Consider the following 70943-nt stretch of genomic DNA (forward strand, 5'->3'; position numbering starts at 1 on the left):
ATAAATAAATAAAATTAAAAAAAAAATACCACGGGCACATTTTTACACACTTATAAAACTGGCAAAAGGCTTATTTAGCTTTTCAAAAGATTTAACATTAGAAGTTTGCCAAGGGAAATGCTCTAAAGAAAGATTGGAGGAAAAGTCTCCTTTTTTGTACCAAAGAGAATTCTCTTCTTATTCTTAATTTGCTTTTACACCTACACACCTTCCTCCATATTTCTTCAGATTGGTGAGATGGGTGATTCAGGTCTACTCCAGGTGGACAGTTGTGCGTTGGTGACGCTCCTGGAGATACACAGAATGTGACAAGTGGGAGATTATGACACACCTCAGAAGAACCTGTGAGCCCCTACACATACATCCTGGGGACACTGTATGACAACTGAGGCATGCCGACACCCCTCAACAAGACTACGCATACACATGCATTATACCATGTCCGTTGCCAGAAAAGATGCACAATAGACGTGAGACACACAACCGGCGAATACAGCTTTCACCAGGGGCTTGTGAGGACAGAGGGAGGTGCTGACCCGCCCTAGCAGGTATGAGGACACAAGGGCACAAATACTGCAGGGAGACTTGTGAGACAGGCATGGCGTAGGAACACCCAAATGCCTGGTGTGTGGTACACACACACACACAATCTCCATGGACTGAGCGTGACAAAATGATTTCAACCTGGCTTGGAGAGAACAACCATCCCTGGCCCCCATCCTAGCCCCTTCCCCGCGGGTTTGATGATGCAATGATGGTGGTCAGAACTGGGAGCTGGGTCCACACCTTGGGTCAAGGAGCAAATCAGCCCTAGCTGCAGTGGCAGAAAACTTAACTTGGAAATGCCTGCTAAAGAGCCACAGTGGGAAGAGGGCAGGGGCAGGGGTGGAGTAGGGGGAGGTTATGGGCTCTACTGGAGGGTTCAGCATGCACTGAGTCAGCTTCAGGGATAGTGGACCAAGGGTGGATTATTAGCCGTTGTTCAGGTGATTTGCATTTTCCGCGGAGGGGTGGGGATAACCACGTAGTGGGACGCCGGGCCGGGCAAGTCCCGATTCTCTCCTCTTCTGGTGTTTCTTAGGTTCTTTACTCCTGAGTAGTCAGGTGTTTCTAGGTCTACCTCAGCAGTTTTCTAGGTGTCAGATTACAGCTGCCACAAACAATAAAACACATAGCTGAGTGAAGTTCCCAATCAACTCAGGAAAACACACACGGAAAAGAAATCTCATTGCTTAATTTTATGAAAGTTTTTGTGGAGTGTTCTGAAGTGCCTGGAACTTTCACAGGCAAACCACTCTGCACGCATGTAGCTAGTTATGTGTGGGTTTCACAGTTACCACCATACACTTATTCTCAAGATGCTCTTAGCAGTCAGATGCTTTGAAATTCCTCCTTTGGATCGCCTTTGGGGCTAATTTCAAAGCTGCGTGGAATCATCAGTGTGACTTTTAGTTTAAAAAAATATATTGTCTAGAAAGATACTAAAATCACGTCTTCATTTTGAGCCCTCCTGGGAGCCTTTTATATGCTCACGTACATACTTTGTGTTGCAAAGGTTGCAAGAACCTTTTTTGCGTCTTTTATCCAATACCATTATTGCACACGTATCTCTCAGTGGAAAAGTTTCAGAATTCTCTCCAAATTTATAATGTTTTTAGGATAGCTTGTGTAGTTCTTATATTCTTTAGGAAAGCGAGTTGCTTTCTGAGGACCATAACCTCTTTTACTTCCCCTCAGGAGGAGTGTCTGGCGGTCGCTGTGGCTGGGCGTGGAGCTGAGCCTGGGGTCCATGAGAGGCAGATAATCCACTCGGTTCCAAGCACAGGGTTATTCTTTCTGAGGCAGGCAGAACAGGGAAACGCCGGGTAACTGCGGGAGAAACAGAACACGGGTAACTGAGTCTGACCCCTGACGGCGTCCGTGATGTGATAGCTCTGGTTTCTCACGGCCCAAGCATCCTGTGGCTGCAAAGCCTACAGCACACATGCGCACAAAGAGCCCGTTCGCTTGCAAGTGACCGAGAATGACCCCTCCACTGGGGGGCGCCAGAGGACTCCTGGTAGATCTTGACTGAATACCGGGTATCCCCGAGAGAGAAGTCAGACTGCGCCTGCGCGTAGGCTGGCCTGGAGAAAGTGTGATGAGCTACAGTTCTTGGAAGTCCCCGCCTATTCCCAGAACCCTACATGAATTTTCCACCCCGTTATTATAACTTCCCCTAAAGACCAGAGCCCCACACGTACCTGGCAACTCAGACCCCGTGTCTGACTGTGCTCGCACTCCCCCGCTTCTGCTTTGCAATAAAGCTGCCTCTGCTATGCTTTACTGTGACTCCTCCTTGAATTCGCTCTTTCAGGGAAGTCAAGAACTGGGCACTGACTGGTGGCTGAGGTCTCAGGGCCCGAGAACGCCCCGTCTCCAGCAGCATTTCCAATACCGTAGAGACCAGGGCCCTAGACGACCCGAAGCAGGAATTGGGTGCATCCCAGCAGGGGAAGGACACATTAAGGGTTATTCCCTCATCATCCCGTTCTCCCGGTCAAGTCTTCACATATGGGGCCACTCAAAGGGGCCAGCTGTGGCCATGCTGCTATGAGCAAGAGTGTCCTAAGATCCCTGTCCTTTCTCCACACACCAAGCACTGTGTTCTGGAGCGTGGGATGACATGGATGACAGAGATATGGGACATACCCTTGCACAGGGAAGGAGCTCATCATGAAGTGTGGTAAATATACCTGAGAACACGTGGGTGCAATGAAATAGTTCTGCTGCTCTGAACATATCCAGAGTTCATGAGAGAGAGAAGGGTCAAATCTTGGGGTCCTGGCACAGGTGAGCAAAGGTAGTGTTCCCTAGTGTCTGAGACCTTTGATTCTGGGGAGAGGAATTCGGACCCTTCTGAACTCTGCTGATACATGTGGGGGTTGGGGGATGCCATGAACTGGTAGTTGGGCTTCAAATGGAAATGTCACTTGGCCATGTCACTTCTTCCTAAGCCTCAGGACTCTTCAGAGTAAAAGTGGGAAGATGGGCATTTAGGTGTAAGGCACAGAGAAGATAGCAGAAGTAAATAAAAGGTGATACTGTGTTGGAAAACCTAGGGCTGGTGTGTTAAGAATATGGAGAGGGGCGCCTGGGTGGCTCAGTCGTTGGGCGTCTGCCTTCGGCTCAGGTCATGATCCCAGGGTCCTGGGATCGGGCTCCCTGCTCCGCGGGAAGCCTGCTTCTCCCTCTCCCACTCCCCCTGCTTGTGTTCCCTCTCCCGCTGTCTGTCTCTCTGTCAAATAAATAAATAAAATCTTAAAAAAAAAAAAAAAGGAGTCCGACTCTTGGTTTCAGCCAGGTCATGATCTCAGGGTCCTGAGATTGAGCCCCATGTAGGGCTCCAAGCTCGGCACTCAGCATAGAGTTGGCTTGGGATTCTTTCTCTCCCTCTTCCTCTGCTCCTCCCCATGCTCGCATATGCTCCATCACTCCTTTTCTCTCAAATAAATAAGTAAATCTTTAAAAAAAACCCACTTTACAAAACACAGTGGTAATTTCTATAAAACTAAACAAGCACGCATCATGTGACACAGCCATCTCACTCGTAGGTATGTCCCTAGTGTGCACCCACAGAAATACTTGTACTTGAATGTTCACAACAACATTGTTATTGATAAAAGTCAATGGCTAGGAACAAAATAACAACAAAATTCTTCAGGGACACCTGGGTGGCTCAGTTGGTTAAGTGTCTATCTACCTTTGGCTCAGGTCATGATCCCATGGTCCTAGGATCGAGTCCCATATCAGGCTCCTTGCTCAGCGGGAAGCCTGCTTCTCCCTCTGCCTCTGCCCCTCCCCCTGCTTGTGCTCTCTCTCTCACACAAATAAATAAAATCTTTTTTTAAAAATCTGCAAATACCCATCCATAGGTAAATGAGTAATGATATTCGTTTGCTATGGCTGTCATGACAAAATACCACAGACTGAGTAGCCTAAAGCACAAATTTATTTTCTCATAGTTCTGGAGGCTGGAAGTCCAATATCAAGATGCTGGCCAGGTTGGTTTCCCCTGAGGCCTCTCTCCTTGAATTGCAGTCGGCCACCCTCTTGCTGACTCTTCACATGGTCATCCCTCGTGCAGATGCACCCAGGTATCTGTGTGTGTCCTAATCACTTGTAAGACTCCAGTAGGATTGGATGTGTGCCCATCCTGATGGCCTCACTTTAACTTAATTACCTCTTTAAAGGCCCTATCTCCCAATACACTTACATTCTGAGATACTGGGGTGGCTTCAGCCTATGAATTTGGGGAAGCACAACTCAGCCCTGTAATGAGAAAACAGCTGTTGTGAATTGCTGCCCAGGCATTTTACAGCATGACAACCCTGCTCACAACCAGTCTAGACACGTAGCTAAGGACCTGAGCTTAGGACTCCTGTCACAAGTTCCTGCTGTGCTTTTCCTGGGGCATCTTTAAAAATAACCGCTCAGAGTTAAGTCTCAAAAGCTAGTGATTGCTGCCCCGGCCACCTTATAAGTAATAAGTGCTTGCTACTCTGATTTCTATCTCCTGCTCATCGTGATCTGGGAGGGAAGACTGCCCTTCCCCCGACTCACTGTGTCCCCACTGTGGGATTTGTAATAAACCTTGTGACTTTACTTCCTTTGTGTGAATGTACTGAAATTACACCTTCAATCAAAATGACCCTGGGTTTCCACTTCCCTAACATGGGGGCCCTGATGCTGAGGGAGCTTGCCTGCCAAACCCGTGTGGGTGGTTTGAGCCACCTCATTCGTCAGGTCATAATCTCCATTTTTTTTTTTTAAGATTTTATTTATTTATTTGACAGAGAGAGACACAGCGAGAGAGGGAACACAAGCAGGGGGAGTGGGAGAGGGAGAAGCAGGCTTCCCGCGGAGCAGGGAGCCTGATGAGGGACTCGATTCCAGGACCCTGGGATCATGACCTGAACCGAAGGCAGACGCTTAAGGACTGAGCCACCCAGGCGTCCCTCTAAAGTGGGCTTTAATGTGTTACATTCTCACTAGCAACGTATGGGAATTCCGTGTCACAACTTCACTGACTTGGTCTTGTCAGTTTTTGAATTTAACCATTTAAATGAGTGTGTACTTGTGTCTCACTGTGGTTCTTTGTTGTCATTATTTTGTGGATTTTTTGTTGTTTCATGTTTTTATTTAAATTCCAGTTAACTCACTATGGTTTTAATTTGTATTCCCCTAATGGTTAATGATGTTGAACGTGTTCTCACATGCCTGCTTATCATTTAGATATCTTCTTTGGTGAAATATGATTTAAAATTTGTCCTTTTTTTGTCACCTTGGGTTATTTTTCTTATTACATTTTAAAATTCTGGTTACCACTTATTTATCAGTTATACTTTGCTAACATTTTTCACCAGGCTGAAGTTTGCATTTTTAACTTTATTAAATGTGTCTTTTTAATAGCAAAGTTTTTAAATTTTGATAAATTCTCAACTTATTATTTTATCTTCTTTAGGTCTTGATTTTTATGTCCATTGTGAAAAAGGTTTTGTCTAACCCACAGTCAGAGAGTGCTCCTCATAGGACATGTATACTTTTTATCTCAGGCATTCAGGTTTATAATCCATTTCAAGTTAATTAGTAAATGACTTGAGATGTTTGGAGTTTTTACTTTATTTTTCATATGGATGTTATAGTTTTAGAGCAGTTTGTTGAAAACATCATCATTTCAGCCTTGAAATACTTTGGCAATTTTATGGAGAATAAATTGACAACACATGTATGGGTCTATTTCTAGGCCATCCTTTCATCAGTATTATACATTTGATTACTATATCTCTATAGTAATCTTAAAGTCAGGTAAAACCTTTTAAATTTGTTGTTCTTTCCAATTTTTTTTGAATATTTTAGGTCCTTTGAATTTTCATATGAATTTTAGAACCAGTTTGTCAATTTTCACCAAGAAACAAACACTGGAAATTTGGTAATTCTGTGAACATATAAAATTAGGAGAGAAAAATTAAAACATTAAGTCTTTAGATTCAGAAATGTGACATGCCCTGGTAGTGTCTTGTAAGTTTGCTTAATAGTTCTGGAATGTATTTTGTTAAATTTATTTCTTCCTAAATGTTTCATATTCTGATGGTATTGTAAGGGGTATAATTTTTCAATTTCCAAACATTCATTGTATATTGACATTTTATCCTGGGACTTCGGTTAATCTAACTTATTAAATCTATTAGCTTTTTAAGTAGATATCTAAGGATTTTCTAAATAGATAAGCATGCCATCTGTGAATAATGACTGCTTTGCTTCTTCCTTTACAATTTGTGAACCATTTATTTCCTTTAATTTTCTTATGTCATGGGCACAGATCTTCAGGGCAATATTATAAAGAAGTTGTGAAAGTGGACATCCCTACTTATTCCTAATACTAGGGGGAAAGCATTCAGACTTCCACCATTAAGTGTAATGTTAGCTTTGGGGTTTTTTTTAAGATTTTATTTCTTTATTTTATGGGGTGCCTGGGTGGCTCAGTTGGTTAAGTGTCTGCCTTCAGCTCAGGTCATGATCTCAGGGTCATGGGATTGAGTCCTGCATCAGGCTCCTTGCTCACTGAGGAGCTCACTTCTCCCTCTCCCTCTGCCATTCTCTCCACTTGTGCTCTCTGGCTCTCTGTCAAATAAATAAAATCTTAAAAAAAAGATTTTATTTCTTTATTTTAGAGAGAGAGCATGAGCGGGGTGGGGGGCAAAGGGAGAGCGAGAATCTCAAGTAGACTCCACACTTGCATGGAGCCTGACTCAGGGTTTGATCTCACGACCCTGAAATCATGACCTGAACCAAAATCAAGAGTCACACGCTTAACTGACTGAGCCACCCAAGTGCCCCTAGCTTTGTTGTTGTTTTTTTTTAATTCAGCACTTAAAAAAAAAAAAAATTAATTAATTTGAAAGAGAGACAGAAATAGTGAGAGCATGAGTGGGAAGGAGAGGGAGAAGTGGGTTACCCACCAAGTGGGGAGCCCGACGCAGGCTCGATCCCAGGACCCTGGATCATGACCTGAGCTGAAGGCAGATGCTTAACCGACTGAGCCACCCAGGCGCCCCTAGCTTTTGCTTTTTAATAGATGCCTTAAACCAGGTTAAGGAAATTGATTCTGACATCAATTCTCTGACACCACCTACCCAGGGTTAGCATCAGTCTCCACATCTTTAAGGGTTCAGTCCTCCGCAAGAAAGCCCCCACTTCAGATGTCAGCGGCAAGTCTCAGGGGCCACTTGTACATCTGACCTATTGGCTGTAATTTCAAGGGTTCCTATGATCCCCTCAGGTTCAATAACTTGCTAGAAGGACTCATAGAACTCACTGAAAGTGGTATACCTATGCCCCCAGTTTTGTTGCAAAAAACAGAACTCTGGAACAGCCAAATGGAAAGGATGCCTAGGGCAAGGTCTGAGTGGGTCCTGGATGTGGAGCTGCTATGACCTTTCCCCTGGGGAGTCAAGCGCAGCTCTCTGCCACACATCAGTGTGTTCACCAAACAGGAAGCTCCACCGAGCCTCGGTGTCCAGGGTTCTGACTCGGGTCCAGTTACATAGGCGTAATTGATTAGATCACAGCCACATGACTGGACTCACTCTCTAGCTCCTTTCCCCTCCCCACAGGTCTGTCATACTCAAAGTTTCAACTTCTAATCATATAGTTGGTCTTTCTGGGAAACAGTTTCCATCCTGAAGCTTTCTAGGAGCCTACCACTAGTCACCTTGTTGGCATAAAAAGACTCCGATCACTCCAGGAATTACAAGATTTTTAAAACACTGTGCCAGGAACCTGGGATAAAAAGCAGTTATATTCTTTATTATACTTCACTTTCTAGCTAATATATGGTCATTTAATACATTTTTAATTGTTAAAACAACTTTACATTACTGGTAAATCTCACTAGATTATGACATTTTCAGGAATCCAATTCCCTAAAATTTCGTTAAAGATTTTTTAGTGTGTGTGTGCAACTATGCTCATATATTGGTAATTTTCTTTTCCTATCATTACCTGGTTTTGTTTTCGGGACAATATTGGCTTTATAGAATTAGTTGGGAAGTGTTCCACATGTTATTACTTTTTTTTTTGGAAGAAAATTTGATAGAATTTGATTGAATTTAGTTATTTCTTCATTAAATATTTGGTATGATTCATTGGCAAAACCATCTTGGCCTGAAGTTTTTAGTGAGAAGGTTTCTTACGTTTACACACAGATTAGCACTATTAGAAACCTGGATACTAATTAAATATTTTTATTTTTTAAAATATTTTATTTATTTATTGTCAGAGAGAGAGAGCACAAGCAGGCTCCCTGCTGAGCTGAGCCGAGGGCAGATGTTTAACTGACTGAGCCACCCAGGCGTCCCTAATTAAATATTTTTAATGGACAAAGTATTTTTCAGATTATCTATTTCTTCTTGAGTGAGCCCAGTAAGTTGGTATCTTTCAAAGAACTTCTGTCCTCCAAATTTCTATTTATCGAGAAAGAGTTGTTTAAAATAATCACACAGTATCCATTATATGTTTCAAAGTTATCTAGGGCTATACCTCCTTTCCTTGCTCATATTTGTTTTTTTATTTAAAGATTTTTATTTATTTATTTGAGAGAAAGCATGGGAGGTGGGAGGGTCAGAGGGAGCAGCAGACTCCCCGCTGAGCAGGGAGCCCGATGCAGGGCTTGATCCCAGGACCCTGGTACCATGAACCTCAGCCAAAGGCAGATACTTTTTTTTTTTTTTTTAAAGATTTTATTTATTTATTTGAGAGAGAGAGAATGAGAGAGAGCTCATGAGAGGGGGGGAGGGTCAGAGGGAGAAGCAGACTCCCTGCCGAGCAGAGAGCCTGATGCGGGACTCGATCCAGGGACTCCAGGATCATGACCTGAGCCGAAGGCAGTCGCTTAACCAACTGAGCCATCCAGGCGCCCCAAAGGCAGACACTTAACCGACTGAGCCACCCAGGCGCCCCTCCTTGCTCATATTTGTAATATGTGGTTTCTCTTTTTTCCTGTTGTGTCTGGAGGTGTTTCAATTTTACTTATTTATTCAAGCTATCTGCTTTGGAGAGGTTCAAAAGTTTTCTTGAAAATCTTTTTAAAATTTAACAAAGTATATGAAACTGATTCTCATTAGACAGGACATTAGGCAAACAACTTAATGCAAGATGGTGAGTTCAGGCAGACCCCAAAAGTCACCCTGAGTTAAGGACAGAGTTTGGAGTCTGGGTCTGCCGAGGTGTCTGGAATCCACAGAGCACAGTGCAGGAGAGAGAAAACTTCAGAGACATACATAGGGTCATCCTCAAGTATTTGGCTGAGTACTAATCTGTATATGTATGTAGGAAACCACCAGAGGCTGGGGGGAAAAAAACACTCAAAAGGTTAAGAGGAAACAATTCGAAGACTAATATAGAGAATGGAATAGTGGCTGTTCCAACCAGTTTAAGCGGGGAAGCTCATGAAGCATCAGGTAAGGAATATAGAATGATTATGTCTCAGTGGTAGGAGAGAAATTAGCCTTAAAATGAATGCTGCAAAATTCTATCTAAAAATGTTTAGAATCAAGACCCAGAAAGATCATACCATTTCCAAAGACATTAACCATGCAACAGAAAAAACAATCAAGACTATCTATAGAAATATATTTTCAGTACCCCCAAAAGGCAAAAGCGAGTGCTCACCCAAAATTATGCCATATTAACAATATCAGACAAAGTAGATTTTAGAGCAAAGAATATGATTATAGAAAAAGAGGGTCTGCTTATGAACTGTACATAACAGTAAGAAATTGTTATTCACCTAATAAAAAGACATCAAGGTGGCGCCTGGGTGGCTCAGTCATTAAGCGTCTGCCTTCGGCTCAGGTCATGATCCCAGGGTCCTGGGATCGAGCCCCACATCGGGCTCCCTGCTCAGCGGGAAGCCTGCTTCTCCGTCTCCCACTCCCCCTGCTTGTGTTCCCTCTCTCGCTGTGTCTCTCTCTGTCAAATAAATAAACAAAATCTTTAAAAAATAAAATAAAAAAATAAAAAGACTTCAAAATACACAAATCAAAAACTAATATAACTACACAGAGACATAGACAAATCCACTTTTATTTTTTTACTTTCTTAAAGATTTATTTATTTGGGGGGGCAGAGGGAGAGAATCTCAAGCACACTCTGTGCCCAGCGGGAAGCCCAATGTGGGGCTCCATCCCACAACTCCAAGATCATGACTAGAGCCGAAATAAAGAAGCAGATACTCAACTGACTGAGCCACCCAGGCACCCAACAAATCCACTTTTATATTCAGGGATGTCAATAATCTTCAAATAAAGTTTGATAGAACCCCCTCCCCCCAAAAATCAGTAAGGACACAGAAAACTTAGACATTATCAACCATATTAATCTAGTTGACATTTGTGAAGCCCTCCATCAAACAGTACAATATACATTCATTTCAAGTTAACATGAAACAAAAGATAGCCCATATTCTGAGCCATAAAGCAAGTCTCAATAAACGTAAATAATCCTTCTTTTTAAAGATTTTATTTATTTGTCAGAAAGAGAGCATAAGCAGGGGGAGCAACAGGCAGAGGGAGAAGCAGGCTCCCCGCTGAGCAAGGAACCTCGTGTGGGACTCGATCCCAGGACCCCAGGATCAAGACCCGAGCTGAAGGCAGACAGTTAACAAACTGAGCCACCCAGGTGTCCCAAACGTAAATAATTCAAGTCGTAAAGTATGTACTCTGAGTGCAATGGAATTAAATTAGAAATAAATTACAAGAGGGGTGCCTGGGTGGCTGAGTCAGTTAAGCGCCTGCCTTTAGCTCAGGCCATGATCTCTGGCTCCTAGGATCAAGCCCCATATCAGGCTTCCCGCTCAGTAGGGAGTCTGCTGCTCTTTCTCTTTCTCCCTCTGCCCCTCCCCACTGCTCGTTTTCTCTCTCAAATAAATAAATAAAATCTTTAAAAATATTTTATTTTAAAAAAGTAAATTACAGGGGCGCCTGGGTGGCTCAGTTGGTTAAGCAACTGCCTTCGGCTCAGGTCATGATCCTGGAGTCCCTGGATCGAGTCCCGCATCGGGCTCCCTGCTTGGCGAGGAGCCTGCTTCTCCCTCTGACCCTCCCCCTCTCATGTACTCTTTCTCTCTCTCATTCTCGCTCTCTCAAATAAATAAATAAATCTTTAAAAAAAAAAGTAAATTACAAGAAAGATAAGGAAAATTTCAAATATTTGATATAACACAGTTCTAAAATGAGCCAAGTGTGAAAGAAGGAATTTGAAAGGAAAGTGAGAGAGATTTTAAATTAAAATGAAAACATAACATACTAAGTTCTATGGGAGACAATTAAAGCACTTCTTACAAGACCACTTTTGGTATTAAGCATCTATAATAGGAAAAAAGGGTTTCCAATAAGGATCTCAGCTTCCATGTTAAAAAGCGAAAGAAATAAAATCCAGTAAAAGCAAAAGGCAGGGTGCTTGGATGGCTCAGTCAGAAGAGCATGAGACTCTTGATCTCCAGCTCATGAGTTCCAGCCCCATGTTGGGTGTAGAGATTACAAAAAAACAAAACAAAAGCAAAAGGCAATGGTAAAAAAAAAAAAAAAAAAGCAAATGAGAAAAAAATGAAACAGAAAAATCAGTGCAACCAAGTGGCTTTAGGAAGATAATAAAAGTGATAAGCTTTTGATCAAGAAAAAGAGAGGTATAGACATTACCAGTATAAGGTGTGAAAATTCACAGAAAGGAAACCTCATTTAGGATGGAGTCGGGAGGAGAGCAGGGGGAGCTCTTACCCTTGGCAACCAGTTGTCCGTTGCAGACCCAACAGGAAGAGAGGGACCTCGCAAGCCAATACTACTTTACTATCTTCCTCTCCTGGCAACAGCCCAGCCAATGACAATGACAGCTCAGCTAATGAGCAGCCACTGTACTTAGAACTCTCAGTTTACTCCAATGGACGTTTGGGTTATAACAGCCTTCCCAACTTCCCTTTTCCTCTATAAAAGAGCATTCCTCACCTTTGTTCTCTGGACTTGCCTATGGTTTTGCTGAAGCTTGCTTGTCCTGGATTGCAATTCTCAACTATTCCCAAATAACCACCCCCTTTTTTTGCTGGTATAATAAGTGGCAATTTTATTTTTTAAGTTAAAGTTAGTCGTTGGACCAAATAGGGATCCAGAGAAGATCCCCCACAACTCTGAGGCTTGTAAACAAACAGGTGCCAGTATCCACAAAGCTGACTGTTCTCATTGCTTTCTCACCAACCCTGGCGTTTGACAGTAAATTTTCTTCTGGATTTCAAGCTCCACGCTTTGTGTTTGAGCCCCCCAGCCCCTATTCAGGATCTGTCTTAAGGCCTTGTCTTTAAAAAAAAAAAAAAAATCTCTGGGGTGCTTGGGTGGCTCAGTAGGTTAAGCGTCTGCCTTCAGCTCAGGTCATGATCTTAGGGTCCTGGGATCAAGCCCCACATCAGGCTCCCTGCTGCTTGGGAGCCTGCTTCTCCCTCTGCTTCTCTCTCTCTGTGTCTCTCATGAATAAATAAAATAAAATCTTTAAAAAAAAAGATAAAATTATAAATTAACTGAAGCAATTAAAATAAGTCAAAATGGCCTGAGGCCTCTTTTTCACTTCTGTCTCATTTTTTTTTTAAGATTTTATTTATTTGAGAGAGAGAATGAGAGAGAGAGAGAGAGCACTAGAGGGGGGAGGGTCAGAGGGAGAAGCAGACTCCCTGCTGGGCAGGGAGCCCTGACGTGGGACTCAATCCCGGGACTCCAGGATCATGACCCGAGCTGAAGGCAGTTGTTTAACCAACTGAGCCATCCAGGCGCCCCGTGTCTCATCTTCTTTATTTGTAGACATGTGGCAACAAAATTCAGGCTTGCACACAGAAACCTGATGAACCTGCTCATGACTATTATAATCAACACAAAATTGTCTTTTAAGAATATTCTGGTCTACCTTTAGATGTTGAATCCACCTGGGTAGCATTTGACTCTATGTTTATTAATGGACTGAACCAGGATCTTTCTCTTTTAGTTAAAAGTACTGGGATGGAATGGGAAACCGCCCACTCAATTTAGTTAATATGGCAAACCAGCTCACTCACACCCCAGATGAGTCACCTAAAAGAAAGACCACTAAAATTCTCAATTTTTTTTTTTAAGATTTTACTAATTTATTTGAGAGAGTGAGAGAGATCACAGAGGGAGAGGGAGAAGCAGACTCGCTGCTGAGCAGAGAGCCCAACGCGGGACTCGATCCCAGGACCCCGGGATCATGACCTGAGCCAAAGGCAGACGTTTAACCGACTGAGCCACCCAGGCGTCCCCAAATTCTCAATTTTTGACCCTGGCAAATGAAAGTCCCTGAACAAAACAAAAGCCCTCTAGTTGCTATTTTTGCAAAAAGCCAGGGTATTGGGGAAAAAAGATTGTTACAAATCTGAGTGCTCCAGGCGCCTTCAGCCCTTAGTCAGCCTTGCTAATGTCTTCCTAATTCCCAGTGATGGGGATCTGAGAAACTACAGGAGCTCACCCTAATCCCCCCTCTTAACCAGCTTGGAGAGACTGTTTTCCGGTTTGGGAGTGAATCTCTGTCACTGACACGAGAGCTACACTCTCAGTGTTTAACCCACTGCTACAAAGCCGCCCCGGCCCCAGAGTACCAGAGCAGTTCAAATAGCGGGTCTCTAACAAACTTCAGCAGGTGCCTGTGCTGTACCTATTCCCTTTTGTCTAGGCCCTGTGAGAGCTACTCACCCATCTTCTCCGTACTCTGCCCCTATTCATTTATTGGGCCAAGATTTCTTAGAAAAGTATCATGCCAGACTTTCTTCCCCAAAGGGGGAATAACTCTAGAATTTTACAGTGGTAACCAAAACAGCCAGTCAGGAGAATTAAACGACCATTTGACATCTTTTATTCTTTTATTCTGTCTCTGACAGCACTATAGCCGACTCTGGAGATACTGATCATTTGTTCCTATTGTATCAGCTACCATCCTCTCTCAACAGATATTGGCAAAATCCACAGTGTACCTCCCATCAAGATTCAAAACCTCTTCCCATGATCAATGCCCTATAAATAAAGAAGCCCTTCAGGGTATGAAGCCCATAATAGATTACAAGGTCTCATTATCCCCTGCCTTATTTTCCATAACACTCCTGTTTTAACAGTGAGAAAACCCAAAGGCCAAGGATGGGGGTTTGTCCAGGACCTCTGAACAATAAATGCCAAATAACCGCTGTTACTCCTCAGCACCCTGTTGTTCCTAACCCCCATGTGCTACTAACATCTATTCCTGAAGTAAGCACATTTTTTCCCTGTGACTGATTATGCAGCACATTTTTAGCATTCCAGTTGATAAGGATAGCCAATATCGTTGTTTTCACTTGGAAAGAACAGAAATACACCTGAACAGTCACGCCCCAAGTATCACAGAGTCCTTCTTACTTTTCACCAATCTTACCACTTGGTTTGGATGATAGAAAGTCCTCTGCAGGGTCTACTTTGTTGCAGCATGTAGATGATCTGCTCCTCGGTTCCCCTTCTCACGCCTCTTCACAGGAAGACCACATCCACCTGTTAAAACTTTTGGCCTTAAAGGGACATAAAGTCTCCAAAGAAAAATTGCAATTTACCCAGTCTCAAGTTAGATACTTAGGGAGCCTGATGTTGAAACAAGGACTATATTTGGATCCAGATGAAACTCCTCACAAGTGCTTAATGTTGACAGGTTACCTTTTGAATCCTCACGAGACCTTAAGGAAACTCCTCTAACCAATGCAGATTTTTCATTGTTTACTGATGGTTCTTAAAGAATGAAAATGGTAGATATCATGCTGGGTATGCTACTGCAACTCCTTTGAATTCACTGAGGCAGAACCTTTACCTTTGGCTACTTCACCCCAAAAGCCGAGTCCTGTGCCTTTACTCGAGCTTGCGCCTTAGCCAAGGGTAAAACTGCAAACATTTATACCAACAGCCACTATGCCTTTGGAGTCACTCACAACTTTGGAATATTATGGAAACAACGTGTCCTTACCTCCAATGGGAATAATGTTAAAAATGGCTCCTATGTCCAAAATTTATTAGATGCCACACTTCTGCTAGCTGCTGTGGGTATTATCAAAGTTCCTGGACATCCCAGACTCAACTCCATGGGGGCCACAGTAACCTACCTCACTGGTATCTGTGCCACAAATGCTGCTCTCAAGGAAACCAGTAACCAAACCTTTGTCGTGGTCCAAAGGGATGTTCTCCAAAATGATAAATTTTGGAAAAATCAACAGGAGATACCCAGCAATTGGCAACAAAGAGGGAAAAACAATACTGGAAATATAATTGTTGCCTTAATAAAAAGAGATTAACTCTGGTTTGGGCCAAATAACAATTCAGCCACATCAGAAGTTCTGAAATTTCCACTACTTACAAATGCATACACATTACAAGCGCCTGGGTGGCTCGGTAGGTTAATTGGCCAACTCTTGATGTTGGCTCAGGTCATGACCTTGGGGTCCTGGGACTGAGTCCTGTGTCTGGCTCCACATTCAGCAGGGAGTCTGCCTGAGGATTCTCTCTCCCTCTCCCTCTACTCCTTCCCCCACTCGCAGGCTCTCTAAATAAATAAATCTTTAAAAAAAAGTGAATACTCATTAAACCACTGATCTACTGACAAAATGATAGCATCCATAAACCAATGTTGCTGAGAAAAGTTTAGTAAGTCCACAAAAGTATCAACCTCATTTGTCCCACCTGTCCAAAATACAATCTCAGGTACCTGTCCATACTGACCCTGGGCATTTCAAATTACACAATGGACAATTTCAAGTCTGGCAAATGGATTTCATACAACTCACCCCATCTCATGGATATGTTTTAGTTGTGGTTTGTAGGTTTTCTCATGGATCAAACTTTCCCTTGAAAACAGGCCAGTGCCTCTTCTGTGGCTCTTGGAAAAGATTATCCATAGGGGTGCCTGGGTGGCTCAGTCGGTCGAGTGTTCAACTCTTGGTCTCGATTCAGGTCATGATCTCATGTGTTGTGGGATCGAGCCCCACGTCAGGCTCCACACCTGGTGGGGAGTCTGCTTGAAGATGCTCTCCCTCTGTCCCTCCCCCCACTCGCTCTCTAAAATAAATCTTTTTTAAAAAGAGAAAAGATTATCCCTATATGGGAAACCTCTCAAACTTCATAGTCATCAGGGAACCCATTTTACTGGCCAGGCATTTTGACATTTCTGTGCTGTCTGGCCAGTTTTACAACACTTTCATTGTGCACATCATCCGCAAACTTCAGTTAGCAAAAATGCACTAATGGCACTATTAAGACTCAATTGGCAAAACTTCTAGAGACTCTCCAATACCTTGGCCATGGCTGTTAATTCTTCTAACTCTCAGATCCACCCCCTTGGGAACTTATTCACCCTTTGAGGTAATCACAGAACGTCCAAAGCACTTGGCCCCTGCCTTCGTTGACCCACTTGATAAAGTTGTGTAAAGGCCCAATTCCTTCTGTTAAAGACAACCATGGTTTGGTAGAGCCATCTTCTCACAGAGCACTCCCCAGTGACCTTAAGCATCACACTTTGCAACCTGCAGATTCGGGCTGTTGGAAAAGACACCTCCAGACTCTTCAGCCCCACTGGAAAGGCCCTTGTCAGGAACTACTAACCAACCCTGTGCCACTGAACTCCAGGGAACAGACTCTTGGGTTTCTGTAACACCTCTAAAGAAAGCACCAAGGGCGCCTGGGTGGCTCAGTTGGTTAAGCGACTGCCTTTGGCTCAGGTCATGATCCTGGACTCCCGGGATCGAGTCCCGCATCGGGCTCCCTGCTCAGCAGGGAGTCTGCTTCTCCCTCTGACCCTATCCCCCCTTGTGTTCCCTCTCTCATTCTCTCTCTCTCGCTCTCAAATAAATAAATAAAATCTTTAAAAAAAAAAAAAGAAAGAAAGAAAGCACCACACCTTGATTGGATCTGCACATCATCTGGTGACTTGAAAGTAAAGATTTCTTGGAACTGAAGAAGACATCTGACAACAGCTTTCCCAAGATGTGCAAAATAAGCCTGTACATCTTTTTCACTGTAGCTTCTTTCATGGGAAGACAGTGCCCATCTGCATTTTCCAAGCCGTGGCAAAAAGGGGACATCTTTTGATTGTGGCCTTTCAGAAACAGCCTCATGATCCTGAGACAAGTTAATTTTCACTTGATCTTTCTTATGGGTTAGAAGGTTTCAGAATTCAGAAGTCTCTTTCATCTGAACTATTAACTAACTCTGGATTCATCTCCAAATTCATGGTCTCTGAATTTGCAAACTTACAGGTTGTACTAGCAATAACATATTTGCTTCATTTTTTGAGTACTGTTTTAAAAGATCTTTGAAGTTCTGTTGTTTTGCAAAAAGTTCATCAGCTGTTGCATCATGTTCATACCTGCACTCCATCTTCCCAAATGCACTTGGTTCACTCTTTCAGTGTGCTCTTGCAGTATTCGCTCGTCTGTTTTTCAGGGTCACTTTAAACAAACATTTCCAAGAGGAATACATCACTCTGGGTTTGCCTTCATAGGGAGTACCTTTCTCCCCTAAGTTGGAATAAGTGCCAATAAATGTTCTGTTTGACTTTCAGACCTAGGGTCCTTGTTTAGAACCGTCATACAATTTGGAATTATGTTACTTCTGACTCGTATATAATTGTTTTGTATTTTGTTGACTGTTAAGCTTTTTAATTTTTTTTAAATGATCACCCAATTAGGTGATGCTGGCTTGATGCTTTAAGAATCTGAGTTTCTTCCTCCTAACCTTCCTTCTTCCTCAAATGTGACCTTAAGTGGTTTCCACTTGCAACGCACTTTCCTTCCAACATAGGACATGACAACCTTCCTAGTACTGAGGAACAAAACCAGTAAATATAAAGAACCTGACTACTGATTGGCAATGCCTTCAAAGACAGATCTTAATCAAAAGAGGGGAATGTGGAAATTAATAAAAGGAAACCTCATCTAGAATGGAGTCAGGAGGCCAGCAGGGGGTGCTCTAGTTTGGCACTAGTTGTCAATTGCAGACCCAACAGGGAGATGGACCTTGCAAGCCAATACTACTTTATTATTCTCACAGGAGGAAGGAAGATTTCTTCCTGCCCTGTCAACAACCCGGCCAATCAGACAGTGACAGCTCAGCCAACATAGTTACAACCCCCAGTTTACTCCAGTGGAATTTTTAGTTTATAACAGCCCTTCCCAACTTCCCCTTTCCTCTATAAAAAAGCATTCTTCACCTTTGTTCTCTGGACCCGCCTATGGTTTTGCTAAAACTCACTTGTCCTGGATTGTAATCTCAGCTATTCCTGAATAAACCCTTTTTTTTTTTTTTTTTTTTTTGGTTGGTAAAATAACTAGCAGTTTTATTTTTAAGGTTAACACGGGAATAAGAGAAGTGGCATCAATAAAGACTCTGCAGGTACTAAAATAATAAGAGAATAGTTTGAAAAGTTTGACTACTTAAATAAAATGAACTCCTTGAATGACACAAGCCACCAATGCTCACTCTAGGGGAAGAAAGATAACCTCTATAGGTCTATATCCACTCTGAAAATTAAATTTGCAATTACAAATTTTCCCATAAAATAAACTCCAGGCCCAATTACTTCTTCACTGGTGAATTCTACAAAACAAGGAAGAAATATCAGTTCTTCACAAACTGTTCAACAAAATTAAAAATCAGGGAATACTTAACATAATGTGTAAAGCCAGCATTATGGTGATACCAACTAAACCCAGGCATTAAAGAAAATTAGAGACTAACATCGCTCACGAGCACAGATGCAAAAATCTTTAAAAAAAGGGGGGGGAATAAATACGACAATACATAAAAAGAATACATCATGACCAAATGGGGCTCACCTTAGAAATGTAAGGTTGGTTTAAGTTTTTAAAATTAGTCAATGTAATTCATCATTAAAAGGCTAAAAATGTAAAGGAAAAAAAAAACCCCTATGATTGTGGTAACCACTATCCAAGAGATTCTCTTGGCAATCTCTACCTTCTTGTATTGTCCCTGTTGTGGAGCCCCCTTCCACTTTATACCAGGATTAGTCTGTGTTACCCACAGAAAAAGTCAGGAATGTTAACACATCATTTCCGGGAAAAGGTTTTAACAGATACTGTGGCTTTGTTTTTGTGTGAGCTCTCTACTGGATCACTTGATTTGGAATTCTTTCTCTAAAATGGAATACTGTCAGCAAAAGTATGAATGCAAAGGAATGAGCTACTGATGCACATAACACTGACCAATCACAAGATAATTATGCAGAGTTAAAGCCAGATACATAAGAGTACATATTAAAGTGTTACCTGTGTACGTAAGTTTTTCCATAGATATAAAATTTTGGGAAATGCAAAGAAATCTATAAAGACAGAAAGCAAGATGAATGGTTGCCTGGGAATGGGTAAGGGGCAGAGGGATTGTAGGGCAAATCAGGAAACTTGGCTTCACAGGTGCAAACATGTACCAAAACTTATCAAACTGTATACTATAAATGTGTTTATTGCAGAAAAGGCTTCGATTGATTGCTCTGACAGTGACCGTAGCCATAAGAAAGACACAAATATGGGAATCCTGAGAATTTCTGTAAACCCTCATATCAAAGCCATGGTGATGGAAACATATGGATATACCTTTATAAGAGTCACATTCCCTATAGTTTGCTCCCAATTCCCAATTAATCAGTATCTCTGTGCCAATTACGATTCCTACCTAGTCTTTTTAGGGGACAGTGACATCCGCCTACTAAATAATAGATTTCAGGGGCATTGGCAGGTCCCAGGGGTCAAGTTCTCATCAAGAGACTATGGGACTCAGGCTCCCTGCTTCACAGGAAGCCTGCTTCTCTCTCCCACTCCCCCTGCTTGTGTTCCCTCTCTCGCTGTGTCTCTGTCAAATAAATAAATCTTTAAAAAAAAAAAGAGAGAGAGAGAGACTATGGGACTATGAAACATCCCTCTGGAACAAGGGAACCAATTCATACTGCTCCTAGATACACTAGAGGCTGTCACAACTGCCCACTGCTCAGGGTGACCTCGATCACACAAATAATCTTGGCATACAGGCCAAAAGATTAGGCCCACCAAGATCAGTATTCTTTCATAGGAGGTCTTGAGCAGTAATGGCTAAAATGAGAGCTGTTCTTTGCTTGCCATTCTGCTAACACCACTGGGACATAACATTTGGAGCTCTCACAAAAGCTGTTCCTCCCCTCACGCTGGCAGAACCCAATTCTGTTCTCAATACAACCCACAGAGTGAACAGGATCCCCAAAATTATAGTTTAAAAACTCAGGCATTTGTTGCCAAAACAAACACTATGAGATGGGCAATTCCTAAGGTAGGTGACTTGGAGGCTGGACAAATCCATCATGAGTGCAAAATGAGACCAACAAAGTCCATGAAAAATGGAAACCTCTGTAAGCAGCCAGCAGAACAAAGCTTCCAACCTTCTGACCAAAACTAGGTCATGTCCATGCTTATACCAGCTGGTGGAGGAGAAAGCATGAAGGAGTGAGGATTTTTAATGGGCTCCAGGTACTGATGATCCCTCTAGGGAAGGGAGGAGCAGAGGTCTGCCTATTAGAACATGTTGGGATGACTTATGCACAAGGTGCCATTCCATACATGGCTGGTTTTTGTTCGTTTTTTTAGAGACATGGGCAGTGACAGAATTCTGGCAAGGCTCCAGGACAGGTTACAAAGTGCAACACAGCACCAGAAAGCTTCCCACATAGGTGACACTCAGAATAATCTCCCGGGGGTGGATGCTGAAACGTATGAGGTTCAACTTCCAGCTGATGGCTACTCACGAAGGCTAATCTCAGAGCTTCCCTCTGCTGTCAGTCACTATGTTGAACAAGGAAATGGTGTATTCCCTGCCATCCTAAGGCCTTTCTCCAGTGTGAACTTTCCAATGTCGGATGAGGGAAGCTCTTTGCCTGAAGGCCTTCCCACACTCACTGCACTTATATGGCCTTTCTCCAGTGTGAATTCTATGGTGCTGAACAAGTACATGTTTGTGGCTAAAGGCTTTTCCACAGTCACTGCACACATAGGGCTTTTCACCATTGTGAACTCTCTGGTGTGCAATCAGGTCAGAGCTCTGGCTAAAGAACTTCCCACATGCAATGCACTCGTAGGGCCTTGCTCCGGTATGAACACTCCAGTGTTTAATGAGTCTGTATTTGTGACCAAAGTATTTCCCACATTCACTGCACTCATAAGGCCTTTCTCCAGTGTGGATACTCTCATGCTGAACAAGTGTGGATTTGTGGCTGTAGGCTTTCCCACACTCACTGCACTTGTAAGGCCTTGCTCCGGTGTGGACTCTCTGGTGTACGATAAGGTTGGAGCTATGATTGAAAACTTTCCCACATATGCCACACTCGTATGGCATTTCTCCAGTGTGGATTCTCTGGTGCTGAGCAAGTATGGGTTTGCGGCTGAAGGTTTTCCCACATTCGCTGCACTCATAAGGCCTTTCTCCAGTGTGGACTCTCTGGTGCTGGACAAGTGAGTCTTTCCGGCTGAAGGCTTTCCCACATTCACTGCACTCGTAATGCCTTTGTCCGCTGTGAAAAGCATCCACACATTTGGTGTTACTGTGAGGCTTCCACTTACTCTGAGGGGCATGGTGCTGGAAAATGCTTGAGCTAGCTGGGAAGTCCTTATAACCCTTCCCTGTCGTAAAAGGCATCTCCAAGGGTTCCACAGGGCAGCTGTTCACAAGCAAGGTGCTGCTCTTGTCCCCTCTGAAGGGTTCCTCTCCACTGTGCTGCTTCTGGTGGTAAAGGTTTGCACTGAAGCGGAATTGTTTCCCACATGCCCCACACATGTATGATTTCTGCCCAGGGTGTGTTCCCTGGTGCTCAGCCATGTGCAAAATCTCTTTCAAGACCAGGCCACAAGTCTCACAGGGGTGGGCCTTCTGGGTAGAAGGACCTGCCTTGGGAGTCCTGACCTGTGGCCCTCCCACAGAAGTGTTCTGCTCAAAAGCTATCTCCTCATCCTCCATTCCATGCCAACGACCTGAAAGCAGACAAATGCAGAGGACAAGTGCAAATTCACACTGATGGAAGGGGTAGCCTTATTATAAGTGTGTCTAACAGAAGTAAGATCAGGTCACAGGACTGCTGTCAGAACAAGAGGTCCAAGCTCAAGCGAGTAAAGGGCTGCTATGCAGTAGTTGGCATCTAAAGATCACAGAACGGAAGAGTCAAAAAAAAAAAAGGAATGGAAGAGGATTTGATTAGGAAAGGACACAAATGCGGGGTACAGCCCAGGAAGAGCATTTCACCTGCGTACAGATGAGAGCTGCGCAGCTGTGTCTACTGAAGAGCGACCACTGAACAGCTCGTATTTAAGGACTTCTTGGGGTATGTGCACATCTCATAACACACTAAGCATAGGCCAATGTTGGGGAGCACTGCAGAGGGAGCAGTGGAGAGGAATAGGTGAGATATGGAAGCAGAGGCGGGGAACAGCCAGAGGCCAAAGGTCAGAGCATAAGACAAGTGTGTACATGGGGAAGTAAAGTGTGGGGAGAGAGGTTAGGGAATGACCGGAACCCAGCCCCGACATCACATCCTTCCCCACTCCCACTCCCCAGGGCCACACCCACCCTGAGCCTCTCTGGTCCTGCCTGGAGTAACATCTGCCCAGTCAGATCCCCAGGGCTTGCTGCCCAGCCTCAGGGAGGCAACCCCATGGGACATGGAAGATTCATATCCTAAGAAGAAGACAAGACAGGTAAATGGCCAGCACTGGTCTGGGTAACCCACCACTCAGAGAAGAAAACTAAGGATTATAAAAATAACCTCAAAGTAGAGTCTTGCATGAATAGCTCAGTGATCTCAGCAAGTGGTGACCACTCTGGTCCCTGCAATTGCTGACCCAGGCAGGGCACTGGAAACATCAGCTAGAGGAAGGGGTCAGAAACTGGGGCACAGGGGTGCACGGGTCTGGACAGAGGCACCCAGTCAGGGAGAAGACAAGCTCTGATATAGGAAGGACTGGACTGCCCTTGGGAAGTAGGGGAGAAACAGAGACCAGCACAGGGCACTGGGGTGTGTATGATGATCTTACCCAGCGAGGCCATAAGTGCCAAGTTCTCCAGCATCACATCGCGGTACAGGAGCCTCTGAGCCTCATCAAGGAGCCCCCACTCCTCCTGGGAGAAGTACACGGCCACATCCTCGAAGTTCACTTGTCCCTGCCACAATGGGGAGAGCCGAGTCCATGAGCAGCCTCTCTCCCAAGGACACCCATCCAGGCCCCCACAGTCTCCCTCCTGCATCTCTTCCTTCCTAATTCCTCAACTCAGAGGAAATACAGGGACTGGTACCAATGGTGTCTGCACGCTCCTAATCTCCCTTTGATGACTGTGTCCACCCACAGCAACAACAGGCAGGTGGTCAGAGAGGCGCCATCTAACCTCTGGGCCTGGCCTGCAGGGATGCACTGCCCCCCACCACCTCCTGACAGCCAGTTCTCCTGGGGTTGCTTAGATCATGCTACCAGACAACCAAAGTTGGGCTCACCTTTCTTCTTTAAGCCCCAGTACCAGGACCCATGAGCCATCAGTTCACACTACTTTGCATGTGCACATTATTCTTCTGGATCATACTCCGTCTCACAGCTCTGGCCCCTCAGCCCGTCACTAGCCTCCACCATCACCTCCTGCCTCACTAACTGCACTGCACTGTACACTCTCCCTCCTGAACCTGCCTACACGCCGTCTTCCACTGTTTGGATGTCTCCATCAGGAACCCTTCCACAGAAGTCCAGTCCTGTGTCCATCAGCTCACCTGACACCTCCACTCAGTGTTCTCTGGAACACCTTAAACTCCTCACATGGGCAACAAATTTAAAATCCTAACACCCAATCTGAGTTACGTCTACCACTGACTCGCCCATCTCAGCTGGTGGAGCTTCTACCCTTCCGGCTGATAAGGGCTAAGCCTTGGGGTTCTCTCTTTCTCACATCAAAAAGAAAATCTGATCCAACGCTTCTCCCACCGACAAGCTCCCCTCTGGCCCATCCCTGCCCCTCACCCGGAATGCCGAAGCGGCCTCCTCCTCGTCTCCTTATGCATACCTTAGCTCCCTTTACCCTCCCCACACACAGTCTGCTCCCCACTTGGCATCCAGAGCGGGCTGTTAAAACCTGGATCAGATCACCTCCTCCCTCCTCGGCTGCACACGCCCATGGCTGCACAACCCTCAGAACAGAGGCCTAGCCTGTCAGCCGGCCATTCCAGACCTGACTCCTACCACACATGGGGAAGACCTGTTGTTTCCTGAAAACTTCCATCTCAGTCCCTCCTCCAAGTGTATGCAGCTGTTAGTTCCTGCCCTGGAACCGCTACCACATCTTATTCCAACAGCTACCCCCAAATGGGAACCCTTCCATATAACCCCTGGCCTGGACTCAGAATCCTGGGCTGAGGATTTCTGCAGGGTCCTCAGACTCAAGAGCTGGGCGAGTGTAAGAAGAGTGCTGTACGATACCACGATCCTGGAGACCAGGTGGGGGGGATGCGAGCACAGACACCCTCCCTCACCTGTACAGGGTCCATAGCGACTTCTGAGCTCATCGGAACCTGTGGGAAGAGGGGACTGTGAGAGACAAGCCACCACGACGCAGCTCAGGCCTATGCCCTACTCCTACCTGCCACGGAGACCCGGGCTGACTAACCCCAGCCCTACCCTCCGTGCCTAGGTCTCCGGCCACCTGACAGCTGTTACCTCGGGCTAGGCCTCATCATCTCCTAGCCCCCAACCTCGTTTGCTTGTCCCACAGCAGGCCTTCAGGTCGCGTCCTTCCCTGTTCAGAACCTGCCACAGCTCCCCGCTCACGGCGACGAACTGTCCGGCGGACACTGCAGGTGTAACTCCTCCTCACACTCTCCTGTCACGCGCCAACGGCCCCAGGGGTCCCGAATACTCCGTCTGTGTCGCTCCCAAGCCCCTGCCCGTGCTGCCCCTCTGTCCGCGACGTCCTTCCACACCCCACCGCACCGGCGATCAGAGACGCGGCACGACCAGGGGCGCCCCTGCCGTCTGGACACAGGGACCCGAGGCTGTTCTCATCCGAGGCTCTGGGTGCAGAAACGGAGGTCGCGGGAGGACCCGAGGGCGCAGCACCCACCTGCGCCGGGCCCGTCGGTGCGGCCGCCGCCACCGGAACCCGTGGACCGGGGAAGGCGCGCGGAGGCGAGGGGCTCATTAATAGTCGACAGGCGCGAGGACCCGATCCTCAGGCCCGCCTCTGCTCAGAGGAGACAACGCCTCCTCTCGCGTTCGCTCTCTCGTGTCACTCACGCCTGACACTGCGATCTGGAAACAGACCTGGTGGGTTAATCCAAAAACAAACAAAATGTCCGCTCAAGCAGGGAACGGAAGTCCCACCCTGAGGTCTTGGGCACCAACGAAAACGCCTCTCTCTCGGGCCTGCATTGGCCCAGTACCGCGGAGAATCCTGGGTAGTGTAGTTTCCTGAGCAACCACACTGGAGAGGGGCGCCTGCGCCGCCTCCGGAACTGAGGCCACCACGTAGCTGGCGGCGCCTAGAAAGTGCGTGTCCTTGAGTGCTAGGCGGAGCTTCGCTTTCCCTTAAAGGAGCCGGTCCCATATTTCCGGCGACTATAATGTGTAACACGTGGGACGCCTGGGTGGCTCAGTCGGTTAAGCGCCTGCCTTCCGCTGGGGGGTCATGATCCCAGAGTCCTGGGATGGAGTCCCGCATCGGGCTCTTTGCTCAATGCGGATCCTGCTTCTTCCTGTCTGCTCCTCCCCTTGCTTGTGCTCATGCTCTCTCTCTCTCTGACAAATAAATAAATAAAATACCTAAAAAAAAAAAGAAAAGAAAAAGTGTTTCCCCAAAAACCCAAATTAAAAAAAAATAATGTGTAACGCATTACAGAAATGTTTAGAGATATTATTTCAGGACTCTTTAGGCAGAGAATGCTCACCAAAAAATTCAATGAACACACCATATACTAATTTCACTCAGATTTTTATAGCTGGAAGCTAATAAATATTGTTATCAAATAAACTCTTTTTAAAAAAAATTTATTTATTTGTCAGAGAGAGAGAGAAAGCACAGCAGGGGAAGCAGCAGGCAGAGGGAGAAGCAGGCTCCCCACCGAGCAAGGAGCCCGATGCGGGACTCGTCGATCCCAGGACCCCGGGATCATGACCTGAGCTGAAGGCAGACGCTTAACCGACTGAGCCACCCAGGCGCCCCTCAAATAAACTCTTGTAGCCTGCAGCTGTAGAGCTAGTTTTGTGAGCCTCAGCATTGAGGATCAGGAACAAGAGAGAAAACACTCCAGACACCCGATGATGTGGAACATGGAGAGGGATGTTAAGCACTGCTAAAGCAGGTGGAGGATGTTTGTGTCTCTGGTTACCTCAGAAATCATTCCTTCTGCCTTTATAATCAGTGATTGTGTAGAACACGTGTAACACTTTTTTACAAGATAGTATTTCTTACTCTGTATACAGAGATGTAGTCAATTCCTTATAGGTATGTTACAAATGTCTGAGAGAAAGGGGATTTACCAAATGTCATTTGGGAGTCAGAAGGGCAATAAGAACAGTCTCTATGCAGAAGAAATAGCCACGAATTAAATTTCTATACACAGTAAAAATGTCTCTTTTTTTTAAAAAAAGATGTTATTTATTTATTTGACAGAGAGAGAGACAGCAAGAGAGGGAACAAGCAGGGGGAGTGGGAGAGGGAGAAGCAGGCTTCCTGCCGCCGAGCAGGGAGCCCGACAAGGGGCTTGATCCCAGGACCCTGAGATCATGACCTGAGCCGAAGGCAGACGCTTAACGACTGAGCCACCCAGGCGCCCCTCAAATAAACTCTTGTAGCCTGCAGCTGTAGAGCTAGTTTTGTGAGCCTCAGCATTGAGGATCAGGAACAAGAGAGAAAACACTCCAGACACCCGATGATGTGGAACATGGAGAGGGATGTTAAGCACTGCTAAAGCAGGTGGAGGATGTTTGTGTCTCTGGTTACCTCAGAAATCATTCCTTCTGCCTTTATAATCAGTGATTGTGTAGAACACGTGTAACACTTTTTTACAAGATAGTATTTCTTACTCTGTATACAGAGATGTAGTCAATTCCTTATAGGTATGTTACAAATGTCTGAGAGAAGGGGGATTTACCAAATGTCATTTGGGAGTCAGAAGGGCAATAAGAACAGTCTCTATGCAGAAGAAATAGTCACGAATTAAATTTCTATACACAGTAAAAATGTCTCTTTTTTTAAAAAAAAGATGTTATTTATTTATTTGACAGAGAGAGAGACAGCAAGAGAGGGAACAAGCAGGGGGAGTGGCAGAGGGAGAAGCAGGCTTCCTGCCGCCAAGCAGGGAGCCCGACGAGGGGCTCGATCCCAGGACCCTGAGATCATGACCTGAGCCGAAGGCAGACGCTTAACGACTGAGCCACCCACGCGCCCCGAGAGACGCAATTTTTTAAGGAGAAAAGAGAGATGTTGGGAAGGCCGTTATGAACTACAAGTCCATTGGAGTAAACTGGGAGTTCAAAGCGTGGTGGCTTTGCATTGGCTGAGCTGTTGCCTGGGGGTGCGGGGTGGTGGTGAGGAAAGCGTTTCTTCCTGTGGCTGGAGTAGTAGAGTAGTATCAATATGCAAGGTCCTGTCCAGGTAAGATCAAGTCCATCTCTTCCTGTTGGGTCTGCAATTAACTACAAGTGAGGGAGTAAGAGCTTCCCTTGCAGAAACCTCCTGACTCCATTTTAGTGAAGTTTCCCATTACTAATTTTCACAACTTGTATGTATTAAATACATGCTTGTGATTTTTTAGCTTAAATAAATAGAATCAGAGTGTATACTTTTCAGACTAGAAGAGGAAAAATTTGGAGTATAACTTGTTGACCAAGAAAGAATTCACTGAAAATTAAAGCAAACAGACTCTTATTTGGGCAATTAGAATTACAATTTGGGAGACACCGATTTAGGTAGAAACCTGGATAGTGTTCTGAGGAAGACAAGAAAGGAGGCAGAATTATAAAGATAAAAGTTCAAGAGTGCAGTTTCCATTTTTCTGTCACATAACTGATGTCTCAGTGATTGGCTTTGCTGTGCATCAGTTAGACAGACTTGGGTTGGGTTTCACCCTGAAGTCCTGCACAGCCAACATGAAGTAGACTGGGATATGTGGCCTAAGCTCTCTGCCATAGTGCTCTCCTTCAGGTGAGTGGAGTCCTCTTTCTTCTTTTTGAAGTAAGCAAAAACATTTGATAGCTTTCAGGAATGGAACTGTAGATTTCACCCTGAAGGAGTAGTAGCTGTTGAGTCCTACTGACTATATCCCAGAGTCTGCTAAAATTATTCTAATTATCCAATCGAAGCTTTGCTCAGATAATTATTCTAATTATCCAATCGAAGCTTTGCTCAGATAATTATTCTAATTATCCAATCGAAGCTTTGCCTTGCACGTTCCTTCCCATGAGAACCCCAATAAAGACTCTGGACCATGCTTTCCCCTCTCCCTCTCTGCCTCCTGATCCACCTTGGTGCTTCTGCATGTGGCCCCACATGGCCCTTTCCCATGTCCTGCCTCTTGTGTTCAAGTAATAACTTCTTCCTTCATGAAAATCATTTCTGTGTCTGTATGTCTTACCACACCTAATTAGAACAAATCCCAGGTACATTTGGTGATAGTAGATAATCATTTTACCTAAACTAAATGATTAAATAGTCTGTTCGTTCTTCACTGATCAAGTTATTTTTTTTAAAGATTTTTTGTATTTATTTATTTGAGAGAGAGAGTACAAGCGGGGTGAGGGGCAGAGGGAGAAGCAGGCTCCCCACTGAGCAGGGAGCCTGATGTGAGGCTCCATCCCAGGACTCCAGGATCATGACCTGAGCCGAAGGCAGACGCTTAACCAACTGAGCCACCCAGGCGCCCCTTCACTGATCAAGTTATTTCAAATTCCACACCCTTGTGAGGCTGTTTCAGCCTGTTAAGATCATCCATTTGTTTATTCTTGTGACAAAATTAAACTATCTGCATAGCTTTTCCTCTTTCTTTATTTTAAAAACTGTCTTACATTCAGTTGAGTGTTAATAAGAGATGTACAAATCAGGGCGCCTGGGTGGCTCAGTTGGTTAAGCGACTGCCTTCGGCTCAGGTCATGATCCTGGAGTCCCTGGATCGAGTCCCGCATCGGGCTCCCTGCTCGGCAGGGAGTCTGCTTCTCCCTCTGACCCTACCCCTCTCATGTGCTTGCTCTCTCATTCTCTCTCTCTCAAATAAATAAATAAATAAATCTTTAAAAAAAAAAAAAAAAAGAGATGTACAAATCATGTTTTTTTCTTTTATAAAGACTCAGGAGGGAGCAGAAGGCAAGCTGAGGGCAAAGCACAAGCTGATACCCCTCAATTCCCCCCCTCCCAGGTGGAATATGTGTGACATTCCTCAGGCACTCCTGGCTGCCCTAAAGCTAAGGGAAGGAAAAACAAATGGTTAAGTAATAGCGATCACAGTCCAGCAAGACATGAGTCTTCCTCAATTTATGTCAATGCAGTGCAGCAGCTCTTTCTGCTCATGGGTCCTGTCCCCATGCTCTAATAAAACCACCTTTTTGCACCAAAGACATCTCAAGAATTCTTTCTTGGCCATCGACTTCAAGCCCTAATGTCTTTCCCATGTCAAAGACCACACCTATAAAACTATCACCTGGTGTAAAACAGAATATATAATATTTCTTAGGCATTCCTTGTCACTTGCTCCCCTTATATGACCCTCTGGCCCCCTAGAGTTCACCCGACATTTCGATAATCATGCTCTTGATGTCCTTATAGTTTTACTACCTATGTTTATTTCCCTAAATGTTAGTCTATAGTCACATGCCACATTTAGGCCTGAACTAAATAACTAAATAACTAATGCCACTTGGGTCTCTATCATTTCATGTTCTCAACTCCGATATTGACTCCTCACCTCCTTCCCAGAGTATTTTTCGCTAGTACTTAACACCTACTTCCAGAAAATCCTGGGAAGGTGTGAATGCTTCATCTTTTGTTCTCATGAGTCATTCCAAGGCAGTGACGGATTTAGTCACTGCTCAGCCCACAGATAAAAGGGACAGAAGAATTGGGGAAATGAAGACTGATAGGAAAGAAATGGAGCCAGTGGTAAGGGAGGTGCTGGGAGAACACATACTAAAGTGGTGGCATTTCTTTTACCAGTGCTTCCTGATGTCAACAATAGTCCAGCATCCTTCCCACCTGCAGGGAGTTTGCTTTGTATCTGGAGCTGAAAGGGCAGCGGGAACACGGAGTAGAAAGGGATGAAGGGGAGAAATCTGGGAGTGAGAGTGTGTTGGCCTGTGGTTTTGAGGCCCATTGTCCTACTTGAACACCAACGTTGGGCCCTTAAAAAGGGAAAGGGCACAGATGTGTGGGGTGAGGGAGGAAGGTAAGCACTTGGGATGCCCGACTATCTCCCCGCCTACGTTCAGAACTGTGCCATTTTTTCCTCACTCATCAGGCATTGCTGCACCACCGATGTCTTTGATATTGGGCATCGCCTCAGCAAGGGTAATTTGGTAACGTACAACTGGTCCAGTACAAGGAAACCACTTTATTGTGGCTCTCAAGACTCTCCCGAAGTCATTCAAGAGAAGGAAAGGCTGTAGTAGCACTAGCTGCGCAGGAAAACTGAAATACAGGGACGTCTACATTTAGGAGAGTCTCTGGAGGAGAGTCTGGGGCAGTTCTTGCCCGGATTTCTCCAGCCCGCCCTCTCAGCCAGTCAGCCCACTTCTTCCACGTTGGGCTCGGTGGGAACTACATTACCCGGAAGGCGCTGCGCCCCGCGCCGCCCGCGCTCGGCCAATGAAAGTGGACTTTCCTTCGCGTGCGGAACGCGCTGGGCGGGACTTCTGGCGCGGCCGCAGGGGCGGGCGTTTTGGGGTCTCTGGGGCCGCTCTGTCTGATCGGAGGTTTGGGAAGGCTCCTGTGGGGCCGGGGTGACGAGAGCAGGAAGCCGGGAGAGGAAGGGGGTCTGAGGTTCGGCAGCGGCGAGGGATCGGGGTCGGGGGTGCGCGGGCTGGTCCCCTCCCCGGGCGCCGCTCCGCCCCCAGAGTCCGATGGCGGCGGCCGCGCGGAGGGACCTGGCTCAGGTAGGCGCTGATACCCGGGCCCTCCCCGCTCAAGCTGAGCCCCGAAGGAGCGGTCCCCCCGGGTCCGGGACGGTGAGGCGCTCGTGTCCGCATCCCCGCTCCTGTCAGCCAGTGTGATGGGGCGTGGGAGGGCTACAGGGACAGGGCCTGAGCTGGAGTCCTACACCTGGGGCTGTCTCGTGTCCGCAGGGAACAGCTTGAGAGGGGACCGGTCACAGCGGAAAGGCCGCCGCAGCGGCTGGGCCTTCGTTCTGAGGGCGCTGATGGCCACGGAGGGTTGTGAACAGGGGAGGGACTCGCATCTGTTGCTCAAAGTTTTCAAAGGCTTTTTAGGGAACACAAAGGGATCGGGTAAGGAGCGTGGAGGAAGTCCATACAATAGACTACTGGAGAGTTGTGACCGGGCCGGGACCGTACTGATGGCAGTAGAGGGGGCGCACTGATAGATCTCGGAGGGATTTTAAAAACCGGACAGGATTACCTGATGCATCAGAAGCGGCTGTGAGAGAAAGAAGGGAATGAAGGGCCGTCTGTGTTTCTGTTTGCCTTTTTTTTTTTTTTTTTAAGTGTTTTCTGAAAATATCCGGAAGGATGGAGATGGAGAGGTCGGTGCAGGGAACAGGTTTCAGGGAAAAGAGTAGGAGTTGGATTTGGGACAGGGTAATGTCGAGTGCAGGTGTCATATGGGTAGCTTACTCACATCTGAAGTCCTGGGGAGGGATCTGGGCTGAAGATATCCAAGAGGTGGTGGATATTGTCCTGGACCAGGGCAAGGCCTGGGACTCCTACTTGGGAGGGAGAATCTTAAAGTTCTTATTTCAGGGGCGCCTGGGTGGCTCAGTCGTTAAGCGTCTGCCTTCGGCTCAGGTCATGATCCCAGGGTGCTGGGATTGAGCCCCGCATCGGGCTCCCTGCTCAGCGGGAAGCCTGCTTCTCCCTCTTCCACTCCCCCTGCTTGTGTTCCCTCTCTCGCTGTGTCTCTCTCTGTCAAATAAATAAATAAAATCTTTAAAAAAAAAAAAAAAAAGAAATAGAATTATTGAAGTTTAAAAAAAAAAAAACAACTTATTTCAGATGGGCCTGGAGGGTGGGGCTGCTTTCAGAAGGGTGATCCCTGTAATCCCAAGTGGTTCTGGTTGGTGTATGCAAGAGTGGCAGGTTATAGGGTCTAAGGACTGGGACTGGAATGGAGACTGAGATGTTCAGTGGTGTAGGCTTGCCATTCTGGGCTCAGCAAGCCCTCAAGTCCAGTTTTTGTGGAGAAAAGGAAAGGTCAGTCAGGTGAGTGGAGCAGCCCCTTTTGGTGCTTAAGTTCCCCCAGCCTTCAGGGCAGGAAGGATGAGTAGCTGGAAAGGCCCCCAGCAGGACTGCCTACAGAGAGTGTGTAGCAAGCAGCCAGGGCTCTAGTCTAGTCTCTCATGTTTCCTCAGGCCCAATCCCCAGCTTATTAATGTGTGAGTTTATATGAAGTGTTTATTTAAACATTAACTGGTAAAAATAAGTATGTTTGTATACATACATTTGCATGTGTGTATATATACACATGTGTATATACATACGTAGGCATTAAAATAACATGGATTTAACAAGTTAAATTGATGTAAGCGCTTAATAATTGAAGTTTTAATATACTTCTAAGCATCTGATTAAAATTAAATGTCTTTTTTTTAAGATTTATTTATTTATTTATTTTAAAGATTTTATTTATTTGACAGAGAGAGACACAGCGAGAGAGGGAACACAAGCAGGGGGAGTGGGAGAGGGAAAAGCAGGCTTCCTGCTGAGCAGGGAGCCTGATGTGGGGCTCGATCCCAGGACCCTGGGATCATGACCTGAGCCGAAGGCAGACGCTTAACCGACTGAGCCACCCAGGCGCCCCTTAAGATTTATTTATTTGTCAGAGAGAATGAGCACAAGCAGGGGGAGCGGCAGGCAGAGGCAGAAGCAGGCTCCCCGCCAAACAAGGAGCCCAATGCAGGACTCGATCCCAGGACCCTGGGATCATGACCTGAGCTGAAAGCAGACGCTTAACTGACTGAGCCATGGAGGCATCCCTAAAATTAAATGTCTTAAATATCACATGCTTTTAGTTAAAAGGCACATACAAAACACATTTTCAATACCTATCAGTTTATTTGCACTGAAAATGTTGACAAAGGTGTTAATTATGAGGACAGTAAGAGTCACTACTTAGTACTTGACACATAGGAAGGAATTCAGTACAGATAATAGCCCCACGGGGTGGGCACCACTATTATCCCCATTTTACAGATGACAACACTGAGGCACATGGGGGTTGTGTATTTATCCGAAGTCACACAGCTGGTAAGAGGCATCCCTGAGGACTGAGGCCCAGATGATATGAGGGACTTGGGTGGGCCTTTGTGGCCCAACACTGTTGCCTGCTTCTCATGGCTTTGCTTTTCTGTAGGTTCCTATTGCTGCAGATTTGCTTCCAGACCATGCAGAGGTAAGTGGGGGGTATCCCAAATCCTCATCCTATTCAGTTCCCACCTGCGTGGGCTGCAGGATTCTATGACTGCCTGCTATTCTCCCTACTCTTCCATCTTAGATCCCTGGAAGATGATCACCTAAGGTCAGGGGCCTGAGTCCAGACCAGGAATTACATGGATTGGTTCCCATTCCTGGCAACCAGTGGCATGACATTTATAAGACATTATATTCATGGTGATAAACATTAGAAAATGCTAGAGGTGAGGCTGGGCCGGGAATGCTAATGCAACCTTAGGTCTCTATTATGTCTGGTGGAAACAGTAGGAAACAGAAATTAGACCTGATGGAAGCCAGGAGCTGGGCCTCTATTCTGGAGTGGCAGGAGCCAGGGAAGGTTTGGAGCAGAAGAGGGAAGTGATAGGACCAGACTTAATGAGCTGCTTCTGCTGCAGAGCAGAGAGCAAACTATGGGGAAGAGGCGGCTGCAGTAGTCCAAGTGAGTGTTAGTGGTGGCTGTGGAGGTGGGACGTGGGTTGGAATCTGCATCTGTTTTTTCAGTAGGTCCAAGCAGACTTTCCGACGTGGAGGGTGGGAGAAAGCCGTGGAAGGGTCGGCAGTGACTCAGATGTTTGGCTGTAGTAGCTAGAAGCTGGCAAGTACTACCATGTCAGAGTTGGTGGTAAGATTGTCATTTTCATGGGGAATATTAGGAGTCAGGTTTGGGCTGTGTTTGAACTGTGATGCTTCAGAGACCCCCAGGTGGGTGTGTTGAGTGGGCACCTGGACACACAAGTGTGGAGTTGAGGCAAAGTGGTCAGATTGGAGACACCCACAGTACGGATGGTGTGTGGACCGGGACAGAGCTGTGGATCAGATTTGGCAGGAGCATCTTCAGGTAACGAGGAGAGTGTGGGGCCAAGGACCGAGTCTCTTGCTGGACACCTGGATGGGGTAGTGGGCTTCACAAAGACACATGAGGGAGAATGGTGTCCTTGTGGTCAGGGTGTAGGCATGAAGAGGATCTGGCTGGTGGCCAGTGAACATGAGATAGATGTGGAGACAAGGCAGTGAGGTGACAGTGAAGCTCGTGCCACTGCTAATTCATTTAGCTCTGGGATCCTCAGGCTCTTGTTCTGACCCTTGCTGGGACCAGGGGATTAGCTCAAGATAAAATGGGATCCTCTGGGACAATTGCAGACCTAGTGTGAGAGACAAGTGGACTTGGGCTTGGGCTTCGAATAAGCGTCAGAGGAAACTGAGACAGGTGAGGGGACACCTTTGCAACACAGAGGTGGAAGAGAGCCGAGGGTGTCTGAAATCTGTGTGTGGTTCCTGGTGGCTGAGGATGAAGCAAGGATATGGGCCAGGCAGGAAGGCCCTGAAAGTAGGCTTGGGGTTGCCTCTGGCAGTCAGGGTCATTGGAATTCTAGGACAGAATGGAATTCTGATTACATCTGGCAAGCACCCTCTGGAGGGCATGTACCACACCAGCATGTGGTGAGGCCAGGGAGATGCATGATGTGGTGTAGGGGTGCTGGTGGCAGTGAAGGGAGTATGGTACAACGATGTGCATGTTGGGTGGGAGTGTAAACTGATGGCTCCAGGCTCTTGTACTGGGGGCTGAAGGGAGAACAACGGCCCAAAGTTAGTTGTGTTTGGGAAGCACAATCTGGGAGACCCCAGGTCAATTGTCTGGCAGGCCCAGAGCTCAGAGGGCATTTACCTGCCCACCTGTTGTTGCTGAGGACTGAACACAGTGCCTATCGGGACAGTGAGGAGCAAGCAGGCATCAGTGGCATCAGGCTTGGTATCTCCTCTGAGGGGGGGACCCCTGGGGGAGGGTGGACATTTGTGAGGATGCCTAGAGTCCTGGGAAAGGAAGCTACACATCAACTCAGCTCTCCCATCTTGACAGGGCCATGTGACCTTTGAGGACGTGGCTGTCTACTTCTCTTGGGAGGAGTGGGGGCTCCTTGATGAAGCCCAGAGACTCCTGTACCGTGATGTGATGCTGGAGAACTTTTCACTGATGGCCTCTCTGGGTAAGGTCCTCACAACCCATTCCAGTGTCCTGGGCTGGGCTCTGCTCTTCCCCTTTACCTCAGGGACAGGTCTCGCCTTCCCAGAGCTGGACCATGGGCATTTCTTCCTTCCCTGTGCGCGTAAGTAGGTGTTGTGATAGCCTGGGCTGTGTGTACCACCCCTTCCCTTCTTGAGCTGCCTCAATACTTGCTGCCCCAAAGCCGTGCAGGAGAAGCTGTGGGATTAGGAGTCTTGCTGTCAGCCTAATGGATCACACCCTGTTGGCCTCTCCGTGGCTTGGGGATGCCATAAAGATCCCTGGCAGCTTTGTGCCCCAGGTTCTGCTCTCTTCCTCTGGCTGACATATGGGATGTGCCCGTCCTAGCAATTGAGGCACCGACATGGCAACGGCTTCACTGGGTTGTTCTCACAAGAGTCTCCTCCAAGATTCTTCTGTAATACTTAGTTTTCTTTCCTATGGTCTGTCATGGGGTGGGTCACTTTGACCCACCTGTGTCATCTCTCCCTTAGGACTTGCATCTTCCAGGACTCATGAAATCACCCAGTTGGAGTGGTGGAGAGAACCCTTTTTGCCTCCCTGTGGAGTCATGACTGCAGCCATGCCAAGAGGTACTTGGAGGGCGGAGCTGGGCAGGTGTGAACTCAGGGATGGGCTCAGGTCATACCAGGAATCCTTCTGCTGAGCCCTGATGATTTGGTGCCAAGGCACGGTTCAAGGCTGATGTCCATCTTTTCTCAGTTGTGCACTTCTTATGTCTACTCTGATTTCTGACCCAGGGCTCTCCCCCACCTCTCTCTCCTTCCTACTGCTCCCTCTGCAATGCCCCCCAACAGTGGCCTTCCTTTGTATTCTTCGTGAGATGGTCAGTCAGGCATGGCCACAAGAGGAGACACAGGAGCAGCTCAGGAAAAAACAAAGTTTATTATGCTCAGTAGGTCTAGAGAGACAGTCATGACGCACTGGGGATGTGTGTGGGAGGTGGTTCACAGGGGAGGGAGCACCCAGGGAGAGGGCTCAACCAAGCAGGGGGAAGCAGAGAGTGAGTGAGGACCCATGAGCAAGTGCCCTTCCTGGGGGTCAGGGGGGTGTGCACAAGAATAGGTGTGAGTGGATTCCATTTGGAACATCTGAATGTCACGAGGTCACAGGAGAGGGCAAGAAGGGGGACTTGTGACAGGAACCAGCCTTATCACTTGGTTAAGCTGGTCACCTGGGTGGGGTGCTCACAGCCTGTTTGTGGGGATGTTGAGGCAACAGGAAAATATGAAATTTAAAAGGTTATAATACAATGAGCCCTGTGATGTCTCCACATCAACAGGACCAACTGTGACAGGTACCGCTTGCCACCTGGGTTGTGGAGACGTTAAAGGTGACTGGAATAGCTTGGTCTACCCATAAAAGGCAAACTTTGACATAGGTGAGAACGGAGAGGAGTCCTACTAGGCCTATGATGAGGGTTTGAAACCCAGGCCATAGGCAGGCCTGCATTTAGTGGGGGGAAGCCAAGAGAACAGGTCATATACCCCTTGGTTTAAGGGAATCTGCTGGAGGGTTTCGGCTATGTTATGAAAGATTTTTACCTCTTGGCCTCATCTTCACGGCTTGCCTGTAGCGATCTAGAATCACTGAGCTACATACAGCGGGAGGTGCCCTGAATCGCACCCACACCTCCCTTCCTGGCTAGTGAACAGTTAAGCCAGTCTGTTACCCACGACCATTCGGGCTTAGAGACTCGTGTGCCCGTTGCACAAAGGGACAGTGTGTAGTGCAGCCTCTGTACGTGACCTTGAGAGGGCCGCCAGGAGGTGCCGCTTGGCAGTCATGGTGCAGTCTCGTTGGACACAAAGCCTGCTCTGCTGGGGCCAGCTCTGGTGTCGCCTCTGGCTATGGTGGGTCCCGTGAAGATGGGAACAAATCTGGCCTGTTTTGCCTGGGTTTGATAGCAAAGGGGAGGTACCTGGTGGGTAAAGAACTGTGGGGCTCCTCGGTGTAACCACTGCACACTGGGGTACAGACTCACTGGGCGTCAGTAGGGGAAAGTGTATAAGGTGCTGTGCCCATGGGTTCAGGCCACAGTAGAATCCAGAGGTACTGTTAGTTACTGATTTATTGATTTATGGGAAAGAGTGTGCGAGTGGGGGCAAGGACAGAGGGGAAGGGAGAGAACCTCAAGCAGACTTTGTGCTGAGCATGGAGCCGGACACAGGGCTCGATTCCATGACTCTGAGATCATGACCTGAGCCGAAACCAGGAGTTGGATGCTTAACGGACTGAGCCGCCCAGGCGCTCCTGAGGTGCTGTTATTTAAAGCATAATGTGCCCGTGAGGTAGTTAGCATGAGGGCAAAAGACTAACATGGGCAACTGGTCAAGTGCAGTTGGCTCCTGGGTACAAGCAGTAAGCCTGTGGGGGTGACTTGATTATAAGGTGCAGCCATCCTGGGTGAGTGCAGCTGGGAACAAAGGCAGGGGGTGTAAGCAGACAAGGTGCTTTGAGGGGCCCTGTCTGGTCCTGACAGTACGGATTGTGGGCAGTCACTGGGCTGTTTAAATTGCTCATGGACAACTCAATAAATGTATGCTGGGTTCCTTGAAAGTAAAGGCGAACAGGGGCTGTGACTGGTAATAGGCACTGAGTAAGATATACTGCCCCGATCTGCCACAGCAAAGTCGTCACTGGGCACCCTTTGGATATCTTCAGTTAATTCAATTATGTTAGGTATTAGAGCCTTGATGGGGAGAACTTAAGCTTTGGGGTTTTGATAATCAGTAGTTGAGTGGCATTGTTGGTAGAAGCCTTGAAGACTGGCCAAATAGAAGGATTACTGAAAGGAGAAATTATGAGAATAATTGCCCCTTCATTTAGAAGTTCTTGAACAGCACTCTGAAGGCCAGCAGTTACCTTGTTTCAGGTGATATTGGGGTGTGTTTACTACCTTCACCAGCAGGGGCAGCCCCACAGGTTCTCATTTGGTGTCTTACTGGCAGGACCAGGCAGCGTGGCTTATTCCAGCTTTGTACGTGGCATACAATGGCATCTCTGTCTATAATAGGAAAACTCAAAGCGGTAGGGGTCACTGTGACAGGCAGCCATTTAATAAAAACCGTTCCAATAAGAATACTGACATTGAGTGCAGTTTCTTTGCCATGAATAGTTTTACTGCCATTACCCTGTAGTTTAAAAGGGGCACCCCCTTTAAATCTGAATGGGTTGCTTGGAATGATGGTGACTTGGGCTCCTGTAGTCCATAAAGGTAGGAAATGTTTAAGAGTTCCCGTGAATTACCAGAGTTGTGTGTGGGTGATTGCCCTTGGGTGGTATGACAGTGCCTGAGGACTAGCTGAATCCTCACTGGCTTGGCCTTGGCGGTTGACATTTTTGGAACTGGAAGCATCCTCGGGTGGTTCCAGAGGAGTAGTTCCCTGAGCCACCAGACCTATGGGTAATAATGGGTGAGGCTCTTCTAGTATTTCTTTTAGTTGTTGTAATTTGTTGTTTAGTTGTTGTAATTTGGGGATGGCTTGCCTAGTAGTTAGTTTGTGGGGTCTCTCAGTTGTAAGTCACCTGGAGGCAGCAGGGGTGTCAGCAAGTTGGGAAAAAAGGAACAGACTAAATGGTATAGGTGGGGGTACCTGCATACCAGGAGGCAGAGGGTGGAAAGTCAGACTTTGTCAGTCAGGGTGGGTGGAGCCCTTACGGCGTGTCAGGAAATCAGTGCCATCCTGTTTGGTGTGGGACATGTCAATAACATTAAGCAATGCCACCCTGTATTGGGAAGGGCACCTGCAAGAACAACTCCTAGACTCTGACAAAGGGGCCTCCTCTGGATTAAAAACACACTCAGGATTTTTCTTGTCTGAATGTTCAAAGTACTGAAAGATCTGCTGAACCATTCCACTTTGTGCGGAGGAGCATCAGGGCTTCCTGATGCTTCTGTTGTCCATCTCTAGGCCATGAAAATCCAAGTCAGTAAAGGCAGGGCTTCTGAATCCTGAGGGGTGGTAGAAGTTTCAGATTCCTCATCTGAGGCTTTTATAATCTCATCAAAAGTTTTGGCATCTGTCATCCCTGCCCTGGCATTTGGGATGCCCTGCATCCTCCTGGGTGCCTTTAGCCCAAAATATTATGTGAGAATTGAACTTGGCGGGCCAGAGGATCTTTAAATTATGTATCTTAGGGGCACCTGGGTGGCTCAGTTGTTAAGCGTCTGCCTTCGGCTCAGGTCATGGTCCCAGGGTCCTGGGATCGAGCCCCGCATCAGGCTCCCTGCTCCACGGGAAGCCTGCTTCTCCCTCTCCCACTCCCCCGGCTTGTGTTCCCTCTCTCGCTGTGTTTCTCTCTGTCAAATAAATAAATAAAATCTTTTAACTAACTAACTAACTAACTAACTAACGTATCTTAGGCTCTTTAGTAATGCCAGCAGCTGCCTCATCTTTGGGGCTCTGTGAGCAGGAGCTACAAGCCGGTATTAAATGCTCTTCGTAACCAATGAGCTCCTTTCCCCCATCTCTTTGCATGAAATCTTTCAGAATAGTTTGGATTTCCAGTCTTGTGACTTTGTGAGTTTTAGTTTCTAATTCCTTGTGATCTGTGTTCTTGACCTGCTGGGTCTGGAAAGACATGAGATGCTTCCTTCCTGTGGCCCCATCTCTTAGGGTGACCTCAGCTGGATTGGAATCGCTGAGGAGAGCTGTGGTGGCTGGATGTCCTTTTGGGATTGGTCCCAGACCTTGGGAGCAGGGTTGGCAAGTTGACAGGCAGGGGCAGGAAGCAGAACCCAGAAGGGTTTCAAAGGTGTTTACCTTTCTTGAATTATTGATTCACTTCCTCTGGTTATTGTGAGGGGCTAGAGTGAAATGTTCCTGCCGAGATCCTGGGCCATAAGAACTTGAGCCATTTATCTCCAGGGATGGGGCCCATTGATGCGCACGGGCTTGGGAGGCAAAGAGCCACAGCAGCGACACAGGCAGTGAAGGAGTTGCCAGCAGTACTGACCCTCACGGGCTGCCGTGGTAGACTTCCCATGAAGGAGATGCAGCATCCCTGCCTAGGCTTGAGGAGCAACATGGCCTTGAATGGGAACACGAAAAACCTCCCAGTCCTGGTGCCGTGAGTCCACAGGCGTTATCTCCTGAGGCTTCCCCAGCCCTCCTCTGTTGACAAATCAGCTAATAGCCAACAACTGATATGCAGTGCTTCTTTGGCGGCTGCAAGGACGTTACCCTTCCACTCTCACCCTCGATCCCAGTGGAGACTTCATAATGTTTTTAGCCAATTCTACCAGCCTGTCCCTTATTCAGGGAGCACTAGGAGAACACTCCCCCTCCTCACCAGCACCCTGTTGAGTCAGGGCTGGCCAGAAGTGAAGTCTCAGGGTATCTGAGGAGAATGAGCTCCACAGTTTAGGGTGGAAAGCCTTGGCCTTGCCTAAGAGAGGCAGCACACAGAATGCCAGCAGGACACCCAGCCCTCCCAGATGGCCGATAGCCGGTCAGTAAGCCAAGCAGTTAGGAGGCATTTCCTAAATCTTCCCCCACCTGTGAATGATTGGCATCACAGACCATCCTGTTTGCAATGTCAGTCATTTTGTATTCTCTTATGAGAATAGGTGCAGCCACGACAGGAGAGGCACAGGAATAACAAAATTTATTATACTCACAGGTCCTAGACAGATAGTCACTGCATGATGAGCGGGGCAGAGGGTCACCTGGGAGGGAGTCCCAAGGGAGTGGGCTCAACCAGACTGGGGAGAAGTAGAGAGGACCTGTGGGTGAGCAGCTTCATTGGGAGTCAGGGTGGGATGCATAAGAAAAGGAGTGAGGGGATTTCACTGGTGCATTTGAATGGTGCTAGGTCCCAGTCAAGGGGGAGGGTAGGAAGGAGGACTTGTGGCAGGGCCCGCATCACACTAGTGTATGTGGTCACAGAATTCATGGCCTGTGGGGAGGTTGAGGCAGCAGAATATGAAGTTTTCAAGGTTATGATACATACAGGCTTTCACAGAATGTGTCATGAGGTGTGCATGTATCCTTAACCCTGAACACCAGCTATTCGGTTGTATCTGATTTGTTTTCTGGGCCTGACCACACCCTTCTGCACTGTGTTCCTGGGTTATCAGCAGCCTTGCTGAAGGCCATTTGCAGAGTGTGTTGGAGACCCAGCCTCTCCTCCCTGAGCTGCACTCCATCCTTGTGTCCTTGCTGCTCATGAGGCCTCACGCCAATCTGCAAGCTTGCCAGGTCCAGCGCAGGCACGGCAGGCCCTTCCTCACTCTGAACCTCAGGCCTGATTCTGCCAGCAATACGATGGACTATTTACTGGGTGTGTGAGACACATTTGTAAGCATGCTGCGTCCTCCCACTGACGTCCACATACACTTCATCAGCATTTCTTTGCTTTCAGGTTGGCGGCGTAGAGCAGAGGTTGAGGAAGCACCTCATGAGCAGAGTGTTTATATAGAAGGAGTGCTCAAAGCAAAAGTTCAACACCAGAAGCTGCACTGTGGAGAGAAACCTTTAAGAGAAGAGGGTGGGGAGGGTGGAAAGGACTTCCCAATTAGTTCTGGTTTTCTCAACCATCAGGTGACCCGTGGCGGAGGGGAGCCACAAAGGAACACCAAGAGTGGGGAGGCGTTTCACCCTGGAAAAAGGCATTACAAATGCAGTGAATGTGGGAAAGCCTTTGGTCAGAAGTACTTACTTGTACAGCACCAGAGACTACATACTGGAGAAAAGCCTTATGAATGCAGCGAATGTGGGAAATTATTTAGCCATAAATCAAACCTTTTTATACATCAAATAGTTCACACTGGAGAAAGGCCTTATGGGTGTAGTGAATGTGGAAAATCCTTTAGCCGCAATGCTGACCTCATTCAACACCAGAGAGTTCACACTGGAGAAAAGCCTTTTACATGCAGTGAATGTGGAAAAGCCTTCAGGCATAATTCCACACTTGTTCAGCATCATAGGATCCACACTGGAGTGAGGCCCTATGAGTGCAGTGAATGTGGGAAATTCTTTAGCTTTAACTCAAGCCTCATGAAACATCAGAGAGTTCACACTGGAGAAAGACCTTATAAGTGCAGTGAATGTGGGAAATTCTATAGCCACAAGTCAAGCCTTATTAATCATTGGAGGGTTCACACTGGAGAAAGGCCTTATGAGTGCAGGGAATGTGGGAAGTTTTTTAGCCAAAGCTCTAGCCTCATGCAACATCGGAAAGTTCACACTGGAGAAAAGCCTTTTAAGTGCAATGAATGTGGAAGATTCTTTAGCGAGAATTCCAGCCTCGTTAAACATCAGAGGGTTCATACTGGAGCAAGACCTTATGAGTGCAGGGAATGTGGGAAATTTTTTCGCCACAGCTCCAGCCTTGTTAAACATCGGAGGATTCACACTGGAGAAATGCCTTATGAGTGCAGCAATTGTGGGAAATCATTTAGCCAGCGTTTCAACCTCATTCAACACCAGAAAGTTCACAGTGGAGAAAAGTCTTGAATGCCGCTGATGTGGACAAGCCTTTAACCAGAGGTCTGCTCTGATTCAGCAACAGAAACTTCACAATCCTGATAGGCCTAATGAATACAGTAAATGTGAGGAAAGGCTTCAGCCAAAGGCTTAAACTTGTTGAGCACCAGAATGTTCAGACTGGAGAGAGGCCTTAGGAGTGCAGTACACATGCAGTTTCCTGGTCAACCTAACTTAAAACAGAGGAGCTCTGAAAGTAGCATTTATGAGGAAGCCAGCAACTGAACATCATTCATCCAAATATCCTGACATACTGCCTCCTGAGAAAATAAGCTTCTGCCTGGGAGCTCCAGGGAGAGGGAGTCCTGTGTTCTTGGATGTATTAGTCTGTAGTGGAGATTCCACCTCTATCATTGGAGTGGGGAAAGAGGGAATGGTCTTAGTTCAGATATGGCTGGCTCTTGCTGTTCTTACTGAGTATTAGACGTTCTTGAGTAAGTGTTTCCTCATTTGCTGTATACTGTAGGACCATTTCCAGAGACTAACTTGTGTTTTTATAATTTTCCCCAGTTTTAATGGGAAGCAGGCCTGCAAAAGCTCACACTATCATGCAGGAAGTTGATCTAAATATTTAACTTCACAAGAACTTGCTAACTTGTGTTCTAGATGGTTATGCCATTTCATATTTCCTCCTATATTAGATTTCCAGTTTCTTCACATCATTGCTGATCCTTGTATGTAAGACACGAGCCATTCATTTCAGCCATTCTAGTAGGTGTGCGGTTTTAACCTGTCTCTCTAATGACTCAGTGTTGAGCATTAGTCTTTGTGTTTATCTGCCACTCATACATGTTCTTTAGTGAATTATCTTTTCATGTTTTTCGCCTACTTTTAGAAAAATTGGTTGGTTTCTTACTGTTTTGTGATTTCATATATTCTACATAGAAGTTCCTTATTTGATATATGCTTTACCAATGTTTTCTCACAGTCTATGCCTTTGATTTCTGTTTCTTTCTTTTTTTAATTTTCATTTCTTAAGTCTCTCTCCTAGGGCAGAATTTATTAATTTTCATGAAGTTCAATTTATTTATTTTTAGAGACTGCATGTTTGGTATTATATTCTTTTTCTCTTATGGTACTATATCTTTGCTTGTAAATAAAAGCCTTATCTGAGTATGGTGGAGTCTTATGATCTTATGAGCCCTTACCCAATCTTCTGAAATCTTTGTGGATTTAAATGTACATAAAAATTTTCAATGTATGTAGAAATATTTACCTATGTACATATTCCCTAACTCTTCTGAGAGAGCCTAGACAGCAGTGGCATTCCAATAGGCATGAGCATATTTAATGCCCAGTTATTGGTACAGTTTTTCAGTAAAAAGAACCAGAACTCCTTAGAGGCTATTTCCAGGTTGGTGCAGGAAGGTACATGAGCCTAGAAAATATTCTTGGATCAGTTAAGAAATGCTCACAGAATGATGTTGATGTATTAGCTTTCTAGTGCTGTCCTAACAAATTACCACAAACCTATGGCTTAAACAACACATTATATTATAGTACTGTAGATCAGAAGTCCTATAGAGGACAGGTCTCAATGAGTTAAAATCAAGGTGTTCGCAGGGATGTGTTCTTTTCTGGAGTGTCTAAGACAAATTCTGTTTTCTACTCATTTGAGTTGTTGGACAATTTCAGTTCCTTGTGGTTGTAGGACTTATGTTTCTGTTTTCTCTGTGGCTGTCAGCTTAGGGTCAACCCTGAACATATAGGAACTTTTACAGCATATTTAAAGCTAAAAGAGTACCAATTGTATACAAAGTCTTACAAAACAAAGTTCAGGGGCACCTGGGTGGCTCAGTCGGTTAAGTGTCTGCCTTCAGCTCAGGTCATGATCTCAGGGTCCTGGATCAAGCCCTGCATCAGGCTTCTTGCTCAGTGGGGAAACTGCTTCTTCCTCTCCTTCTGCCCCTCCCCCCTGCTCATGCTTGTTCTCTCACTCTCTCTCAAATAAATAAAACCTTAAAAAAAAAATACAGGGGCGCCTGGGTGGCTCAGTTGTTAAGCACCTGCCTTCGGCTCAGGTCATGATCCCAGGGTCCTGGGATCGAGCCCCACATCGGGCTCCCTGCTCAGCGGGAAGCCTGCCTCTCCCTCTCCCACTCTCCCTGCCTGTATTCCCTCTCGCTGTCTCTCTGTCAAATAAATAAAATAAAAATCTTAAAAAAAAATACAAAACCAAAGTTCAAACACTTCCCAACTAATTAAGTGAACCCAATACTAACATGATACTAAATGTGGGTGATATTAAAATAAATTACAGAGCAATATCCACATGAACATAGATACAGCAAAACCTTAGCAAAAAAATTTTTGGAGGGGGGGAATGATGGTGGCAGAGTAAGAGGACTGTAGGGTCACCTCATCTCACAAATACAACTAAATATCAAATCATCCTAAATACCACAGAAATCAACCTGAAGACTGGCAGAACAAACTCCACAACTAAAGATAGAGAAGAGGGCCCATCAAAGAAGGTAGGAAGTGTGGAGACATGGTTTGGGAGAGAACTGGATTGTGGCTCATGTGGTGGGGAGAGAGCCATGCTGATGGAGAAGAGCAAGAGACACTCCCACAGAGGGGAATGCACAGGGAAAACAAATACCCGTAGCAATAAGCTTGGAAAGCATGAGGGGCCAAAAAGAGTGGAAGATATCAGCGAGACCCTTAACATGGAGATAAAAAAACAGAGATGAAGAGTGCAATAAACGAGATTAGAAAACCTGATGCAATGAACAGTCGGCTGGAAAAAGCAGAATGAATTAATGACCTAGAAGAGTAATGGGAAGTAATCAAGATGAACAAAAAAGAAAATATGCAAAACAAGAACAAACTTAGGGAACTCAGTAACTCCGTCAAATATACTAACATTCGCATTATAGGAGAAGGAAGAGGATGAGAAGAGAGAAAACTTATTTCAAGAGATAATAGCTGGAAGTTCCCTAATCTGGGGCACCTGGGTGGCTCAGTTAAATGTCTGCCTTTGGCTCAGGTCATGATCCCAGGGCCCTGGAATGGAACCCTGCATCGGGCTCCCTGCTCAGTGGGGAGCCTGCTTCTCCCTCAACTCCCCACTTGTCGTTATCTCTCAAATAAATAAAATCTTTTTTAAAAAAGAAAGAAAATTCCCTAATCTGAGGAAACAGATACCCACATCCAAGAGGCACACAGAACCCCTAACAATATCAACAAAAGCAGATCCATACCAAGGCATATTGCAATTAAAATGGCAAAATATAGTAATTAAAAAAAACTTTAAAAGTGGCAAGACAAAAGAAGACCGTTATATTCAAGAGAAACCCAATAAGGCTATTGGGATTTTTCAGCAGAATCTTTCTAAATCAGAAAGGAGTAGCATGATATATTCAAAGTGCTGAATGGGAATAATCTGCAGCCAAGAATATTCTATCCAGCAGGACTATCATTCAGAATGGGAGAGATAAAGAGTTTCCCAGACAAAACTAAAGGAGTTCATGACCACTAAACCAGTTCTGCAAGTAATATTAAAGAGGACTCTGGAAAGGAAAGACCAAAAGTGACAGTATGAAGGTAGGAAACACAAAACTAGTAAATATGACAACATACACCTAAAATGTGTGTGTGGGGGGGGAGAGGAGTAAAGAATGGGTTCAAACTTAAATGACCATCAACTTAATATAGACTGCTATATGCAGAAGATGTTATATACAAACCTAATGGTAACCACAAATCAAAACCCACTAATAACATGGGGCACCTGAGTGGCTCTGTCAGTTGAGCGTCCAATTCTTTTTTTTTTTTTTTTTTAAGATTTTATTTATTTATCTGACAGAGAGAGGCACAGCGAGAGAGGGAACACAAGCTGCGGGAGTGGGAGAGGGAGAAGCAAAGCAGGCTTTCCTCTTGAGTAGGGAGCCCCACACGGGGCTTGATGCCAGGACCCTGGGATCATGACCTAAGCCGAAGGCAGATGCTTAATGAATGAGCCACCCAGGAGCCCTGAGTGTCCAATTCTTTATCTCAGTTGAGGTCTTGATCTCAGGGTTGTGAGTTCAAGCCCCACACTGGGCTCCATGCTGAGCATGGAGCCTACTTTAAAAAAAAAAAAAAAAAAAAAAAGCTAATTTGTTAGCAACACCTGAGTGGCTCAGTCAGTTGGGCAGCCGGCTCTTGATTTCAGCTCCAGGTCATGATCTCAGGGTCCAGGGATAGAGCCCCACGTCAGGCTCCATGCTCCATGGGAAGTCTGATTGAGGATTCTCTCTCTCCCTCTGTCCCCCAACTCTCATGCGCTTTCTAAAATAAAATCTTTTTTTTTTTTTTTTTAAGAAAAACCCACTAATACGCAAAGAATAAAGAGAAAGCAACTTTTTTTCTAGATAGGTCCCCTGAGGCAAGGAAAACAAAAAAATAAACAATTAGGACTACATAAAAATAAAAAGCTTCTGCAGAACAAAAGAAACAATCAACAAAACTAAAAGGCAATCTACAGAATGGGAGAAAATATTTGCAAATGACATATCCAATAAAGGGTTAGTATCCAATATATATAAAGAACTTAAAAAATCCAACACCCAGAAAACAATCAAATTAAAAGATGGGCAGAAGACATGAATAGACATTATATCCAGGAGAATCACAGGGTTATAGGGAATGGAGATTCCACTTTTTTTTTTGATACAGAGATAGCAAGAGAGAACACAAGCAGGGGGAGTGGCAGGCAAAGGCAGAGGGAGAAGCAGGCTCCTCGCTGAGCAAGGAGCCCAATGCAGGACTCGATCCCAGGACCCTGGGATCATGACCTGAGCTGAAGGCAGGTGCTTAACCGACTGAGCCACCCAGGCGCCCGGAGATTCCACTCTTAAAAGGCTGGCATGCAGAATCACTCACCCCAGGATCCAATACAAAAGCAGCAGTTTTGGAAAAGCTCCAAGACTATATGTGAAGGAGATTTGTTAATCTTAAAGCATCTGCTGGATGAGCAGGAACATGCTAGAACTCTCTCCTGGGATGGAGGCCCTGGTGGGCACCATTTTTGCATTCTCCCTCTACCTTACTAGTGCCGGCACTGGTGGGCACCAGCTTTATACTCTTCTTCTAACCTGCTAGCACCAGTGTGTGAACCTTGCCCCTGCCCCACTCCTGTGGCCCCACCGAAGCACGGTGGCTGGACACCACGTGCACGGCCCACAGAGGGGACGCCCCTTTAGTACCTGGCTCTGGTAGCCAGGGAAACAGCATTTCTGGGCCTCACAAAGCCTGAAACAATCAGAGAAAGTTCTTGGCAGGCTACCACCCCCAGGGCACTGCACAGACAGGAGACTGGAACACACCCCGTCTTCCTGTGGAGAAGACCTATTTACTAATCTTGGAGGAGCAGGCTTCAGGTTTACCACACATCTGTAGGATACGGAAATGCTCCTCAGGAACACAGGCCAGAGGACACCATCTTTGTGCTCTTCCTTGGTCTTGCTAGAGTGAGCCAGTGCCTCCCACAAGGGAGCTCATGCACTTGTCTGGAGCCCCAACTTTTGCAACTGTCACCAAAGGGACACCTGTAGATCATCTGACCTCAAGGCCAGTAGGGCTTATGATTATGATCCAGTGGGACTGTATGTACTTGCATACCTTAAAAACTGCTGCCTTAGGATCTAGCCTCTAATTAGCCTGAAACTAGATTTGACTATCCTTCCTCTGGAATACTTAGGCGTCTTGGCACACCCTCAACAACGAAGTCTTACCAAGAATAAATCAGGCTACTTAGATAATGACAAAGGTCTGAGAGATAATGAAGAGCTAAAGGAAGGTTTGGGGAGCCTGGGTGGCTCAGTTGGTTAAGCGTCTGCCTTCTACTCAGGTCATGATCCCAGGGTCCTGGAATTGAGTCTTGCATTGAGCTCCCTGCTCAGCGGGGAGTCCGCTTCTCCCTCTCCCTCTGCCCCTCCCCCCCGCTCATGCTCTCTCACTCTCTCTAGAGTAAATAAAATCTTTAAAAAAAAAATTATCTTCAAAAAAAAAGAGCTAAGAGAAGGTTAAATGATAAAGTTCTCCCTCAAGACTGGGTGAAAGAGCTACTCTGCCTAATACATAGAAACAAACAGAAAGAAAAAAAAAGAAACAAATACAGAAAGTCAAGCAAAATGAAAAAACAGAGGAATATGTTCCAAATGAAGAACAAGACAAAACCCCAGGAAAAAACCTAATGGAACAGAGAAAAGTAATTCATGTGATAAAGAGCGCAAAGTAATGGTAATAAAGATGCTTACTGAACTCGGGAGAAGAATGAATACACTGAGAACTCTAACAAAGAGAGAGAAAATATAAGAAAATACCAAACAGAAGTCACAGAGCTAGGGAATACAATACATATTCCAGGGATGTAAGGATATCAGCAAATCAACCAAAGTGATACACATCGACAAAATGAAGGATAAAAATCCTATGATCATCTCAATAGACACAAAACATTTGACAAAATTCAACATCCATTTATGATAAAAACTCTCAACAAACTGGGTATAGATGGAATATATCTCAGTAAAGGCCATATAGGACAAGCCTACTGCTATCATACTCAACTCTGAAAAGCTAAAAGCTTTTCCTTTTTAAATTTTTTTAAAGATTTTATTTATTTATTTGATAGAACACAAGCAGGAGTGACAGGTAGAGGGAGAGGGAGAAGCCGGCTCCCTGCTGAGCAAGGAGCCCGAGGTGTGGCTCGATCCCAGGACCCCAGGATCATGACCTGAACTCAAGGCAGATGCTTAACCAACTGAGCCACCCAGGCGCCCCGCTTTTCCTTTTTTTAAAAAAGATTTATTTTAGGGGCACCTGGGTGGGTCAGTCGTTAAGCAGCTGCCTTCAGCTCAGGTCATGGTCCCAGGGACCTGGGATCAAGCCCCACATCGGGCTCCCTGCTCGGCAGGAGGCCTGCTTCTCCCTCTCCCACTCCCCCTGCTTGTGTTCCCTCTTTCGCTGTCTCTCTCTGTGTCAAATAAATAAATAAAATCTTTATTAAAAAAAAGATTTATTTTAGAGAGAGCACGTGAGTGGGGTGGGGAGAGGCAGAGGGAGAGGGTCCCAAGCGAACTCCATGCTGAGTACACAGCCTGACTCCAGGCTTGATCCCACAACTCTGAGATCATGACCTGAGCCAAAATCAGGAGTCACATGTTCAACCAACTGAGCCACCCAGGCACCGCAAAAGCTTTTCCCATAGTATCAGGAAAAAGAATGCCCACTCTCACCACTTTTATGTAACATAGCACTGGAAGTCCTAGCCAGAGCAATCAGATGGGAAAAAGAAGTAAAAGGCATCCAAATTGCAAAGGAAGAAATAAAACTGTCACTATTTGCAGACAACATGATTTTATATATATATAAAAAAATCCTTAAGTTTCTACCAAAAAATTATCAGAATAAGCAAATTCAGTTAAAGTTCTGTAAAGTAAAAAATCAATATACAAAAATGTCATGTTTTTATACCCTAACAAAATAGCAGAAAGAGAAATTAAGAAAGCCTGGGTGGCTCAGTCATTAAAGTCTGCCTTCGGCTCAGGTCATGATCGAGCCCCACATTGGGCTCCCTGGCGGGAAGCCGGCTTCTCCCTCTCCCACTCCCCCTGCTTGTTTTCCCTCTCTCGCTGTGTCTCTGTCAAATAAATAAATAAATAAATAAAATCTTAAAAAAAAAAAAAGGAAAGCACTCCCATTCACAACTGCATCAAAAAGAATAAAGTGCCTAGGAACAAACTTAACCAAGGAGGTGAAAGGCCTGTATACTGAATATTACACAAGACTTTGATGAAAGAAATTGAAAAAGACACAAATAAATGGAAAGGTGTTCTATGCTAATAGATTGGAAGAAATAATGCTGTTAAACTGTCCAAAGCAATCTACAGATTCAACACAATCCCTATCAACATTTAAAAGGCATTTTCCACAGAATTAGAACAACAATTCTAAAATTCGTATGGAACCGTAAAAGACACTGTGTGGACCTGCGTTCGCGAACATTCCCAGTTCAGGACCACATCCAAGCATACTTCATGCTTCTTGTAACTGGAAAACCTTCCTTACTTCATCCTACCGGGTTCCAGAAACGGGCAGTGCTCCATACAGCTCCTGGTCTCGAGTAAGGGCCTTGGGCCAAGAGCGACTCGCCTCCGGGAGCCCGAGCTCAGAGGCGGCGGGGAGAGCGAGAAGCTCTAGGTCACAGGATCCTCCGTATCAGGGCTCTGAGACCAGCAGGGCGAGGGTCCCAGCAGCTGGCGTCTGCCGGCCCCGTGAACTGGGTGGGCCCGCTTGGGCCCTTCGACTTTAGTCCACTCCCATCTTGCCAGGCCCCAGGGGACGTGACCACGGCGGACCGCACTCCCAGCCTCAGCGGCTCTCCCCTAAAAGGCACTCAAGGCCGGGGGTGCCGCCTCCGGGCACCCGGAGGACGGAGGGCTGTGCGGGTCCGGGAGAGTGCGGGGCCAGGTTAGGGTCACTGCTCACACAAAAGCGCAGAGGTGGGTCCCACTCTCCTTCCTTCCCCCTGTTCAGCCAACAGGCTCAGACCCACCACAGCCTCTGTGACATCATCAGAAGTCCCGCCACAGCCTCTGTGACATCATCAGAAGTCCCGCCACAGCCTCTGTGACATCATCAGAAGTCCCGCCACAGCCTCTGTGACATCAGAAGTCCCGCCACAGCCTCTGTGACATCAGAAGTCCCGCCACAGCCTCTGTGACATCATCAGAAGTCCCGCCACAGCCTCTGTGACATCATCAGAAGTCCCGCCACAGCCTCTGTGACATCAGAAGTCCTGCCACAGCCTCTGTGACATCAGAAGTCCCGCCACAGCCTCTGTGACATCAGAAGTCCCGCCACCACTCCTGCAGGGGAACACCTCACTCCCGGGTTGTCATTGGACGAGTGACTGCCGCCCACGCACGAAGCACAGCCTGCTGGGTAATGTAGTTTCTGTCTTGCACGCGAACACGTCAGGATGGGCCTTTCCCGTTCTCCACAACCTTGGCCAAACAGTCCCGTGAGGCTCCTTGGGAAATACTGCTCTAGGGCTCCAAATACAAGGACCATGCCCAGGTTTCTGTGGCCACCTTGGGTGAAGCCCCATCCTGGGAGAGCTGTAATAGGAGACTTCTCCTCAGTGGCCTTAGGCAAGCCTCCTCAACCTCCGAGGAAAAAATATACTTAAAAACCATAAAATAAAATAAGTCCTGGGGATGAAATGTGCAGCATGGTAACTATGGTTAACAACACTACATAAAAAAATAATATTTAAAAGGCTTAAAAATAGGTGATATGGAGATAACTTGCAGCGTATTGTGTACGAACATTAAATAGTGCTCTAATCCAGTGGTTCCCAAACCAGTAGCATTAGCATCACATGGCAGTATGTTAAAAATGCATCCAGAAGGGCCCCAGTCCATGCCTGAGCCTGCAGCTAAATCCTGGGGAGGTGTGTGCAAACTGAAATCACTGAGGCTGGAGAAGATATCCCTGTGGAGGAGCGCAAATGAGAAAACATAATGAAGATACAGTTTCATAATAACTTCTGCCTGTATTTCATTGCCCCAAACTCATTTACATGGCTCATGTAAATGAAGCTGTGTGTCCATAAAGGGAAAACTGGATTGGAGAGCATCTACCCACTTTCTAGTACAATTCATCAGATATCCATTTTATTATTCTTCCTACATATTCAACACTACTACCCTTTGGGTGATAACCCAAAACTCCATGCCTCCATCTTAATGTTAATATTTATATTCTTTTTTTTTTTTAAGATTTTATTTTTAAGTAATCTCTACACCCAACCTGGGGCCCGAACTCAGAACCCTAGGATCAAGAGTCTCATGTTCTACTGACTGAGTCAGCCAGACACCCCTAATACTTCTATTCTTAAGACCATACACAAAGTGAGTTACTTGTTGCCACTCATTCCCTATATAATTATGGTTCTGTGACACTGTAGAAGGACCTATTCAAGGATCTGCTGAAGAAAAAAACCGTGCCAACCTAGATTTCTATATATATCAAAATTGTCTTTCAAGAAAGAGTACAAAATAAGACTATTTCAAACCAAAAATGAGGAATTTAATGGAAGATTAACACACACAAATGAAATCCTAAAGGTTATATTTAAGAACTTTGGAAAGTAATCTCAGATGAAATATTTACAATGATAGAAGGAATGAGGACCCAAGAGGGGAATGCATATGTGGATTGATACATCTGCTCATTATTTGCATTAAACATGAATAACATTTCCTTTTGCAGTCAGATTGATGGAATTAACATGCATAATCTCAACGCATATACTGAGATAGAGCATACTAGTTAAACTTCTAAGTCCATTATTTTGCCTGGGAAGAAAGAAAAGCATTGATAAGTCTGTGCTCTACTGTTTTTAAGTAAGTGTTTGTAAATTTTAGCTTAAACAATAACAAACAGAATAAGCTTTTTAAACTAGAATTTTTTAAAAATCTGGATTGTAAGTAACAGTTATTTTTTTTAAGGACCGGAAAAAGAACAAGTGAGGCAAAGAAAGCCACAAAATAAGAGGACGTATTTAAACCCAAATATGTAAAATATTACATTAGGTAAGTATGAAATAAATTAACAGTCAGTACTTTTTGATGGTTAAAACCTCCCTTCACAAGATACTTAATCTTCATCAATAAATTTCAAGGGCAGGTTTTGAATTTCCATTCAAAGAACAGCTAACATTCTCTGGCATCCTCAGCCACCCCATCTCCACCAGAGAAAGACACCAGGGGGCAAAGAACGTCCTGGCGTTGGTTGCTGGGGAACCAAGACCTTACGCTGAGGGTCACCAGAATCTATGATCAAGCATCTTAAGGTCTAAAATCAGCTGAGACGTCATCAGGACCTGCAGTATATTTTTACAAACAAATCCCATCAGCACATCTCCTGATGAGAAAGGAATAGGATGGCATGAAGGGGTAACATTAGTGAAAATAATTTTAACAACAGCTAACATTTAAGAATATCCACAAAGCTGACACCAGGTACTTTTCAACACTATCCTTTAACCTGCATAACCACTTGGTGAGGTGCGTCAGTCAACAGTCTTGTTTCATAGATAATGAAGCTGAGACTCACAAAGGATATTAGATCACCCAGTTTACAGAGGAAGAAACCAAGAACCCAAAAAGTCCCTGAGTTGTGCTGTCATGGCCACTAGTAAGAAGCACAGCTGAGAAGGGTGCTCATCAGCCCTGCATGGCTTCCTGCCCAAATTCATCCAATCTGGGCAAGGGCAGGGCCAGGGCCAGGGCCCCTCAGCATCACAGAAATAAAGTCATGGCACATTCACTGCCCATGTGACCATCAAGGGGAGAAGGAGTTCTGCCTTTTTCTGTCCAAGGAAGGTAATCTTCAGCTTCACTTGCTCACTCAACACACTAGGTGCTGACTGAAAACCTGGAACACAAGGACAGGCCATGTCACATTCCCAGGATGCAAAGGGCTCTCTCTTGAGGACTGAGGAGGGAAAGTCATTCCCTGGGGCTCACCCATCATCCTAATTATTTATGCACATGTCCTGTTGGCTCTGCCTCCTAACATGTCCCAAGTCATCTTCTCCCAAACCAACTCCAATGCCACCACCATGGGCCAGTCCAATAACAATGTACCCCTGGACCACCCAGTGGCCTCATCTCTCTCTCCCATATCAATTATTCCCTCTTCAGTACACGCTCCACACAGCAGCCAAGGGCAAATTTAGAGACAAGATCATGCCACTGCCCTGCTGAATCCCTTCCTCAGCCTCCCAGAACAGTCAGAATAAAACCCACAAAGCCCTGTGCATCTGGCCCTGTTCTGTCCCATCTCACTGCTCACCACTCATTTCCTCCAGACACACTGGCCTTCAGCTGTTTCCTCTAATAAGGCCAGTTCTTGCATGCCTCAGGGTCTTGGCACATGCTGTTCCCTTTGCCAAAAATGTTCTTTCTCATCTTCGAACATAGCTGGGGCTCCTCCATCCTTCATGGGTCTGCATGATATAACCCTTTGTGTACTGTCTGCTCCTCTGCCCATGCTTTACAGTTTAACGTTCATCTTCCCACTTTTACAAGAGAGGCCTGTGGGGAAGTGACATGACTGAGGTCACCCAGGTGGTGATGGGCACAGCTTGGAAGTGCTCGAATTCCAACTGTCCCGAGGGCCCAAGCCTTTAGTCACTGGACCACTCTTCCCAAAGGACATCTGTCCTCCATGCCTAAGTTTTGACCCTGATTAGGCCACACAGGGACCATAGGCACATTATTGTCTGGCAGCAGAGTTGCTATACCACACCTCTGTATTACCACGTGTTTTTCCCTTCTAGACAGCAAGGCCCAAGTCTCAGTCACCCATGTATTTCCATGACACAAGGCACATGAGGGGTAATGGGCACGAAGGATGGGGTTCTCGTGACTCCTGCCCATCATACCAGCAAGAGCACAGCAGGCCCCTGTAAACACAGAAAGTTGGATGGGGAGACATGAACCATGAGGGAAGGGGGCCCTTCAATGACTGCAAAGTACATCGCTTCTGCTTTGGGACAAACTGAGGCCCAGGTCTCTGTGCAGGCCACATGACAGCAAAGCACTCTCAGGCGTGGAAAGAAGGTCCCTCTGCTGAGAACCACGCTGTGTTTTGGGAGAGTGGCCTCTAATCTGTGTCAGCGCTCAGCCACAGGTGAAGGTAATGCCACAGCCATAGCACAGAACTGTGCACATGAAGGAGGACACGGTGTGCAGGGGAGCCTTGGATGTGAACTCTCAGATGCCAAGTTACATCTTCCCTCCGGTCAAACAGTTTGCCACTGTAGTACTTTAAGAAGGTCTCTTTAAGAAGAACTCAGTATGAGTTCTCTGATGCTGACTGAGGCCTGCCTTCTGGTCAAAGACCTTCCCACATCTCTTACACTTGTAGGATTTTACTCCACTATGAATCTTCTGATGAGTGGTGAGGGTTGAGCTGTAGCTGTAGGTCTTTCCACACTCATTGCACTCATAGAGCTTCTCCCCAGAATGACACCTCATGTGTCGAGTTACAGAAAAGCTGTTACAAAAGGCTTTCCCACATTCTTTGCACTCAAAGGGTTTTTCTCCAGTGTGGGTTCTATTATGCCGAATAAAATCAGAGTGGCGGGTGAAGGCCTTTCCACATTCACTGCACACATAAGGCTTCTCTCCACTGTGAATCCGCTGGTGCTCCGTGAGGTGTGACCTGCGGCTGAAGGCCTTCCTGCATTCGATGCACACATAGGGCTTCTCCCCAGTGTGAATCCGCTGGTGTTCTGTGAGGTGTGACCTGCGGCTGAAGGCCTTCTCACACTCGATGCACTCATAGAGCTTCTTCTTAATGTGAATGCTGTAATGTCCAGTGAGATCTGCCTTCCTGAGAAACGCCTTCCCACACTTTTTGCATTTATAGGATTTTACTCTAGTGTGAATCCACTGATGTTGAAGAAGGAAGTGATTCTTGATAAACTCTTTCCCACATTCCTTGCATTTGTAGGATTTCTTCCCTCCATGAATCAAGGGGTCTCTCCTTGATCTATGTGATTCACACTCAAGGAGAGCATCTCCTGGAGAGACTTGCTCCTGTAAATCTTTTGTGCACAGATTTTTACCTGTTCCCAAATCATCACATTCAGGGTTCACCTTTCCAGGGAGGGTTTCCTTGTAGGGGACTGTCCCTGCCCTCAGGTGCCCTCCCTGTTTTTCTGATGGTCTTTCTTGTTCCCCGGCTTCTCCCAATGTGGAAACACTGGAGTCGTCCTCAGTCAGTAACCTGTGGGGTGAGCATCCCTCAAACAAGGCTGGCTGAGAAGCAGAAGGCTCTGTGGTACTGGTTTTTGCTTTGTCATCTGAAGGGAATCCAATACACAAAAGAGTCCCATTAACAATGCCAACATAGAAGGAACAAAATCACCAAGCCAGTGGGAAAAGGAAGATGGAAACAGGGCTACTGATACCTGCTGGATTTTCATATCTCTGAAACTCAGGTTTGGTTTTTTTTGTTTTTGTTTTTGCTGGTCCTTGGATTCTTGACATCTTTAAAGGGACAACCTTGGGGAGAATTTCGGGTAGGGGCCAGAGAAGAATCCCTTCCTTACTATCCAGAGGAGAGAGGAATGATGACACCATGTGCTGTGTTTGTTCTAAGAAAGGATGTCACAGGGAACACAGGGAAGGGGGCATCTAACCCAGCCCAAATGAGAGAGAAAGACAACTGGGAGGGGTCTTGAGATCTGAGTCCTAACGAAGCAAGAGTTACCACATAGAGAAAGTGAGAGGGTCCTGCAGCCAAAGGAGGCAGAGTATACAAAGGTGCAGAGTCTAGAGAGAATCTTGGATGCTGAGGGAACTTCAGAGCATGAGAGGATGGCGGAGATGTGGCTGGAGATGCAGACAGGGTGCAGACTCCAGAGTTTGGAAGGGTGAGAGTAAGCACAGCCATTGCCACTCCCAGGACAGTGTCTACAAGGCTGAGGGTGAGCAGGACTTGTCGGGGGACATATTAAATCTACTGTGTGTCAGAAACAGCTAGGTGACTAAAACACAGACAAAAGCTAGTAGAGAAATTTGAATTATTTACTTCAAGTATTAAAGAGAAGCTGTACAAATGGAGAAGTTAATAACAAGGTTGTCAACTCTCCTCAAATCTATCTGTAAGTTCATCACCAGTCCAGATAACATGATTTTCCATGAAACTCAACAAGCTGATTCTAGAATTTATATGCAGGAGTTAAGGGCTAAGAATATCACTGAGAAAAGAATAATAAGGAGATGGGGCTTGCCCTCCCAGTATTAGGGTTATGATGAAAGTAGAGACATCAAGACAGCATGGTGTTGGCACAGACATAAGGAAAACTGGCAACAGGACACAACAGTGCTCAGAAACAGACTCACGAATACATACAGCTTTCACAGACTGCAGAGGTGGCACAGCAGATCAGTGGGAAAAGAAGGGACTAAATAACCAACGGAGCTGAAAAACTGGTAACCCACATGCAGGAAAAAGTTCTTGCATTTCTACCGCATGTCATACACAAAGCTAATTCCAGATTAGTAAGCAATAGAAAAAGAATATAATTTGACCTTGGTGTGAGGAAGATTTCCTAGCAAGACATGAAAAGCAGTAATCATAAAACAAAAGATAAATTGATCTGACTAAATAAAATATGCATTTCTTTTAATCAAAAGATGCTTTAAAGAAAATTTCTAAAAAGCTAAGCTCCAATAGAATACAACCGCAGCACACATAATGGGTAAAAGATTAGTATTAGGAATATACAAAAAAAAATCTGACAAATCAAAAAGGGAAGAGCAACCATCTTGGTGACTCCTGATGGAGACAAAGGGAGAGCAGGCAGGAGGAAGTGAGCCCAGAACATGGCAGGGACAGTGGGGAGGACGGCACGCTGCTCCAAAGGCCTTTTCCACCAGCCAGGCCTCAAAAGACAGGAAGAAACCAAGAAGGAGGCTGCATGTCCCTGCATGGAGGCGAGGAGAAGACTTACCCAGTGAGACCAGAAGCCTGCAGGTCTCCCTCAACACCTTCCAGTACAGTGTCCTCTGGGGCAGGTCCAGTAATTCCCACTCCTCCCGAGTGAAGGTGACAACCACATCTTTGAAGGTCACCGGTGCCTGGAAAGGCAAACAGCAGCATTATGTGCTCTACGGCTGTTGGCTGGGATCAGAGCCTGTAACTTAGTCTCTGGTGAAGGTGCACAGAGGTCCAGCCGTGAATCACTAAGGCTTCTGAGGGCCGAGCTCTGAGATGGACTTAAGGGGGAGGCAGCTGTGGCTGACAGAGATGCCCTCCATGGTGGAAACAATGGAGAATGACACGGACGTGGGAGCAGATGGTAAGTGATCCGGGACATAAGAGGAACAGGGAAATAATCATGATGATAATTCCAACAATAAGAACAGCAGCAGCAAAGCTGAGCCTCCCTGGTCCTTCCCATGTGCCTGCCCTGGACGGTGGGCTTCATATGCTATGGGAAAGGGATTAAATGTCCACAGCTCTGGAGCAGACTCCCAAGTTTGGATTCAACCCCTTGAATCAACACTTGGCCTGCTGTGTACCTTGGGGAAGCCCTTTAATTTCTCTGAGCCTCAATCTCCCCTGTCAGTATAATAATTCTCTCACTTTATCAAGTTATTTGAGAATCCAAGGGAAAACATTCATAAAGCCAACACTAGAGTCTCTGGCTCATGACAGTGCTCTGTACATTTATTCATCCTTCCATCACCATGAAGATAAATGCCATCATCAGCTCCACATCACGTCTGAGTTGAGGCTCAGGGAGCTATAGTGAGTCACCTGAGAGTTCCCAGCCTACACAGCAGAGGTAGGATGTGAACCTACGTCCTTCCGGCCCAGGTCTGTAGTAACCCTCACACTCCTCCATTACTGCAGGTGAAGCCCTTCTTCTTTTTTTTTTTTTTTTTAATAAAGATTATTTATTTGAAAGAAAGAGAGATAGTGGGAGAGCATGAGCAGGTGGTGGAGGGAGTGGCAGAGGGAGAAGGAGAAGCAGACTCCCCATCAAGCAGGGAGCCCGATGCGGGGCTCGATCCCAGGACCCTGGGATCATGACCTGAACCGAAGGCAGACGCTTAATGACTGAGCCACCCAGGCGCCCCAGGTGAAGCACTTCTAATGACTGTTGCTGTTAATCTACTTCTAGATCCCTGACCACACTTCCATGGACATGGACAGAGGATGGGAGCCATCCTCACCCTCCTCATGGGAGAGGCACTGAAGGGGGCGCCACTCATTCTGAGAGTGCCAGGGCCTGGGCCAGCTCCCCACACCCACTTGGGTCCCCCAGCCTTCTCAGACTCCCCAGGAGATTCCACAGTGAGCTATCAGTCAGTTTTCCCTTCCTGAGTCCTGACAGCATGTGTCCCTGAGTCACGAATACTGTAAGGACCAGGGAACCCACGTGGGTGAGAACAATGCCACTGAGTCCAGAAGAACTGGCAGCCTCCGACTGGCTGTGATGTGTGTCCTGGGTGAGGGCGGGGTGAACATCCAGCAAATGACCACACATGCTCCCCTTCCCAAGACACATCTCTGCTGGGGGGGGGGAGGGGGAGGCTTGGCAATCACAAGGTCCTCTCGTGCCTCCTTAAACTCTGTCCTCACTGCCTCTGTCCACGAGGGCACCCATCTGGGATGGCTCCTCCTGCCCTCCTTGTTCCCAAGCTCACCTGCAGGAGAAAGCCCTGCCCACCTTACAAAGTTTAATATAGGTGTCATCCTCAGGCCTCCCCAGCCCACTGTGGTTGGGAACATAGGCTCTGGTAGCTAATGGACAGTATGTGAGTTTCAACTACTTAAGAGCTATGTGACCTTGGGTAGGTAACTTAACGTCTCTGACCCCTAGTTCCTCTTCTGTAAAGCAGGGATGATAACAGAACCTAACTCTGAGGAGACGGGAACTGAATGAGATGAAACATAATAACTGTCCCTCAAAGCAAATCAAGGGCTCAGTGAAATCCAGCTATTACCATTGTTTGGTTATGATTATTTTTCCTCCTCGCTCCTCAAGCACCCTGGAAAATCTCAACCTGGCACTCAACTCTGCACAAAAATGCTAGCTCCCAAGCATGCACGTACTAGGGGTACTTTAGCTAGATAGAAAGATGAAGAAGTGGCATTTGAGCAGAGGCCTGAGGAATGCACAGGGATGCCCTGCAGAGTTCCAGAGACACTGTCCTGGGCAGAGGGAACTGGCAAGTGAGCAAGAGCTCGGCAAGTGGAGGATGGCATAGCTGCAGAGCCGGGAGATGGGGAAGAAAGGAAAGGAAGACAGTGGGTGGACACAGAGCAGTTGCAGGGACAGGTGCAGCAGGCCATGGGGGGAGGGGTTTGAACCTAGATTCTAAGTGTGATGAGAGCCCACTGAGGGGAGTCTCATTCTCCAACTAGCTAATGAGGTCCTGTTACAGCTCTGGTGCTGTTATAGGCCTGGCGACAGAGCTTCAAAGAGGAATCACAGCCCCCGTTGGAGAAAGATCCCCAACAAGGACTAAATAACTGAGCAAGATGATGCAGATGGCCTTAAGAGTTCTGAGGCCAAGAAAAAAAGGGACAAGATTAGAGAGATGGGGTCATTTCAGAAGGAAAGCTGGGGACGACCTTGCTGAAGACGGGCACTGGCACGGCTGTAATGGAGGGAGGGGGACACGTACTGGAGAGAAACCCGGGGTCTGTTGTGTGTTTACATCTAAATGCACACTGCCACCACTGAATCTTTAATGCATCTACTTTTCACATAAAAGTAAATGTCTTATAAGCGGCAAGCCAGCTTTACTTGCAATAAACAGATGGCAAATACAAAGATGAATCCAGTAACCTTCTTGGCTCCCAGTGCCCAAGGGCCCTTTCCTTTTCTTTCTTTATAAAGATTTTATTTATTTGTATGACAGAGAGAGCACAAGCACGGGAAGCAGCAGGCAGAGGGAGAGGGAGAAGCAGGTTCCCCCCTAAGCAGGGGGCCTGACACGGGGTTCGATTCCAGGACCCTGGGATCATGACCTGAGCCGAAGGCAGACGCTTAACTGACTGAGCCACCCAGGCGCCCCTCGAGGGCCCTTTTCATCCTAGCAGAGAAGCAGTGATTCCAAAAATACTGCTCCCACTGTGAGTCTGCCCCTAGGCGCTCTCTTCCCCTAGTCCTCGGCTGGATACAAGCCTGAGACAGGGGAAACCCCAGGGCAGGATTCCCCTGGGTAAGTCCCTAAGATCATCACAGGACAAGGGGCTCTGCTCCCTTAGGACAGTGTCCGGAGTGATGCTACCTGGGCAGTGCTGGACACTGGAGGACATACATCACACACATGCCTTCTCTGACCCCCTCCAGCCAAGGGGAGGAAATGTCAATATGCCCATGGAACCCAAGAGATGGAAGACAAAGGCACTGATCAGACTTACTCAAGGTCACCGCCCTGGGAAGGGCATAGCCAGCATGGCCCCTGAAGTCTCTACGTTGTTAAATGAGCCTTCCTGAAGCTCAGTTCATCCAGACGGTGCAGGGACGGGAGGATTCCGAGAAACCCCATTTCTCTGTCGCCCACACTGCCATGAGGAGAAGACCAGGGCAGAGGCCTCCCTGGACCCCTGAGATCACAGAAATGAATGGCCACGACCAGTGTTTACTGGGCATTCCCTGCATGCGCTGTGCTGTTTTTCACGCTCTGCCTCCCACGTCTGCCCCCAGGACCCAGAGGGAAGACGCTGCAGTCAGCCGACGTCACAGCCAAGCAAGCGGACTATCCCACTGCGGTGCAGTGGCAGGGCCTGGAGCTGAACCGGGCGGCAGGCTTTGTGGCTCGTTCCGCACACCTCTGGCACATGCCTCGGCTGCGAGGGTGGCTGTGGGTGACACGGGAACAGAGACTTCCAGGTACGATGCGGGGCTTGCGGGGAGCCTTCTCCCGCTCTCCCTGCCTCCTCTTACCCCGCCTCCCCTCCACTCTACAGCTAGAGGAAGCCTATTAACTCGACACAAATCACGTTCCTCCTCGCCTCCACGTCCTCCACGGCTCCCCCCAACCTCAGCCCGGTCAGGCTCCTGAGCCCGTCAGTCCAGTCAGTTCCTCCTCGCCTCCACGTCCTCCACGGCTCCCACCAACCTCAGCCTGGTCAGGCTCCTCAGCCCGTCAGTCCAGTCAGTTCCTCCTCGCCTCCACGTCCTCCACGGCTCCCACCAACCTCAGCCCGGTCAGGCTCCTGAGCCTGTCAGTCCAGTCAGTTCCTCCTCGCCTCCACGTCCTCCACGGCTCCCCCCAACCTCAGCCTGGTCAGGCTCCTCAGCCTGTCAGTCCAGTCAGTTCCTCCTCGCCTCCACGTCCTCCACGGCTCCCCCCAACCTCAGCCCGGTCAGGCTCCTGAGCCCGTCAGTCCAGTCAGTTCCTCCTCGCCTCCACGTCCTCCACGGCTCCCCCCAACCTCAGCCTGGTCAGGCTCCTCAGCCCGTCAGTCCAGTCAGTTCCTCCTCGCCTCCACGTCCTCCACGGCTCCCACCAACCTCAGCCTGGTCAGGCTCCTCAGCCCGTCAGTCCAGACCGGACTCCCACCTTGGTGCTGTCTGTTCCCACCGGGCGAAACGGAGAGCTGCGGGTGTGTCCCGCTCAGCCGCACCCCCGCGCACTCGCACCTCTGGCGCATGTGCCGGGGACACCCTCCACACCTCGCTGACTGACGGAGCTGGGAGCCCTTCCGGACCAAGGCGGGCCCCAGACACACGGCACAGTTAGCGGAAGTGACGAGACCCAGGACAACACTACCCTCGACGCGGAGGTGCTGGGACTGCGTGGTCGGGGTCCACAGGGCCTGAGGGGTCATCCACTCACCCGTGCCGGGTCCATCCGCTCCTCTGCTGCCTCCGTGGCACGCTGTGCGTGGACTGAGGGCCGCGAAGAGTGGGAGGCCAGGGAGGGTCCCAAGGGCTCTGCTGACTCGCCCCACACACCCTCAGCCCTGCCTCGGTGCAAAGGGGACACGACGCCTCTTCTCGAGCCTCCCTGGCCCGCGGCCTCACACCCACCGAGGGCCCCGCAGCCGCGACCTCGCGAGCAGGCCCGACGGCACGCACTACGAGCTCCACGAAGACGGCGCCGTAGGTCTCGCGGGACGCGGGATCCCAGCCCTGTGCCGTGATTGGCCCAGCCCTACCGCCTCTTGCCGCTGAGCCTGCTGGGTAATATGGTTCCTGCAGCTCCGCCTGCAGTCTCAAAGAGCGTCCTTCCAGAAATCACCTCAAAGGACCAGCGGCGCCTGCCTGAGGGCCTCTGGGAATGACGTCATCACGCTCTGGGGGTGGGGCGAGGCCTCTTCCCTTCTTAACCGGCACCCCCCCGTTTCTGGGGCACAGCTTCTCCGATTACAAGTGCTTCGAGGTGTTGTTTCGTGTGTGCCCCAAGTTCAGGCTCCCCGAGGGACACGGCGGTAACACCCAGAGAGTCCGCCCCTCCAGGATTAGACCTAATGAGCACTGTGTTTGCTACTCTTCAGTTCCAGGGAGACTGAAGTGTTGAGAGTCAATTCTGTGGAATTCGATAATGGTCAGAGATGGCAGAGAAACTACGTCCGGGGCGCAGGTTGAGGGGGGAGAGGGCAGAACTATCAGACCGCCTTAAATCACATGGCCAAGGCAGTGCCACCTTTTCCCTCGGAAAACACGTTTCTCCGTGTCTGTGTACTCACGGATTGTACCCCTGTCCAACCCAGCGAGCAGCACCGTCTCATCAATGGAGTATTTCTTACTCCACATTCCAGGGTGTATCCTATTTCTTTCAGGAGTGTGAAGCCTGAGATCTATTTGAAAAGGAGAGGTATTTGTCAAATTTCATTTTCTATTGGGATGGTGACGGTAATGGTCATGGTCAGAGAATGTGTAGAGACTGACCCTCTGAACTCTGAGAGAAATGGGTTTTCTTGATCTCGATCTGTGTGCTATAATTGCAATGATAGTATGTACCAGGGGAATTGAAATTATCTCTGAAAACCGTTTGTGGAAAGTAAGTTACTCCCTACCAGTTTTAGTCTACTAGCAAAATTATGCACGATGTTACTCATGCTGTGCATTAACATTTATTCAATAAAAACTCACTTTGAGAAGGTACCCTGTGTTCTCATTATATCACATCTTTATTAATGAGACGTTGCACGTGATTGTGGTTACACAGCTCCATGTCCTTAGGTAAGAATGTGGCTTCTCCTCCACTGGTCAGCTTATATGTCACACTTAGTCAAGGATGACTCAAGGGTTGTGTCCCAGCTGAAGGATGGATTTGTCCTTAACTGAGATGGGAAGGGGTGGTGGGGGTGCAGATGGAAGAGCTGGGAAACATTAGGATCTCACTTTTGAGCATATTTTGAATCCACTAAACATCCAAATGAGGCAGACTGTGGAAATTTCAATATAGAACTGTAGGGGTTTTTTTGTAAAAAAGTCAGCATTTTAATTCACTGATAGATTGGTTTCTAGAATGCTCATAGCTCTGCAATCCAGACTCCTCAACAGAAGAAGAAATTAATGCTCAGAACACAAAGTAAAATGTCTCATATATGGCTTTCTGCAGTTATAGGTAAGTCCAATGTTTTATTAAAAAATTTTTTTTTAAGATTTTATTTATTTGACAGAGAGAGACACAGCGAGAGAGGGAACACAAGCAGGGGGAGTGGGAGAGGGAGAAGCAGGCTTCCCGCCGAGCAGGGAGCCCGGGATCATGAACTGAGCCGAAGGCAGACGCTTAACGACTGAGCCATCCAGGCGCCCCATGGTTGCTACATTCTTAAATGGTCTTGTGACTGCCTGTACACCTCACAGATAGTTAATACCAAGCTCAATGATAAGCACCAGAGAAATCTTGCAAATGTAGTTTACGAGTAGAAATTCAAAGAAGACATTTATGATTTAATACTGCCTGCACATTCCCTCTCCCTTGAGCACTAAGCATATAACCAAGTTTCATACAGTAAGAAATGCAGCTCTTTCTGCCCACAGATACTGTCCCTGTGCTACTTAAATAAACTTACTAATTGCACCAGAAAATGTATTAACAATTCTTTTTTTTTTTTTTAAAGATTTTATTTATTTATTTGAGAGAATGAGAGACAGAGAGCATGAGAGGGAGGAGGGTCAGAGGGAGAAGCAGACTCCCTGCTGAGCAGGGAGCCCGATGCGGGACTCGATCCCGGGACTCCAGGATCATGACCTGAGCCGAAGGCAGTTGCTTAACCAACTGAGCCACCCAGGCGCCCGAGAATTCTTTTTTTTTTTAAGATTTTTTATTTATTTATTTGACAGAGAGAGACACAGCGAGAGAGGGAACACAAGCACGGGGAGTGGGAGAGGGAGAAGCTGGCCTTCTGCTGAGCAGGGAGCCCAATGCGGGGCTCGATCCCAGGACCCTGGCATCATGACCTGAGCCGAAGGCAGACGCTTAACGACTGAGCCACCCAGGCGCCCCAAGTCCAATGTTTTAGAAAAGTAAATATAGAAGCAGTTTAGCTAGGAAGTATTTAAACACTGCTTGACCTGGAGTAACAAAAGGAGTGTTCCTATGTCTCAAACTAGGACCACCTGTGGTACCATTTACACTCTAGGGTTGTGTGTGAGATCAGACTGATGTTGATTCCGGATGAGGCCACACCCTTGTGTGACTCCTTTTTTTTCTTGCCTCATTCTCATTCCTTGACCTTTAATTTTTCCTGATAATTTCTCCTCAATAAATCATGTCATTGAACCTTGTGCCAGCTTCTGCTTCTACAAAACCCAATCTCAGACAGGACACATCTGGTGAAAACCTAAAATATAAATCATGTGAAGTATATCCGGGATATTAAGGTTTCTTTTCCATAATAAGACGAGCAAGGAAGATCAAGAAAACTTGCTTAAATGTGTCCTGATATGAACAAAGCTCTGCAATTTTAGAGGAGAGTTAGAATGTGATGGTGAATCTCTTTGTGGGGGAGTGCCTGTTTCCCTCGATACCTGATGAGCAGGGGACATGGTGTTCTCTGCTGTGTGACTTTATGTCTGAGACGGATCTCAAATGGTTGTGTCTTACACTAGATAGTTCTTTAATTTTGGCATTTCCTTCTAGTGCAGGTGTTCTCAAACCTTATGGGTACATCAGAATCACTGGAGAAATAAGAACACAGAAGCCCCTAGGTCATTGAGGTAAGAAAGAGCCTAAGCATTTGTGTTGATAGCAAGTTGCCTAAGTGCTTTTGAAATGACATGGTTTGAGTGTCTTGGCTGTTCGAGGATTGCAAAGTAAGAATGAAGATTAAATGAGTGAAAATATATAGAGTTTTTAAAACAATACCTGGAAGGGTCTGAAAATCATCATTGCTATTAGTGCAGTAATATAAGACTCTGAAGGTGGTTATGAATAGGAAAGCACTCTGTGGATGGTTAATTGCAACCTATGTTTCCTGGAAGGCTCGTTGCAAGTCCAAGAGAAAGCACAGGGTGGAGAATGAAACCTCTAACCCAGGTAAAGGAAGGAAGAAAATCTTACTTCTTGAAGCAGCAAGATCCCATCCTAGATAGGTCTCCTGGAGATAGGGGATTCTTTTATTTATTTATTTATTTATTTATTTATTTATTTATTTAATTTTATTTTTAGATTTTATTTATTTATTTGACAGAGAGAGAGACACAGCGAGAGAGGGAACACAAGCAGGTGGAGTGGGAGAGGGAGAAGCAGGCTTCCCACAGAGCAGGGAGCCCGATGCGGGGCTCGATCCAGAGACCCTGGGATCATGACCTGAGCCGAAGGCAGACACTTAACTGATTGAGCCACCCAGGTGCCCCAGGGAGATTCTTTTATAAGGTGAAGTCACACACAAGAAAAATGAATGTGTATCATCAGGTCAATTTCTATTACAGAGAGTGATTCCATTTCCGACTGGGTACTAGAGTTCCTAGCATTAGAAATATGCTGAATGGGAGAGAGCAGAATTTCTCAGGCTTGGAAAGGACCTACAGGACTACAAAGCGGTTTTCACTGAGCTGAGCCAGGGATATATAGTCTGTTGAGTAGACACCCAATTACAGTCATCAATTGTGAAGTGTCGCCATATAAGAGAGTTAGAAACCAGCCTGACTTCTGAAGGTTGGTAGAGAGAGTATCAGATATCTGAATATTCACCTTCCTCACTTACACGTCCTCCATCTGCTCCTTTCTTTTCTCAAAGACCCAGTTATGGTGTCCAGGCAGCACAATAATTTCCAAATCCACAATATAATTCCCAAACCCAGGGTGATATATTGGGCCAAGGACAGCCACTGATAAAAGAGATGGCAGCAATTAATTCTATGACCACCTCTGACCCCCTAAATTCCCACAATTGACTCCATTTCTTTCATGTGCCCCTTAATTTCCCTGATCCTTCCCTTGTCCTTTCACCTGTGGGCTGAGCACTGGCTGACCATCATAGCTTTGGTGTGATGTGTGAGGAAAGGGATGTTATTGTGTCAAGGGCTGGGAAGAAGAAGAAAGACTCAGGGCCACTGTTACTTCCTCTGGATGCTGTTGGACGTGGAAGCACTGACCCCACCGACAGAGATCCTATGTGATCCACGGACACTGATTAGTAAATTCTGAGAGGGGAATTCAGAGAAAAAATTTGCTCTGCAGGAAGGCAAGCAGAGGGGAGTTAAGAGAGACCTTGCACAATATTTGTAGTTAAATTATAATCTTTTTGGAAGAATCTTCATCAGTTGTAGACAGCGTTCCTTCCTTGGACTGAGGAGATGAGGAGGGAGAAGTGGGGTAGTGTGTCACTATGAATATTCACTTTAACTTTGTATATAGATGAGTCAGTTCAAAATATTTATAGAAAAAAGTCATTTTAGGTGGCGCCTGGGTGGCTCAGTCGTTAAGCGTCTGCCTTCAGCTCAGGTCATGATCCCAGGGTCCTGGGATCGAGCCCCACATCGGGCTCCCTGCTCCGCGGGAGGCCTGCTTCTCCCTCTGCTGCTCCCCTTGCTTGTGTTGCCTCTCTCCCTGCCTCTCTTCTCTGTCAAATAAATAAATAAGATCTTTAAAAAAAAAAAAAGTCATTTTAACACTAATTTAATTAATTAATTAACACTAACAATACTAAATTTATGAAATCACTAAGTATAATAAAAATATATGATAGAACTATAACCAAAAAAAGCAAAAAAATAAGAGAAAGGAAAAAGGGAAGAACTGAGGATCACTGGGAATAGACACCATAAAATGATTTTAAATAAGAGATGGTATATCAATAGACATGGCAATTTCTTCTATCAATTTCTTCAATTTCTTTCATCATTGTCTTATAGATTTCCAGTGTATAGGCCTTTCACCTCCTTGGTTAAATGTATTCCTAGGTATTTTATTCTTTTTGATGTAATTTAAACTGTAATAATATTTAAAGAGTTACTAATTAAGCAAGTAAATTTAAATTTAAATTCTTATTAATAATTTTAAATAAGGAGAGCTGACATTTTTACTCATAGTTTGAACTCCTATACTGACCTGTTATTTAAAAAAATAAAACAAAAACAAATGTTCAGCTTTCTTGGCCTGTCCTAAGTGTTCACTCAGAACTCTCCATCACCGTCTTTTCTTATTTCGTAGTCTGCTGCTCTCCCCACCTCTTGACAATCTAAACACACAGGATTTCTTCCAATCCCTTGAGGCTCCATAGGATCTTTCCAGGGGATTTTCTTTCTGTCAGAAAGAACTGAACTCAATTATGATTCAAAAATATGTTTAAAAAACACTTGCATGTATTTTTGTAAGACCAAGGTGAGAGATTCCCCCAAATTCCTTAAACGTAGAAATTTCCTTCCTTTTTAAACTTTTAATTTTTTTAATTTTTTTATTTTTTTCAAAGATTTTATTTATTTATTTGACAGAGAGAGAGAGAGCGAGGGCAGGAACACAAGCAGAGGGAGTGGGAGAGGGAGAAGCAGGCTTCCTGCCGAGCAGGGAGCCTGATGCAGGACTCGATCCCAGGACCTGGGATCATGACCTGAGCTGAAGGCAGATGCTTAACGAGCGAGCCACCCAGGCACCCCCTTTTTAAACTAAAACGATTTTATTCATTTATTTGAGAGCGAGGGCATGAGTGGGGGGGAGGGGCAGAGAGCGAGGGAGAGGGAGAAGCAGACTCCCCGCGGAGCAGGGAGCCCCATGTGTGGGGTTCAATCCCAGGACCCCAATATCATGACCTGAGCTAAAGTCAGATGCTTAGCCAACTGAACCAACCAGGCGCCCCTCTTTTACACTATTTCAAAATTCTCTGAACTTCTCCTTTGAAGATCCTAACACAGAGTGAGTACTCTTTGTATACTTAAATATATGATGTTCATTTTTACCTCTGTTATAAGACAATGGGCTTTTCCTGGCCTTATTTGCGATGATGTCATAATTTCCTATCACACAGTAGTTAATAAAATGTTAACAAATGTTTAAATGAATGATTAAACGCTGTTAAAACAGACTCATAGCACTTTAAACAGATTGGGAAAACAATTTGTCCTTGCCCTACAGACAAGGCAGAACTGAGAGACTCAAGTGTCACTGACCATGAGCACAAAAGGGCTGAGAGCTGGAAAACATGATGAGAGGAGCATAGTGCTGTTCACTTCCCACTGGATTTGCAACCACAGTCATGCAAACAGTCAAAATAGCATAGATTGAATAAATAGTAACAAAGGAGCTCGCCAGGACCAAGATGGTTCCTGTGGCTTTGGCCTCGTGGGACGTTTTGGGGCCAAGGCTGTTGTTGCCAATGTGCTGTACTTGCTGCTTGTAAGATCTGAGCTGGATCTTACAAGCTGGATGAAGATCATGGAGCTACTAGCCCACACCATGAAGCCCAAACTCATAAAGTCAAGGGGAAAATGTATGGCTGTATATAATATGTTAAATCTCAATACCCCATTCCAGGAACAGTATCCATTACTTTTCCACACTAAGGTTTTTGCTCTTTGATGGAACACTCATCATTACAGAAATAAATGAATTTATCAAGAGATGTAGGATCCAGCAGAGGAAACAGCAGAAGCCAATGAACTTTGGGGATCTAATCTTGAGCTCCATCCACCTGCAAATACTAGGGTTCAGTTTAATAACCTGGTAGCCACTGAGGAGACAGTGCTGAAGGAAAC

At 46.4% G+C, this 70943-nt stretch overlaps 2 protein-coding genes and 1 long non-coding RNA gene across 5 annotated transcripts; 1 reads left to right on the top strand and 2 right to left on the bottom strand.

The window, feature by feature from the left end:
- Positions 1-1736: 1736 nt before the first annotated feature.
- LOC144380257 (uncharacterized) lies at positions 1737-16838 on the bottom strand. Its single transcript, XR_013444246.1, has 3 exons — positions 14494-16838; positions 9830-10011; positions 1737-1869 (listed from the first exon to the last, which is right to left on the bottom strand). It is a non-coding gene; the product is annotated as an uncharacterized LOC144380257 (long non-coding RNA).
- A 2715-nt stretch (positions 16839-19553) lies between these two features.
- ZNF772 (zinc finger protein 772) lies at positions 19554-25456 on the bottom strand. Of its 3 annotated transcripts, none has more exons than XM_036091929.2 (5): positions 25221-25456; positions 24634-24672; positions 23156-23282; positions 22692-22799; positions 19554-22099 (listed from the first exon to the last, which is right to left on the bottom strand). In XM_036091929.2, the coding sequence occupies exons 1-5, from the start codon at positions 25296-25298 to the stop codon at positions 20955-20957; spliced, it is 1497 nt and encodes a 498-aa protein (XP_035947822.2). In that variant the 5' UTR covers positions 25299-25456; the 3' UTR covers positions 19554-20954. The 3 variants fall into 3 exon arrangements, with proteins under 3 accessions (XP_035947822.2, XP_077919187.1, XP_035947823.2); XM_078063061.1 differs by lacking the exon at positions 25221-25456 and adding an exon at positions 25091-25203; XM_036091930.2 differs by lacking the exon at positions 22692-22799.
- Positions 25457-31008: 5552 nt separating this feature from the next.
- On the top strand, positions 31009-44377 carry LOC118535566 (uncharacterized). The gene is made up of 5 exons (XM_036091913.2): positions 31009-31237; positions 33669-33707; positions 35607-35733; positions 36245-36343; positions 42138-44377. The coding sequence occupies exons 1-5, from the start codon at positions 31205-31207 to the stop codon at positions 43229-43231; spliced, it is 1392 nt and encodes a 463-aa protein (XP_035947806.2). The 5' UTR covers positions 31009-31204; the 3' UTR covers positions 43232-44377.
- Positions 44378-70943: the final 26566 nt, after the last annotated feature.

The sequence above is a fragment of the Halichoerus grypus genome, chromosome 15 (genome assembly GCF_964656455.1).
Source record: "Halichoerus grypus chromosome 15, mHalGry1.hap1.1, whole genome shotgun sequence".
Classification (NCBI taxonomy): domain Eukaryota; kingdom Metazoa; phylum Chordata; class Mammalia; order Carnivora; family Phocidae; genus Halichoerus; species Halichoerus grypus.

What these genes read in the sequence shown, in the direction of transcription:
- ZNF772 (XM_036091929.2), bottom strand. Translation starts at nt 25,298, where the DNA reads ATGAGCCCCTCGCCTCCGCGCGCCTTCCCCGGTCCACGGGTTCCGGTG. An exon ending in CACCGACGGGCCCGGCGCAG is followed by an intron (nt 24,673 to 25,220) that starts GTGGGTGCTGCG and finishes CTCTTCCCACAG; the next exon opens with GTTCCGATGAGCTCAGAAGT. An exon ending in GGCACTTATGGCCTCGCTGG is followed by an intron (nt 22,800 to 23,155) that starts GTAAGATCATCA and finishes TCTTCTTCTTAG; the next exon opens with GATATGAATCTTCCATGTCC.
- LOC118535566 (XM_036091913.2), top strand. Translation starts at nt 31,205, where the DNA reads ATGGCGGCGGCCGCGCGGAGGGACCTGGCTCAG. An exon ending in CGCGGAGGGACCTGGCTCAG is followed by an intron (nt 31,238 to 33,668) that starts GTAGGCGCTGAT and finishes GCTTTTCTGTAG; the next exon opens with GTTCCTATTGCTGCAGATTT. An exon ending in TGCTTCCAGACCATGCAGAG is followed by an intron (nt 33,708 to 35,606) that starts GTAAGTGGGGGG and finishes CCATCTTGACAG; the next exon opens with GGCCATGTGACCTTTGAGGA.